This window comes from Lampetra fluviatilis, chromosome 20, assembly GCF_964198595.1.
Source record: "Lampetra fluviatilis chromosome 20, kcLamFluv1.1, whole genome shotgun sequence".
NCBI classification, from domain to species: domain Eukaryota; kingdom Metazoa; phylum Chordata; class Hyperoartia; order Petromyzontiformes; family Petromyzontidae; genus Lampetra; species Lampetra fluviatilis.
The window spans coordinates 7909086-7981174 of NC_136294.1; the positions used below are offsets into that span (position 1 = coordinate 7909086).

General features: G+C 45.9%; 2 protein-coding genes across 2 annotated transcripts; one reads left to right on the plus strand and one right to left on the minus strand.

Annotated features, from left to right (window-relative positions):
* Window positions 1–3388: 3388 nt before the first annotated feature.
* TSEN15 (tRNA splicing endonuclease subunit 15) lies at window positions 3389–8873 on the minus strand. The gene is made up of 4 exons (XM_078865197.1): window positions 8204–8873; window positions 6776–6857; window positions 4713–4848; window positions 3389–4624 (listed from the first exon to the last, which is right to left on the minus strand). Exons 1-4 carry the CDS (start codon window positions 8270–8272, stop codon window positions 4432–4434), a joined length of 480 nt encoding a protein of 159 aa, XP_078721323.1. The 5' UTR covers window positions 8273–8873; the 3' UTR covers window positions 3389–4431.
* Window positions 8874–15757: 6884 nt separating this feature from the next.
* LOC144937933 (procollagen galactosyltransferase 1-like) lies at window positions 15758–44873 on the plus strand. The gene is made up of 12 exons (XM_078865555.1): window positions 15758–16083; window positions 18407–18517; window positions 24735–24852; window positions 30187–30321; window positions 34767–34971; window positions 35988–36107; window positions 36728–36804; window positions 39304–39410; window positions 39496–39628; window positions 41074–41201; window positions 41918–42124; window positions 43133–44873. The coding sequence occupies exons 1-12, from the start codon at window positions 15860–15862 to the stop codon at window positions 43599–43601; spliced, it is 2034 nt and encodes a 677-aa protein (XP_078721681.1). The 5' UTR covers window positions 15758–15859; the 3' UTR covers window positions 43602–44873.
* Window positions 44874–72089: the final 27216 nt, after the last annotated feature.

A 72089-nucleotide genomic window follows, 5' to 3' on the forward strand; every position in this document is an offset into this window, starting at 1 on the left:
GTTGACCAGTGTGATCAACCATCAAACGAATCGGGACCGGGCATGGCCGATGCGCCCACCTGATGCCACAAATGGCGCATCAAAGATTCGGCGGCCTGCGAGTGCGTTAACTAATCCCAAACCATGGACCACATCGTAAACACTCCGCTGCTGTCTTCACGGCTTTAAAGGAGGAATGGAGGAGATCCATTCTGCTTATGAACAGACAACTGAGTGGATAACAAATTTACAATTACGTCTTTAATCTGCTGTTATTAATACATACGAAAGAAGAATGTCCTCTGCTATCTGCAGACCGAACGACAGCCTCTCTCAGGCCGGTCCAGTCCATGCCGTGTCATGTAACACGGCCGAACCACTGCGGGTTTCTTCTGTGGTTAGTCAGGGCTCACGCTCACCGATTGCCCTTGTGGTCTCTAAGCAAGGGGACCCATCGTTATGCACAAAAGTTGTAAAAAAACACTCGAATCTCAAATTCGCCAGTACCAAATGAAAAAAATTGCATTGAAAAACGTCATTTTTAAACTGTACATTGTGAAGGAGCTGCGAAACTGCCAATTGGTAAGGTCAGCAAAAGTATTGGGTGTCCATAAAGGTGCCCTCTATTATTAAACAAGAATTGACATCAGATTGATCGATACACACACACACGTTTTTTACCACTAGATGTCAGCAAACCACCAAGAGTGTCCTTATTTTACTATATAAAGCAACATTTTGCAAGCGATATTTGAAAGTCGTGTCTTCATATTCTTGGTTCTTTCGGTAAAATCACGTAGAAGGGAAATAATAAAATTAAACAAAATTCTCACGACGTTTTGATTGCAACACAAGCAATCATCATTAGGTGTGAAAACCACAGCAAGAACATTTGAAAAAAGTGGCGGTGGTTTTCACACCTGATGATGATTGCTTGTGTTGAAATCGAAACGTCGTGAGAATGTTATTGTTTTATATGTATTATTTTATTATTTCCTTTCTACGTGACTTTACCGAAAGAACCAAGAATATGAATCCCTGCAGTCACGAAAGCTTTAAATCAAAATTAAAGTCGTGTCTTCGGTAAAAATAATATTTCTAAGACTGGGGAAAAATCCTACAGTATTGCAGAGCATTTTGTGCCGGCTATCATAGATTTTAAAATGTTTGGCACGTTGATTTGGAATCATGCACGTTAGTTCGCAAGCCATCCACGTCTGGGGAAGCTGCTCAACGTGTTGGACACAGCCATAGCGCGTAGTCCACGCAAGTCGATTCAAAGATCTTAAATGGAATAGGAGGCTGCTCTCCTAGCTTACATTTACATGCTAATCCCTCACATTAACATCATGCTAATCCCTCACATTAACATAGCCACTTCTGTGTCCTCGTCGAGAAGGCCGCTCTCCGATCTTACATTAACATGCTAATTTCTAACATTAACATCACTAGCCCCGGCCACTTCTTTATGACCCTTGATGTACACCCATTTCAAACCTTTTAAAACAGTCTGTCTCAGCAGCAGGCCACGCTTTCCCACCTGATGTACGCTTGTGTTGCGCCCGAAACGTCGTGATTTATTTGATTTTATACCTACGTGACTTTACCGAAAGAACCAAAGAGTTTGGTATGGATTGCACCACAGGTCACGTACACTCGCCATGTGCAAGAGCTTTGACAAGTGGATTACAGAGGCATTCAAATCAAAATAATCACAGCTGAGATGTTGCCAAACACCCGGGGACTCCCAAATCTCGGTGTGATGCTTTGCCAATGCCGTGAAAGATTTGCGAAGGTTTAGAGCGATGAAACTTATACAATTGTCATACTAACAAGAGTCTGTATAGTTTCATCGACCGAAATTAAACTGCGAATTAACATTCTTTAATAATGGAGGATACCTTAATAGACACCCTGCATGATGCCTGTCCATCTGTTTGGTAACATGTTTTCACTACTAAACTCGCCACAGCTTACCAATAGAAAAAGCTCAGATTTACAATAGTTTTTGGACACGATTGGCAACAAGACACTTTCAAGCAAACAATTCTTAGTCTTAAAAGTAATGTTATTCTGCCCCGCAAGATAGTGAATATGCACGTGTAGGGGTATAAATGGGCTATGTGGGGCAACGGGGACTGCAGACACTTCCAGTGAGGGAAAAAGTATTTTATCCCCTGCTGATTTTGTACGTTTGCCCACTGACAAAGAAATGATCAGTCTATAATTTTAATGGTAGGTTTATTTGAACAGTGAGAGACAGAATAACAACAACAAAATCCAGAACGCATGTCAAAAATGTTATAAATTGATTTGCATTTTAATGAGGGAAAAAGTATTTGATCCCCTCTCAATCAGAAAGATTTCTGGCTCCCAGGTGTTTTTTATACAGGTAACGAGCTGAGATTAGGAGCACTCCCTTTAAGAGTGTGCTCCTAATCTCAGCTCGTTATCTGTATATAACGAGCTGAGATTAGGAGTACTCCCTCTAAGAGTGTGCTCCTAATCTCAGCTCGTTACCTGTATAAAAGACACCTGGGAGCCAGAAATCTTTCTGATTGAGAGGGGGTCAAATACACCTGCAGGGGCAATTGCAGTATCCCGAGTCCCGGAGCAGGAGGAGCTGTGGGATGTTCCAGGATCCCACACAGCCCCTCCCAACGGGTGGGAGCTGCGGGGTGGTTTTGGATCCCACACAGCCCCGCCCCTCGGTGTAAAAGCGTTGATAACGGACCTCTCGAGAGGTTCGGGAGCCAGTACGAAGACGGAGCGAAGACAGAAGACGGAGCAGCTCAGCTAGGATCCTGGAGCCCCTGACCCGACGTCCTTATCAGGGCCGGGTCTGAGCGGCCAGTGGTTGGGACCCGCACCCTGGCTAGGTCAGGTCAGATAGCCTCCCCTAGGTAATTGTTAGCTGGAGGGCTCGGGAGAGAGATAGCCTCCCCTAGGTAATGGATAGCCGGAGGGCTCGAGAGCGTGACCAGTGTTAGGGACGCAAGCCATAAGTAGTATTCCGTACGGTGTTACAATAAACAAGTGTGCCTCTAAGACAAGCCTCCGGAGTTGTAACAGTACACATGCATTAAGATCTTAATTTTAGAACTTTCGTGACTGCAGGAATTATTATTTGGTTCTTTCGGTTAAGTCACGTCTAAAGATAAAATAATAAATTAAATTAAATAATAGAATACGACGTTTCGATTGCAACACAAGCAATCATCATCAGGTATAATGAAATAGCGACATAATATCTAACCAGAAAACTATATGTCTGTCTATAGTTTTCTGGTTAGATATTATGTCGCTATTTCATTATACCTGATGATGATTGCTTGTGTTGCAATCGAAACGTCGTATTCTATTATTTAATTTAATTTATTATTTTATCTTTAGACGTGACTTAACCGAAAGAACCAAATAATAATACATGCATTAAGCTCCTTTAAATTACTATCTTCCCAGCTTGTTACTTCTATCTTCACAAATACCATCTAAAGTGTAACACCATTTAGTGTCAACAGAAGGCAATGCGATGAGTAACAGAGCTGTGAGTTTATCGTAAACATTTGTGAAGCATCTTCAGTGCTTAAACATGAAACAATTAGAAAATGAAAGTTGCATACAGTTATACAGTTGCGTAAAACAATATGTCCAACATAGCTAAACAGCGTAGCCTAATTGAAAAATTGATAATCAACAATTTCATGTTCAGTATTCTCTAGGAAGTAGTTTTTTGGGGAATAATTGATGTGGCAGTGGATTCAAACGTGACAGGATATCAGCAGAATTCAAAAGCAATAGTGGGCCGGTCAGTGCAATTTACTGGGCATCCAACGATTAACTTCCCCTCCTGGAGACTGAACCCTCAAAATGTGGGATCACGAATTGATTCCTTTATTTGACCTGTTAGTAATGTCTCATTTGCACCTTATTTCTTGCATGTTTTGCATCGTTTATGTTCCGTTTCTTCGAACCTAAAAGTACATTAGCATAATGCTTACGAATCATAGTCGATTCCTCAATGCACCATTTTGACTGCATCGCGAGCATAAGAAACTGATTTCAATCGTTGAATCGTTACGAGTCTATTATTTACCCTTGCCTCCTCAGTATCCGCGAGACCACAGTGAAACCCCCTGCCTCTGTTCTGCTATTAAAATCCAGAAGCATGGCTCATCCCTGGGTGCGGTGACACGTGGAGGTTTTACACCTCTTTAATGCAGGTCCAATTTTGCTTGCCGTCACGTACACTCTCTCCCAAAGCGCTGCGCTGAGCTTCCGTTGAGCCTCCTTGGATGCGGGTCGCTCAGATCTGGCGACCGTTCTGGCCTGCCAGCGCCGCACCCACGTCGGCGCCAAATCGGTCGCTGCGCGCGTCACATCGGGTCGTGCGGATCCGCCCCCCCCCACCGCGGTGTTGTCCGTGCGAGGGTGACGCTCTGGGCGTGTGCCTCAGCGCTGCTGGCGTCGTCGGCGCCGCCTCCACTGCTTGTTGTCCATGTCCTCGACGCAGTCGGGGGGCTCGGGCGTGACGAGGCCGTCCGTCAGCCGGTAGTAAACCACCGTGGAATCGCTCTCCGCGATGGCCAGCGTGACGCTCGCCGGCTCCGTGCCCACGCACGTGTGCTTCATGATCTCGTGAATCCTGCAATGGCAGCAGTGTCCATGAATTGGTGTCGTATGCCTCACCTCGAGCGTGGATGAATTTTGTGTGTTAGGCGTCTGTGACTTGCCGGCAGTGGCTGACGGAGGCCTGGGAGGACACGGGCAGCACCACGGTGAGCGGCTTTCCCGCCGCGGGACGGCCCGTCACGTACAGCAGGCCGAGCTCGTGCGACGCCGCCGTGTTCACCTCCGTCCAGCAGCGCACTGCAAACACGTGCCGCCCGTAGCTGTAAATCTCACCACGTATCTCATTCTGACCGCCTGTAGCTGTCAACCTCACCACGTCTCTCATCCTGACCGCCTGTAGCCGTCAACCTCACGTCTCTCATCCTGACCGCCTGTAGCTGTCAACCTCACCACGTCTCTCATCCTGGTCGCCCGTAGCTGTCAACCTCACCAAGTCTCTCATCCTGACTGCCTGTAGCCGTCAACCTCACCACGTCTCTCATCCTGGCCGCCTGTAGCTGTCAACCTCACCCCGTCTCATCCTGGCTGCCTGTAGCTGTCAACCTCACCACGTCTCTCATCCTGACTGCCTGTAGCTGTCAACCTCACGTCTCTCATCCTGGCCGCCTGTAGCCGTCAACCTCACCACGTCTCTCATCCTGGCTGCCTGTAGCTGTCAACCTCACCACGTCTCATCCTGGCTGCCTGTAGCTGTCAACCTCACCACGTCTCTCATCCTGGCTGCCTGTAGCTGTCAACCTCACCACGTCTCTCATCCTGACTGCCTGTAGCCGTCAACCTCACCACGTCTCTCATCCTGGCTGCCTGTAGCTGTCAACCTCACCACGTCTCATCCTGGCTGCCTGTAGCTGTCAACCTCACCACGTCTCATCCTGGCTGCCTGTAGCTGTTATCCTCACCACGTCTCTCACCACGCGTCTCAAGGGGTGTAAACCATCACGCAAACTCCGGTCATCATCACAGCAGCGGCTTGGGGGATCACGTGCTTTCAGATTCGCTTCTGCGGCCGTCTGGAACGGTCTTCCTTTCCGGTGTTAGGAATCCACTGGAGCTATGCACTATAAAATCATCTAGATTGCAAATGATTTCTTGAGAACTGATTTTTGCGTTTAGTTTGTTGTCCTTTCCCCGCACCTCCGATTAGCACGGTTGGCTACATACAGTGCGAAAGAAGTTCAACATGCATACACCCTGGCCTCATGAAGTAGGTGTCCTCACGTACTGAAAAGTGTGATGAATTGACTACAATAATAATAATGATGCCCTTTACTGAGGAAGTTCTCACCCAGTCTGAATACTTATTTCTAAGAAGTTCCCACATTGAGATGTTTAATAAATACCTACGATGAGTGTTTGGCACAAGGGAGGATATAGGAGTATGGGGAATCCCCCTCATATATACGAGGGGATAACAATCAAATATGTGCCCCTGGTACCACATCTGATAACCCCCAATCGTCTCCTATCCAAGTACTAACCAGCCTCGATTTTGCTTAGCTTCTGAGATCTGATGAGATAGGGCACATGCGGGGCGATTAGGTCATCAACAAGCAGTGCTCATCTTTACGAGGCAATCCCTCTGATGAACATCATTTCCAAGGCAGGGGCCAGGCTATCCATGTAAAAATCACTGCTGACTTCCTACCAAGTAATGCTCATTCGGCGGCGCTCAAATTATCAGCCAAAAGGGGGTGACGGGCTGCGTCAACCCAGATAAATATTGGAACTCAACAAGGCAATATAATTTGTCGACATGCGAACGAATCCCAAGATGATGCAAAGGGCAACAACAACTTTTGTCCCTAGAATGTTCATCAAGAAACATTCTTCAAACATTCTAGATTTGAAGCTTTCGTGACTGCAAAGATTCATATTCTTAGGTTTTTTCAGTGCCGAAAAAACCTAAGAATATTCTTCAAACATATCTAACAGGGCCACATGTTTTGTATTGTGCAGTCTCTGACGACTATTCAATCTATCTGGCCTCTCCATCTCTCCGCTATGAAGAAAGACCATTACCCAAAATGTTGCCCATTCTATAATGTTCCTGTTTCGGGCTGTGTTATTGACGAATGTGTTTTTGAGTCTTTTGTTTGTTGTGCTTTTGCACCACTGCTAATGCACTAATCACACGTATTCCGCACTATCTGGTTGCTTGAGTCACCTTCCAGTAGGTCAAGGTAAACGACAAGCGTCGTGAATGCCTCGCTCTCCTCGGCCACCTTCAAGTCCAGGAGCTCCTTGTACTGCAGACACAGAGAGGCAATGAAGTTGACATGAATGTATCACCTGCAGTGCTAGTGTGCTCAATTTATAGCTGGTTAGCTTCACAAAGTTAAAACCAACCCATACCTGTGAACCCATACGGTTTACCCGTATTCTTGTACAGGGAAATTGAGTTTTCAGGTCCATACAGCCGTTTCAATACAGGGATTTTTGTTTGGCAATGTGTTTGTGTTTCTCCCTTGTGATGGGACTTTGTAGGATGAACGTTGAGATTTATAAGGGTCTGAATTGGTCTGTTATAAGGTAGCCACTGATAAGGGGGGTGACAGGTATGCAAACCGGCTTTCCATCTATCACGGCTCATGAAAACCCATCAAAGTCCACAAATGAATGCATTCCATTAATTAATCCAAAACTTGTTCATTAATTTATAATATCTCTTTCACTACTCGTGACTCAACATTTCAATCGCTGTCAATCACTCAGGTCATTCACTTATTGTGAAACACTAGTCTGCTCACTTTGGATTAGTGAACCTATTCATCCATTCACTTATAATCAATAAGAATATTGTGAAAAAATAACCCACTCATTCTGTAAGTTCTCATCTATCAATGCAACTATTACAGTGGCATTTCAACCCATTCATTTACTTACACTCAACCCAATCACTTTTTACGACTCACATTCATCTATCATGTAATCAACCAATTTATTAAGTCAATTCCAACCACTCGCCCCATTCATTATGTCACTCAATTGTTCATGACAGCCACACCAGTCACTTCTAATCATTCAACCCATTCATTAAATTGCAATCACTCGACCCATTCATTCACTTCTAATCATTCAACTCATTCATTAAATAGCAATCACTCGATCCATTCATTCACTTCTAATCATTCAACTCATTCATTACATTGCAATCACTCGATCCATTCATTCACTTATAATCATTCAACCCATTCATTAAATTGCAATCACTCGATCCATTCATTCACTTATAATCATTCAACCATTGAGTCACTTCAGGTAATCACTCAACCCATCACAACTACAGAAATTCAGTTTAACACGCAGGCTTTCGCGACCAATATCATCCACAAAATCGTCGTACTCAGATTGTAAATGTTGTGGCTTGGCTCTCCAACACACCGGGTGTAGTGCTGTACCAGTAACGAATTGGCCACGTTCTGTTTACGTGACAAACCTTACTAATTGGCTGTGTCGGGTGGTGGCGGGTTTAACGACACATTTAGATATCTACGCGATCTGACCAACAACAACATCCCCCCGTATTACAGCAATTAACTTGGAATACACTCGGACCCCGTTCTTATCCTCGGCACAAGTGAACCGCGCGCACCTTGGGATGGTTCAGGATGTACAAAGTGCCGCCGGCAGCTGGAGCCGTCGTCGCGTTCCCCAACATCATCACGATGAGAGCAGCGGTCCTCGAGTTGTGAATGTTTAACACAACGACCGTGGGTCTCCTCCAACCTCCAACCTAGTCGGCGTGGTTGGGTGGTTGTTGTTGGTGGCTTGGTGGTTGGGTGGTTGGTGGTCTGGTGGCTTGGTGGTGGTTGTTGGTGGCTTGGTGGTGGTTGTTGGTGGCCTGGTGGTTGTTGTTGGTGGCTTGGTGGTTGTTGGTGGTTGTTGTTGGTTGTTGTTGGTGGCTTGTTGGTTGTTGTTGGTGGCTTGGTGGTTGTTGTTGGTGGCTTGGTGGTTGTTGTTGGTGGCTTGGTGGTTGTTGTTGGTTGTTGTTGGTGGCCTGGTGGTTGTTGGTGGTGGCCTGGTAGTTTGGGGGGCCCACTCGCTACCCACTCGCTCCGTCAGGCTGCAACCACGGCCCCCTGGGGGCTCCACACTCGCGCCAGTGTTACAAGTTAGGTTTCCCAAGCGCTATAACAGTACTACGAAATTCAACGTTCTATTTAAAATATATATGAAGTACGCTACGACTACTTTGCTACAATCACTATTCTGATCACCCGCAGGTTACGGAGACACGCGCATGCCTCGCGAAGGCGTGACGTCACACGCCGCGAAAGAAAAATGACGTCATCGCGCACACAACGGTGGCGCGATGACGTCACGCGCGCGGCTCTGTTACCTATGACGTCGCTGCGGAAAGAGGGGCGGCGTGACGTCATCGCTTTTCAGTTTCATTTATTCGGTAAAGCTCTGTGAGCCATGCGGCTATTGACTGGGGTGCAACCGCAACAAGCAAAAACATGAACAAATAACATCTTAAAGTGACTACGCACAACAGAAAAATCCAAGAAAAAACAGCAAAATCTTCTCTCTCCGGTCGCGTTACAAATAACATAATCGAAATAAACATGGCAATTCTAATCCTGTAATTCGAGTGCGAGGGTTTATTTTAATTTTAATGCAGCGGCATCTAGTGGCTAGAGTGGGTCACGAAAGTCCTATGACGACATCCAATACCCGCCGTGCGCCACTTAGTGGCGGTGACGTCACCACGGCGCCTGGTGCCAGGCCAGGTGCACTTAGAGGCCACGTGGAGTGTCAAAGGCTCGCTGCTGGCAGGGAGGTCTCGGGACAGACCCAGCAGGTGCCCAGGGGTTGGCTGACCGAGACGACCGGTAGATGCGCCTGCTGCACCATCGTGTGGGGCCGTCCATAAATGACGTCACGCACCTAGGGTGGGGGGGGGGTCAGACATTTGTGACGATATGTGACGAGGTGGGGGGGGGGTTGAGAAATGTGACGTCACATCAAAATGTGCAACTTTAAATGAATATAGAATTCATCTTCTTGGTTATTTCGGTAAAGTCACGTAGAAGGGAAATAATAAAATAATAAAAATAAAACATAATAAAATAAAATTCTCACGATCTTTCGGCCACAACGAGCTTTAAATCGAAAAATAATATAGAATTGTTATAACAACCCTGATTTATATAACAACACTCCTACAACATCAGAATACATCGCCACATTAAATGCGCACTACAATGACAATAGTTTAAAGCGATTTGAAGCATATTTTTTTAAAAAAAATTTGGGGGGGGGGAGGCAGAGCGTTGTGACGTCATTTTTGAGGGGGGGGGGGGTCTGACTTTTTGTGACGCCGTGTGACGAGGGGGGGGGGGTCAAAAATCGTCCAAAATCGCGTGACGTCATTTATGGACGGCCCCTGTATATCCCAGTGTGCGTGTGGGGGGCGAGTCCCGCAACCACAGCGTTCCCCGTATGGGGGATTCCACTCCACGGCAGATACAGAGAATCGGAATGTTTATACTGGAGGAGGAATCCGATGAGCTATAAAGCTCGTTTGCACAGATGACCAATAGGGGCGGGTCACCGAGTTACATAAACAATTTTAAAAAATCCGATATAACATCAAGATAGAGAAATATAAGCAAGTACCAAATAATAAATAAATGTCAGAATCAGAAAATTTATCGAGGAGGAATCTGATGACCTTTGAAGCGCTCATCGATTCTCCCCGATACATCCGTGTCGTTATCTTAAAACACAGGTGCGGAGAAAAGGCCCAGAACGTCACGCGGCCAGAAACAAACAGCACCACTAAATTTGTTATAAGAGGTGTAAACACGTTTCTTTCATTGAGATTGGGAGGAGAGAGACGGCGATGGGGAGGGAAATTCTACAGTGGAGCAGAAAGACGCGTGCTGTGAACTGGGGGCGTTTGTTCAGAGTGTGGTTGAGACGAGGGCTGAGCGATTAATCGATTTCAAATCGATATCGCAATTTGAAACAATGCGATTAGCAAATCGCAAAGGCTGCGATTTGAAAAGTCCTATTACTTTCTTATTGGAATGGTTTTATTTTGTATTATTACTTTATTTAACTTAATAATTGTTCTATGTTTGATTGTTAAATTTAAATGAAAACATTTTAATAAATGCATGTTGGAAGCAATTCATATGTTTTAAGTTTTCATCCTTAATTTAATTTGGAGCTTTCGTGACTGCAGGAATTACTCTTTTGTGCTTTCGGTAAAGTCACGTATCAAGAGAAAATAATAAATTAAATACTAGTGTAATAAAGGACTCGATCCTGGGTCTGTCTCCGTTGTCCTTTATTCGGGTTTTTACACTTTTCCCACACGGCCCTCGCTCAGAGCTCTCCCCTTGGCAGCTCCATAGCTTCTCTCGCTCCCGAGCCTCCACACCTCTGCAGCTCCGCTGCAGATCCCCTGTGCAGTCCTCCGGCTGCCCTCACTGCAGCTCCACCGCTGCCCTCACTGCAGCTCCACCGCTGCCCGTCGTTCCTCCGCGCTTGGTCACCGCTGGCCGACGGTGCCAAGTCTTACTCCCCCGTGTATGTGGCGATCTCGCCACTCCTCGACCTCCGCCCTGCGTGGCCTCACTCTAACTCTGTCTCCCACACTCCCCCGTCTCTTCCGGTGTCTCTCCCTTAAAACCTCACCCCTCTCTCACACGTGACCTAACTCCTCCCCCCCATGACGTCATATCCGCGAAGCCGTTTACGCCCGCATTACACCACCCTCCCCCGTAGAGAAAATCCAGCCGACCTCGGCTGAACAATAACGAGACAAGTAATGCGAGCGAACACAACCATCACACATTCAAGGACAACGAAGCATACAATAAATATAACAACAACAACAAAACACAACAGTAAAATTTAACGAAATGTAAGGGACTTTGAGCGCGTTCGGGTCGCCGGTCCGTCCCGGACGGGCGGCGGCCCTCCTGCAGACCGGGTACGTGACGGGGTTTTAGGAGCGACAGGATGAAGTCCTCCTGTCGCTATTGGAGGCCCGTCAACGTCCCGGTCTCGTGTCCCTGAAGGCCCAGCGTCGGAGGTGCGTCGCGATCGTGTCTGCGACGGGGTCGGAAGGGCGGCGGGGCTCGGAGTCCCCGCAGCCGTGGTAGGCACACCCCGAGCAGAGTCTCCTGTCTCCAGCAATGTCACGGCCGGCTTGTCTGTCCTGGAGGATCCTTCCGTGGCACGTCCGCTGACGAGGCCTCCTGCTGGGGCGGACCCGGGACGCAGGCCCAGCAGTCCCTGGCGTAATGGCCTTTACGGCCGCAGCGGAAGCAGTCGATGTTGTTGCGCCGCGCCGCAGGCACCCCGTCCCGACGCTCCCGTGGCGGTGGCGCAGATCCCGGCCCCGGCGTACTGCTGGCCAACCACTGAGCAGAGGCGGCTGTCAGCTCCTGCGGGCCCCCCCCGTCAGGAACGTACACCGCCTTCTTGGGATCCCAACCCGCGGCACCTCCCTCGACGATGGGCCCCCCCGTCCACGCCGTGACTTGCTTCCAACGGCGCAGGTTGAACTGGGCATCAAGACATTTAGCGGCCGCCCGGGACGTAAGCTTTTCGTGGCCACACACCGGCATAGGAATCCCCAAATCCCGGGACAGCTCGAGCATCTTACCCAAGATGAGAGGTTCGAGCAGGTCAGGCTCCGTCTCCGGGTATGCAGCCATGGCCAACTCCAATACCGCACCCCTGTATGCCACCGGCGACTCCTCGGGTGCTCGCTGACGTTGAACAAACCGGCGATGAGCATCATCCGGTGGCTCATATGCATCTGCCATCTCGTCGAAAACTCCTCTCAATGTTTTCTTCTTCTCTGCCTTTATGGAGCGGAAGAATCTCACCGACTCGTCATCGAGAAGAGTCGGTAAAACCTCCAATGCCTCAGCGTCCGTCCACCTTGCTGAGCGTACCGCCGCCAGAAATCTGCAGGCGAAAGCACTCCAATCGCCCCCGATGGAGAATTCTTTGACGGTCGTGAGATGACGACTGCGACTCCTTGTTGCACCGTCCTCAGCCGATGACTCACCAGGCGGCATATTCAAAATGGCGTCGCATCGCAACGTGTTCAAGATGGCGGCCTCTCGACGCGGAGAGCGCAAGATGGCGGCTTCCCGCCGTTCTTCTCCTGCCACGCCCAAGATGGCGTCTTCTTGCCGCGTGGCCAATGGCGCCGACAGCAGAGGCAAGGCAGCGACCTGCGGACCTCCATCGGCTCTCTCCAACGCAGTCCTCGGCGTGACGAGCTGGCACAATTGCGCGAGCACGATTTTCAGCGTCTCCAGCTGCGCCGCCATCTGCCTCCATCGCCAATCCGCGTCCTCTGGTGCAGACGGGTCCACCGACGCGGCGACATCTTGGACTCCCGGACCCGCACTTGTTCCCGCACGGATCTCCTCCTCCATCGCAGGCAGGTCGACCGCCCGAGGAAGGTCGTCGTCGTCGGATGATGTAGCAGATGATGGCGCACGAATATTCTTTCTTCTGAGCTGTTTTGACATGCCGTTTCACTTCTGACACCAGTGTAATAAAGGACTCGATCCTGGGTCTGTCTCCGTTGTCCTTTATTCGGGTTCTTACACCTTTCCCACACGGCCCTCGCTCAGAGCTCTCCCCTTGGCAGCTCCATAGCTGCTCTCGCTCCCGAGCCTCCACACCTCTGCAGATCCCCTGTGCAGTCCTCCGGCTGCCCTCACTGCAGCTCCACCGCTGCCCTCACTGCAGCTCCACCGCTGCCCGTCGTTCCTCCGCGCTTGGTCACCGCTGGCCGACGGTGCCAAGTCTTACTCCCCCGTGTGTGTGGCGATCTCGCCACTCCTCGACCTCCGCCCTGCGTGGCCTCACTCTAACTCTGTCTCCCACACTCCCCCGTCTCTTCCGGTATCTCTCCCTTAAAACCTCACCCCTCTCTCACACGTGACCTAACTCCTCCCCCCCATGACGTCATATCCGCGAAGCCGTTTACGCCCGCATTACACTAGCATACGACGTTTCGATTGCAACACAAGCAATCATCATCAGGTATAAATGAAATAGAAACACAAATCTAATATACTTAGAAATGTAATGTAATACAACAGAGAGTCGGATAACATAACAGTCAACACCCTAGAATGCTAGCGTTCTCAGGAAGAACGTAATCAACCAAGTAGGGTGTTGACTGTTATGTTATCCGACTCTCTGTAGTATTACATTACATTTCTAAGTATACTAGATTTGTGTTTCTATTTCATTTATACCTGATGATGATTGCTTGTGTTGCAATCGAACCGTCGTATGCTAGTATTGAATTTATTATTTTCTCTTGATACGTGACTTTACCGAAAGAACCAAAGAGTAAGTCTGGTCGACCCATCTCTTAGACCTCAACATGGGCGGAGGAATCAATGAGTCAATGAGTGAAGTTCACGGGAGCACTCAGGGAGTGACATTCGTGCTGGTTCATCAATTAACTCGACTGCTTGACATTATATTTCCTTTGGGGGCCGTCCATAAATGACGTCACGCGATTTTAGACGATTTTTGCCCCCCCCCCTTTGTCACACGGCGTCACAAAAAGTCAGACCCCCCCTCAAATATGACGTCACAAAGCTCTGCCCCCCCCCAAACCATATTTCCATTTTGAAAATAAAACATGCTTCAAATCGCTTTAAACTATTGTCATTGTAGTGCGTATTTAATGTGCCGCTGTACTCTGATGCTGTTGGAGAAAACATTTATTAAAAAGTATATTTAATTAAGTAGAACGTGTTGTCTATTTATTTAAAGTTGCGCATTTTTACGTGACGTAACATTTCTCACCCCCCCCCCTCCTCGTCACACATCGTCACAAATGTCTGACCCCCCCCTCCCCTAGGTGCGTGACGTCATTTATGGACGGCCCCTTAATGAGTTTACCATTATCTTTATCCATGGTCTATGCGCCGCGAGATGAAGGCCTGCACACTCGCCCGTCGCCTTTAAAAGTCACCCAGCATATGATTCAAGAAAGCCTGGCTTTAATTCTAGATTTGAGGCTATTACAGTTATTTGGCTGTGCCTTTTTTACACCTGATGAAGGAAGCTTGTGTTGCCTCCGAAACGTCGTGATTTATTATTTAATTTCTATTATTTCTATTTTTTTTACCTACGTGACTTTACCGAAAAAAAACCTAAGAGTATAAAGTCTGGCTTGCTGATGAGACGCTGAAAGTCGAAACCGGCCTTATGGTTTGCTGCGTTGATCCCAGGGACTGCTGAAATGATGCACTCCCGTGTGGCTGATGGGATGCTTTGTCTGTGGCTGGACATCGATGGGAAAGGAGGGAGGTTATCGTCTGATAATGATCTATTGCAAAGTTTAAATGCAAAGCAACCCGTGTGGATTAGACATCGTAAGCAAGTTGGAGACATGAACTGGCAGCATTAGAGGCAGTATTTATTACCTGGTTTCGAGAAAAGCTGTGTCATACAGACGCAACACATCCGTCAATAACATTGCCTTAAAAGGAATATAATCGTGTCTCACTGGGCAATAGCCGAACCCGGTCTTGGTTTGTAAAACAGTTTGTAACGTGTAAAGACAAATAAATATGTGGAAGGACGCGTTGTTTACTTTAGGTAATTGTGTGTTTTATATATATAAAGGGCATTTAGCCGTTTTTGGTTGCTTAACTAAACTATTGTTTTTTTCTATTTCAAATTGAAACCATATTAGGTTTAGGCTTTACTGAATAAAAAAAGTTACACCGTTAACTCTAACATTAAAAAAACACTTGGGTCAGAATGGATTAATTAAAATTGACGACAAACTCTAAAAAAACGCTGTCTGATAATACATCAATAAATGTTTGGTGGCCTAAACACCAGACCGAGTGTTGGTGCATTTTATCAACGGAAAGCCAGAAAGAGAGAGGCGAGTCAATTTGTATTGACACTCAATTGAGACTCCATCCAATACACGCAAAGCGCACGCAATCGAAACATCCTCCACCGGAATCGATTCCTCCTAAACCGAAAACAACCATTGTCGCCGGAATCGATTCAGCGTCTAACCCTCCCATCGCATTCAACAGCACACGGGAGGGGGGGGGGCTTGTTTGGAATCGCGCGCGACGATTTACGCGCAGCCTCGATTCGATTCCTCAGTGGCATTCGTGGCACCCGCGTCGGCTGGGGAGTCCTTGCGCTCCCGTGAGCTCTTCACGTTGCTGCTGCTGTTGCTGCTGCCGCTGTTGCTGCTGCTGCTGTTTATCATCACAACATGCTGTGTCGCTGCTTGCTCCCCCTGCTGCTGCTGCTGCTGCTTGTGCTGCTGCGTGGCCGTGCGGGCGCCTACTTCTCTGAGGAGAGGAGCGTGTCGGAGTCGGGCCCCCGTGCGCCCACCGTGCTCGTGGCGCTGCTCGCCAGGAACGCCGCGCGGAGCCTCCCCTACGCCCTGGGCTGCCTGGAGAGGCTCGACTACCCCAAGGACCGCATGGCGCTCTGGTGAGAGAACGCGCGGACACCGCGTGTACCGTGTTGTAGACATACACAATGTATACATACACACACCATGGACACATACACACACCATGACACATATACACCATGAACACACACATACACTCCATACATACACACACCATGGACACATACACATCATGACACACACACCGTGTACACATATACACCATGGACACATACACACACACACCATGTATACATACACACACACCATGAACACACACACACCATGAACACACACACACCATGGACACATACACACCATGACACACACACCGTGTACACATATACACCATGGACACATACACACACACCATGTATACATACACACACACTATGTACACACACACACCATGCATACACACACACCATGGACACATACACACACCATGTATACATACACACACACCATGTACACACACACACACCATGCATACACACACCATGGACACACACACACACACCATGTATATACACACACACTATGGACACACACACACACACACCATGTATACCATATTTTCACACACACACCATAAACACACACACCATGAACACACACACCATGAACACACACACCATGAACACACACACACCATGTATATACACACACACACACACCATGTATACACACACCACGAACACACACACACAACGCATACCATACACACACACACGCCATGCATCCTATATGTACACGGCAGAGGGTACCCCAAGGACCGCATGGCGTTCTGGAGTGAGCCGATCACACAACACTGTATACACACACACACGCGCACTATCCATGCATACCGTCTATCAATGCTCTTCGATAATTTTCAGAGGGGGGTCCACTTTCACCGATAAGACATCATCGGTGTGAGGGCCTCCACACGTTTTAAATCATTGGGGTTTGACAGCAGCACGCTGATGATGATGGGGGTGGGGGGGGGGACGTGTCGTGTGTTGTGGGATGCGGCACGTCAGGGGCCACAGTCAATGAAGAACACTGCCATATACACACCACACATCCCATATATACACACCACACATCCCATATATACACACCACACATCCCATATATACACACCACGCATCCCATATATACACCACACATCCCATATATACACCACGCATCTCCATATACACACCACACATGCCATATACACACACCACATCCCATATATACACACCACGCATCCCATATATACACACCACACATCCCATATACACACCACACATCCCATATACACACACCACGCATCCCATATACACACCACACATCCCATATACACACACCACGCATCCCATATACACACACCACATCCCATATACACACCACGCATCCCATATATACACCACACATCCCATATATACACCACGCATCTCCATATACACACCACGCATGCCATATACACACACCACATCCCATATACACACACCACGCATCCCATATATACACACCACGCATCCCATATATACACACCACGCATCCCATATATACACACCACGCATCCCATATACACACACCACACATCCCATATACACACACCACACATCCCATATACACACACCACGCATCCCATATATACACCATCCATCCCATATACACACCACGCATCCCATATACACCCCACACATCCCATATACACACACCACGCATCCCATATACACACCCCACGCATCCCATATACACACCACACATTCCATATACACACACCACATATCCCATATACACACACCACGCATCCCATATACACACACCACGCATCCCATATACACACACCACGCATCCCATATACACACACCACGCATCCCATATATACACACCACGCATCCCATATACACACCACATCCCATATATACACAGGGTAGACTTCCCCAAGGACCGCATGGTGCTCTGGTGAGAGAGCATATCCAAATTGCACATCACGCAATATTGAACACCCAAATCATATATACACACACACCCCATACCTCCCATATAAAGGCCATGCATACCATATGTGCACCATTCACACCACATCTATTCACGTACACATAGCATATACACACACACACGTACCATGCACACAACATAGACACCCCATACACCATGGCCTCTGTGGTCAGAGCAAGCGAGATGGATTATACGTCTGTGTCACTTTTCTTATTACATACTTATGACTCTCACATGTCCCCTGGTCTCTGTGTTCATATTTTGTGGTTTCCTTTCTCCAAGCGTCAGATGGAGAGGCCCTCTGCTTTTTGTCACTTGTCACTGTCTCTTCCGGTCTCCCTAAATGTCCTCCACGTGAAAATCCTAAACCTTGTTTGTGTCCCCAAGGGTGGCTACGGACCACAACATCGACAACACGACTGCGGTGCTCATGGAGTGGCTGATGGGCGTGCAGAAGATGTACCACTACGTGGAGTGGAGGCCCTTGGCAGAGCCCCTGTGAGTGCTTATGTGTGTCCGAGTACTGCTTGGCATGTGCACCTCATGCACTCTCAATTCACCAAACTGCACCATCAATTCCAAGCACACCACATCCCCACCCACACCACAAACGACCTGCACACGTCTCATTTGTATCGCCCCGTCTGTACAACTGCACCCCCACGACTAAGTGTATACACTTTTGTTTTACCAGGTAAGGCCCACTGAGCTATGTAGCTCTTTTTCAGAAGTGAGCTGGCCACAAATGAAAGCTCAACGAAGTGGCTTATCACGTGGAAATTTATAGGAGCCAAATACTCTTAAACCCATGTTTATAAATGTAGAGGGAGAAACCGGAGGACCCGGAGAAAAATCCACGTGACCATGGGGTGAAAATCCAAACTCCAAATATACAGGCATCAGGGTCGGGATCGAACCGAACCCACGACCTCCATACCAGGCGAGGTAGTTTACATCTCGCCACCGTGGAACGATAACTATTTGTATTCACAGAGCGTCTTCATGCAATCGCATCTCAAGATGCCGCACATAAGAGTGGTGCCTGGGCATGCTTGGGAAAGGAAGCGTGCGATTACAGTATTACTGTCACAGAACAAGAAGTTGGGGCAGCGGAAGTGTAAAAGGTCAGATGAGACCATGTCAAATCAGGGTATCAGAGTGGACAGTGAGGTTGGGTTCATTTTATATATTTTTTATGCATAGAAGTGGTGCTCAGCGTAAATATTAGCGATGATTTTGCCCAAGAGGGAGAAGATGCCTTGAGAAAAGCAGGAGGGCAAGGATGAAGCCTCTAGAGACACCAAAGAACAGGGGTTTTTGAGAGGAAGGCAGTCCAAGTATGGAAACAGAAGGTGCCGTGTGAGAGGTAAGAGTGGAACCAGGAGAGAAAGTGTGTGCTAGAGATGCCTACATGGTGATGGATGGATTGATTCAAGGAAGGTAGAGTCATCTTTTGTGTTTTTAAAGCAGCAGAAAGGTCCCGGAAAACTACGGGTGAGAGGGGTCTACGGCCAGAGGAGAGAGGGAGGTCATCACACCTAGGAGGGTAATTGAGCAGCTTCACCGTTTCATCTGTAACACGCACACCACACCATACTTACCACTCCATTTTGACCATTACACCCTTACCACTTCCTAACGCCACCTATACCATTCGTAATACTTAAGCCATACGCATATCTTTGCCCGTGCACGGATGGGGTGTCGGTCGGCTATATTTTAGAACAAGATTCTAAAAGATACCCCCATCACACTAACCTTGAAGCCCAGTTTTTTTTACATCAATCATTCGATTGGACTTGTGTCCACGTGTAGGTTGTTGAAAATAATTAAATAAAGTCGTTTTAATGCGCTTTGGAAGAAGGCCTCGCCATTCCTTGCAGTGGTGGGTGTTGTTTGACCATACATCACCACAATGGCCAGTGTGGGACCATACATCACCACACAGGTCAGCGGGGGTTTGTGCAGGAGGTTGCCTCAGAAGGACTCTTTCAGATATTGCCAATGATTTTAGTTTAGTTTAGATGAAACAAATTATCCGCAGTGAGGGTCGCACTTTTGTCGTCAGGTTCATAGTCCAGCGTGCTTATCACTGCCCTATTGCTGCGCCAGTGGCATTTAAAAATAAAACATCGCACTTTAATTGTGTGCTTTTTAATGTTTGTTTTTATTACATTCTTGGACCTTTAAGTGTTATTTTTTGAGCAATTGCGAGAAAGAAAGTGCCCATTGATCTTTGCTTTTATTACTCGGAAAATGCACACATTTTCATGATTTAAATCGCTTACCTAGGTTTTATGGGATTTTTTTTTACAGATTGCAGCAACACCTGTTGTGTGTTACAGCTATTTTTTAAATAGTTTTTGCCTCAACATTTTAGTAGTCTTGGAAGAAGTGTGTGTACACATATGCTTATTCTGTACAACATATTAAATGCTTTACGTGCATATAGCAGATTGCAATGAGAAATATTTTAAAGCAGAAAAAAGATGCAGGTTACTTTGTAGAGGACATGCAGGAATCTACTTATACGAAGATTTACAAATGCATAATGGCGTAAAGTCCTGAATTAAGCCTGTCCAGTTGCTAAAACTAACTAAACTCTTTTTTATTTTATCAAGTAAGGCCCACTGAGCTATATAATTCTTATTCAGAAGTGACCTGGCCACAAATGATAGCTCAACGAAGTGGCTTATCGCATGGAAATTTATAGCAGCCAAATACTCTACACCACGCATGCTTCAAAATGTGGAGGGAAAAACCGGAGGACACGGAGAAAAATCCACGCGACCATGGGGAGAACATGCAAACTCCAAATATACAGGTGTCAGGGATGGGATTGAACCTATGACCTCCTGTATACCAGGCGAGATAGTTAACATCTCACACCACAGCTTTAACCAACCACTGGGACCCTACTTTATACAGTGTATAGTTTCCTTGCAGCCACCGCATTGAGAACGCAAAATAAGTGACAACAAATACCAGAAGTGACATTCCTCACTACTCTGACAGCCTGCAGGCAGGTGTGTGGCTGAGTTTATAGCTCTTGCCAAACAAACACGACTTGCAAGCGTCACTTGTGCACTCTATGAAATGTAACGGGCACTCGTTGCATTTCATAACGCCCATCGATCGCTCGGCCAGTGTGGATTCATAATAGAGGTTTTTTTTTTAGGTTATATCGTGTAAATTTAAATGTGCCGTTAAATCCACCGCCACCACCCGACACAGCTAATTAGTGAGGTTTGTCACGCAAACAGAAAGTGCCAATTCGTTACTCGTACAGCACACCGGTGTGTTGGAGAGTAAACCCACAACATTTACAATTCGAGTAAGACGTTTCGTTAGTAATTACAACCAGCCTCATCAGGCCACAGCCTCAACAGTAACTAATTGTCATGTTTTGATTACGTGACAAACTTTACTAAATGCCTTTGTCGGTTGGTGGCGGGTTGAACGACACATTTATATTTACGCAATCTAACCCAAAAACCTCTCTTATGGAGAATATTGTTCGCGAAAGCCTAAGTGTGGATTGAAAATATCCATTTCGCATTTTCCAAAGTATTCAATTTATGCTTGTACTTTCCACGATGAGATCACGGCACTTGAAGCTGTGTGTCGTCATCCGGGCAACTTAGCCTCTATCGTTTTAGAAAGCCCTGTAATACATCTTACAATCTGCAAAGTATTAGGTATTGTATAACTTGGTTACTATTCCTGCAGATTTTGTATTGGTTGTTTTTTGTTGTTGTTGTTACCATAGGTATGTATTACCGTAAGGCAAATGTATGCCTTTTCCCACGTTGCACTCGCTGCCTTATGCACAGCTGCAAACCTCGCGTACATTTTCCCAAAAGGACAATTGGTCATGCGTAAAAAATGACGGTGCCTGTGGTTGTGTTTGCGAAAAGCAGTAGACAGAAAATGTGGTGGGGATTAACATGTGGCTGGAGTGGAGCCACTTCGCCAGGTATGCGCACTGTCACCAGTAATCCAAAACAGTGGAAGGAGTTGACTTAACATGGCTCTGATGCTACTCAACATAATGTTTTAATTTTGACAATAACTTTGTGGTGATGTAACTCACAATCAATGATAAGCTTTGTCACGTCATTAAAACAAACCCGTAACAATTGATAACAAGCTTGCATATTTTTCTAACTCATTGTCTATTTATTCTCATTATCCCCATATTATTTTAAGTGCACATTATTAGTCAAAATAAACTAACTTCATACTCTCCACCAGTTTGTTAGTAGCTCGACTTCTTAACCTCTCCGCTTAACATGCAGGCAAGTTTACAAACGTTACAGCATTTAATTTTCAAAGTTTCGATTTAAGATGTGTGCAGTGTCATGAGATGCAGTTGCATTTAGACACTATACACCATACAGATAATTTGTTGTCCTTCTCCGCTCCCCTGATTAGCGCGGTTGGCTACGTACGGTGTGAAAGAAGTGCATACATTTATGCACATTCAATTTTATTTATATGTATTATCGTACAAGATACGGCAAATACCTTTGATGCTTCAATGCGTGGACGAAATCAATGCAATGCTGGCATTTCATTGCATAAGCTACACCCAATGTGCACAAGCTGGTAAACACATTCATGCACCACGACATTCTTCTGTCCTGGCTGGAACCCCCGAATTCATACCTGCTCTGCCAAATAACAGACTGCTCCATTCAATTGGATGAGCTGCGTGCAAGTTGCAACCGTGCCTCCGCATAGCTGATGTGTCACGACACCGCCGTTATTATTAAAACGTCTCCAGGACCTGCTGCGCCCACCACGGCTCCCGGGAAAGCGGGCATGCTGGCGCGTCAAGTTGTTTGACGGGTGGTTTGCTTGGCCCTGGGCCTGCGACTGGCTCTGCCGCCACGGTGGTATTTTTCCAGACGTTACCGCTAAAAATGCGGCAAGACAGGCTCCGTTCCACTGAGTCTTTGCGATTTCAGGAGGGCGCAGTAGTAGGGATCGGTTAAGTCTGTTTACATTTTCGCTTGGTGAATGCACGCAATGCCCCGTAGCATGTTACATGTAGCGTTCCGTATGGTGGTACCTTTTTTTTTTTAAACTCGTATTACGTTTCTGCATTTAAAATTCTTGCCTAAAATAATGGGAACACTACACCCAAACTTGCCAAGTCCAAACTCGCCTTGGAATGAGATATACAGTATCTGCTCCAATCAAAGCAAGCGGTTGCACCTTGTATACAAGTCTACCTTAAAATAAAGCCTTATCCGTGAAACAAAACAATTCCTTCCAAGTGCTTAATGCATCGCAGTGTATTGATGACTGCGGTTGTGGTGCATGCACCAACACAAACAGCCAAATTTGAATGTGGAAACCCATTCATGCTGAGCTCAAGATGTCGTTTGCCTTGGTGGGAGAGTCTACCCCGAAGTTCTTGGCTCAGGCTTAACGTTATCTGTTTGTTTTGAACTCTATATACCCGCTGGCTGATAGCGCTGGCTGATAAGTCAGCAGAGTAGGTGATATAGGACCTAAGTTAGTGTGCTTCTGATTTACAGAATTTTACATGTAGAGTATGTATTACTCAAGAAATTACTTTTACACGTACATCTCAGAGTGATTTTAATGTTAGTAGATTGAACAGTGTAGATTATAGCGATAGATAAACCATGACGTAGGAGCCCAAAAGATTTCCACTAAATCCACATTTACAAAGTGTTTTCCTGCTTATATAAGCATGGGACAATTTTCATATCCTGCTTGCAGCTGTGAGGCAGAGGTGTCAATTTCACATTCCCATGGCGTGGGCCAATCAATAAAGAGGACAAACTTTGTCGACTTTGTAGTGATTGTCATGGCCCTGGAGTGATCAGTAGCTGAGCTTATCACGGAACGGGATTTGAAGACAGTCTTCTGCTTTGCAAGCCACCACAACCTAACATCTGCACCATCTGTTGCATCATAGTGCGGTCGACTAATACAGCAAGTTATGCAAGTTCCATTACATACATGTACAGCCCTATTGCTAATCTACTGCTGGAAAAGGGCATCCCCATGAAGTGCAGGCTTTGGACGTTATTTCACCATACTCTACCACACAGGTAAGTGCAGATTGGTAAAGGCAGGGAGCATAGATGTACAGTACAACAATAGAATCTGCTGCCCACAACGTAGCACCGCAGCAGCCTATGACAGGCTTGTTTTACGCATAGTGGTTGCCCATCGAAGAACTATCCAGGCTCACTCTGCTTATCCTCTGAGATCTGACCGTGTCAGGTGCATATTCCAGGTGATTTGCTCATAGACATGAACTTACCAAATTAGGAATGTATATTACTAAAAGTCTGTGTTTTAAACACCCCCCACCACCACTAATAATTTTACTTTCATTTTTATTCAGCCACTACCAAACAAATTAAAACCCTATATCAAGCAAAGTCTAAAATGAATAAACAAATTAAGAAATGGCACTAAAACAAAAATCACAAACAAGTTAAATTTCGATGTAAAGCTTTCGTGACTGCAGGGATTCATCTTCTTGGTTCTTTCGGTAAAGTCACGTAGAAGGGAATTTTATTATTTCCCGTCTACGTGACTTTACTGAAAGAACCAAGAAGAACAAACAAGTTTTCACAACAAAGAAATGAGTCCATTAATTGTAGCATTGGCTTTGTGTGTGAGTCTTGGGGGGCTGCCGCTGCTGCGTGTGTGTTCTCTCTCCTGGCAGGTCGTACCTCGACGAGGTGGGCCCCAAGCACTGGTCGGCGTCGCGCTACGAGTACGTCATGAAGCTCAGGCAGGGCGCCCTCAACACGGCACGCGAGAGATGGGCCGACTACATCTTCGTACGTTACCGGCACCACCGCCGCATTCGTCGGAATCATCGTCGTCATCATTATGATCATCGTAACAAACCACCGCCGCCTTCATCGTCATCACTCTCATGACATAATCACAATTCATTATGGTCACTCCAACCAATCGCCTTCATGTCCGTAACTATAATCATCATTGTAGTTATCTCAACCCATCAAATTCTGATGCACATGATCATTGGTATCCCACCATCTTCGTCATGATCATCAATATGCCAACCGTTAGTCATCCTCACTCATCAGCATTGTCATCAAGGCCTCATATGCCATTGCTTTTGCTGTTGCTGTCCAACAACTCACAAATATTTTAAATGCAGTATTAATATCTTCTGTTTTCAATCAGTTATTATAGAATATCTTTTTCGGAATATTTATTTTCTCGTTTTCACGCTCGTTTTCACAGATGTCCAGTAGGGGCCAGTCATACGATCCATCTCTTGTTCCAAGTGTTTCTATGTGTTTTGTTTTATTTTGTTATTATCATCAACTGGCTGATGCGTATTAACTTAGCATATTCTAGAATGATTTAAATAATGGACCTTCACTAAGGTTAAATAATTACCCATAATTATCCATCTGTTTGAGATAGTTACATACAAGCATTCACACACTTGGTAGTATGAAGATTTCATCGCATGAGTTTCATTCCTCTAAACCTCCATATGTCTACCGGCCATGCATCAGCAATCCATCTCGTGTTGAGATTCGCCAACATGTCGGGTGTGATTATATTTGTCGTGAATTTTGTGGCATACATTTTATTGTTTTACACACAGACAGCCCCACACAAAGTACTGCATCAGCAACAGGTCCGGTTTAAATTTCGATTTAAAGCTTTCGTGACTGCAAGGATTCATCTTCTTGGTTCTTTCGGTAAAGTCACCTAGAAGGGAAATAATAAAATAATTAAAATAAAACATAATGAAATACAATTCTCACGACATAGTAATAGGTTTTTACCCTTTCAACTGGTACAAAAAACTGACACCTTATAAAGGTGACACCTTATAAAGGTGACACCTTATAAAGGTATCAGTTTTTTGTACCAGTTGAAAAATAGTAAAACCTATTACTCTATTTTGCCACTGGTAAAGGAGGTCTCATAGTGTAAATTCTCACAACGTTTCGGCCACAACGCAAGCAGCCGTCCTCAGGTGAAGACCAGGTCTGTCGGGAAGACAGTTTCAGACGCTGTCTCCCCGACAGACCTGGTCTTCACCTGAGGACGGCTGCTTGCGTTGTGGCCGAAACGTCGTGAGAATTATTTAATAATGTTTTATTTTTATTATTTTATTATTTCCCTTCTACGTGACTTTACCGAAAGAACCAAGAAGAAGGTCTGGTTTAGTTTGGTAGGTCATGATATCGTGCTGTCTCATCCACACCAGTTGTTGCGTAAAGTCTTTGGGTGCTCCTTCAAGTCCCATATGAGCACTGTGGAAGGGGCTTGTCTTGTCAGTAGATAGGACAGTAGAGTAGTCCATCCTGTGTAAGTTGTGGTAATAAAAGGGCCATTGTATACTTGTCTGCATTACACATGCCCACGCATTTACTTTTGGACTGGCGCTGTTATGGGAATTTTCAGTTCCCTCACAATGTAGCAGTGAGTGTTGAACTCACCCACTGACATGAAAGTTTGTTTCATCTTCCCAGGATCAAAAGGCTTCAGATAAACATCGTGTTTCCTCTTTGAGTTGTAGCGTATAACAATACAGATTTCCCGGTGCAAAAAGTAATCACGTCTCTAAATGCCCGTACTCTTCGCGTGTGTTAAGTCTACACATTTTGAGATGATTGTGCGCGATTTTGTAAACTGTGCCAGTTTCGGTGAAGCTCTTTGAATCGACTTTTGTGGACCGGGTGTTACTGGCTGGTTTGACAAATTCAGCAGTTTCTTCTCTATCCTCGGGGCCTGCCAATACGTTACTCCACATCAATATGCCCCGTGTTACCAAAATACGTGCCGTCATCGCCTTCTCTGGCGTGATTGCTTTGTATAGTTTTGTCAATTTTCGTTTTCGTGTGTCCTGTACCACGTGTATTGTTTGCACTGTGTGCCTTGTTGTGTCTAGTTTCATTCTGACATTCAACCTGAAGGAAAACGTGAATCGTAAAATTTGTCTGTATTGATGGCCATTGTCGCATAGACAATTTGATGCTTGTGTTTTTAACGCAATCAATTTTAATTAATTAATTAATTGACAGCCATACTAATGTTTAATAATTGTTTGAGTACTGAACTGTTTTCCTACCGATCAGTGAAATGTTGAGTTGATTGTATATGTGGTTGTGTGCAAACGTTGATCATATTTTTTATGCGAGCTTTAGATTGCCTATTCAGCTGTTTCCCTTTCGGAAGCAGTTGCTGAATGATGATCCTTTTTACAGCACAACTCTTTTACGAAACAACTTTGTGGTGTTAATTTGTAAATGATTGTTTTTGTGTGTCAAATGTCAGGTTGTGTAACTGAGGAATTTCCAAGTGCTTTTATCGATATTCTGACATCGTTCAACGTTTCATTTTGACAGTGTCTATTTAACCAAGCCTTGGCTCCTGGTGTAGATTAGACAAACCCTTTATGAGCTTGCAATCCTTTGAGATGAAGCACTATCATAGGAACACATATTTGTGAATCGGCTTGGCCAACTACACGGCAAGACCCATTCATAACATAAAGTTACTGCTTTCATGAACTTATTACAGATGAATTAAAATAACATTATTTTGCCATCATCAACAGAAAAAGAAGATTTTGACGTTTTCCCCAACTTGCCCTTCCTAGGAAATGTCTTAAGTTTCCAGTGAAAGAGTAGTCAAGATACCGTTAAAGATAATCGGGGTTGGTGCGATGTTGATATGGCACCAATCGTGATGCGCATTTGGTTAGCCTGGTGGTTAACATTCTCCCCTGCTAGGCCAGTTTTCACCAAGATGATGGATCTATTCCCATAGCTGCCTGGCAAATTCTGCAGGTACTTGCCAAAGCACACCCGTGTAGTGAGCATGCATTCAAATAGGGGGTAGTCTCTTCAATGCTTGTCTTGTCCAAGTCTGAAACCGAAACTAGGGGCAAAGTGACCATTTGGATAAACTCCCAACAATGGACTCCAGAACCCTATTTGGAAAAAGTTCGGGAAGAGCCCTGCAATATCGAAGACTGCTGCCACTGATGTTTCTATAATAGACAAAGAAAACCAAACACTATCGTCAAAAAACACGGTGCTATGAAGAGGTGCCATTGCCCGAAAAGTCGGCAATTATATATTTATTTGTTTTCTCTTAGGGCAGTGTTATTGACGAATGAGTTGGGTTTTTTTGCTGTTTGCGCTTGTTTGCCACTGCCAACGCAGTATCGCCAAATATTTAGTTTAATTACCTACAAAAGGGCTTTCTATGAAGCAAAGGGGCATAACTGCTTCACTCGACAAAGAGACGAGTTTTCCGTGTGCCTGTCATCTGATCGGCGAGCATGTGGCAACGTTAGCCCCTACAGCTGGCCTTTACCAAATTGTGTTCACAGCCCCGGTCAGTGGTGCCCAACATTTTTGCACCCCGTGGACCACACAGCCGACCCACCAGCATATTTCGCAGACTGCCATGCCACCAGTGACACATTCAAACCCCAAAAAATCGCTCTACCCTAAAAGTGTTACAAGCGATGTGAGCAATTAACTTGCTTTTAATTGACTCCTCTAAATATTTGTGCGACGGGCAGTGGAAAGAATTTTGCTATTTTATTTTTTTACGTGCAGCATTCCTAGGATTAGTTCCCACGGCCCCTGTGACACAACGAGTGATCAGAATCAGAATCGTTATTTAGACTGACGGAATCCGATGAGCCATGGAGCTCTATTTCACAGATGTCCAGTAAGGGCCGGGTCATAAAATTACAACAACAATACAAGAACCGATAGGAGTGCAAGGTATGGAAAGGTAAGCAGGTCAATAAATAAATATAATATAGGTACAACTTGAAAAGTACAGTATATACATTCCTGCCGAATTTCAACAATAAATGCAAGCTGGGGAAAGGCAGCAAAACAACAACAACAAAAGTCCCATACCACAGCAAGACAACACACAGTCTCTCAATAAAATTGCACATTAAGATTGCACATTAAAATTGAACTATCGATGCAAACCACATTTTCAAACGTGGTTGTATCGAGAACTAATCTTGGAGCCACTGGCCTAGATTATTTAATCACTGTTTTTGCACAGCGGTCAGAAATTAGGCTTAAGAGAACCTCACTAAGAATGAAAACTCTGGAATGTTTAGTCATAAGTGGAAGCCCATAATCCAACATTGTGACACGACCATCTAACAGTCATCATTAGATTTCCGCCCTGCACTAAAATATTTGTGTTGGGTCATCCAGCCATCTTACATATGTGCAGATAAACGCAGACATTACTAACAATAAAAACTTTTTTTTAATTTTACCAGGTAAGGCCCACTGAGCTGTATAGAGGCCATCCATAAACGACGTCACGCGATTTTGGACGATTTTTGACCCCCCCCCCTCTTCGTCACACGGCGTCACAAAAAGTCAGACCCCCCCCCTCAAATATGACGTCACAAAGCTCTGCCCCCCCCCCCCCCCCCAAAAAAAATAAAACATGCTTCAAATCGCTTTAAACTATTGTCATTGTAGTGCGTATTTAATGTGGTGCTGCACTCCGATGTTGTACGAGAAAACATTTATCAAAAAGTTTATTTAATTAAGTAGAACGTGTTGTCTATATTTATTTAAAGTTTGCGCATTTTGATGTGACGTCACATTTCTCAAACCCCGCCCCCCTTGTCACACATCGTCACAAATGTCTGACCCCTCCCCAGGTGCATGACGTCTTTTTCAGAAGCTACCTCGCCACATATGATAGCTCATCACGTTGATATGTATAGCAGCCAAATACTCGAATACAATACTTGAGAAGGTAGCAGTGCATTGCAGTGGTCATGAGCCTAGTGACCTGAGGTTGAGTTCTGGTCACGGCTAATATCAGCGGTGGGTGATATCTGAACCAGTCTTGCTTTCCCCTCTTTTACCGAACTGCATAATGTCCCCGCGTGGTAAAGTACGGTCATACAGCCCCCGATCACGAGCATGGTATGAGAAGGCAATGAATATTCCTTGTACAAAAATATTTAAAATTACTGTTCATCGGTTTCTGCAGGTCTCCATTGCAACCGACACAACCTGTGTGAGCCATCACATGGTTACATGAAGGAGGGCTGAATGAATCGTTGTTCGGGCAATGTTCCCCGATTTACAGGAGGCCATGGGTGTTCTTTTTCACAGTTCGTGGACGTTGACAATTTCCTGCTGAACGAGAAGACGCTGTCATTCCTCGTGGCTCAGAACCGCACCATCGTGGCGCCCATGCTGGACTCGCGCACTGCCTACTCCAACTACTGGAGCGCCATGACCGAGCAGGTGCCGCAGCGCTCTTGGCACACGGCCCTCGGGCGCCCCACACGCACCCCGCACACGCGCCCTGCACCTCCGATGAGCACGCTTGGCTACGTGCGGTGCGAACGGAAGTTCTACGTACATACAGCGCGCCTATCACGTGCACCGCAGACACACGGGGAGCACACCAAGACACACGCCGCCTATTATTGCACGTGTGCACCTGGCACACCTCACGCGCACACCTCGCCTCTCGCACAAATGCACACCACATATGCAACTTTTATATCGCGCACACCACACGCACACAGCGATTGGACCCCACACACACACAAAACAAAGACAAAGATCCCCCGTATAGCCTTAACAGACTGTAGGGGCAAGTGCTGTTAGCGACCACCTATGAAGGCCGGAACGGTACACGACGGGGTGGGTGGCCAGCACCACGCCCGACTGCCTTTGTCTCCCCAGTTGCGATGTTTACACACCGCACCAGGTACTCATTTGAGGCTGAGTCGACCTACGGGAGGCCCAGGACCGGTTCAGATAATCGTCACTGGTGTTGGCCGTGAGTGGGAATTGAACCCGGGTCGCCAGTTTCATAGCGCAGCGCGCTAACCGCTGCACTACCACTCCCCACACACACACACAGCGATTGGACCCCACACACACACACCGCCTATCACGCGTGTGCACCAAACACACCGCAGGCCGCACGCCACCCCACCCCACGTGCATGGCGCCTATCGCGCGGGCGCACCTCATACCCGCCACACTCACACCACAGACACTGTCGCACGCATTGCATGCGCGCATCCCACCCCGCACATGTGCCACGTGCACACCACACCCACACAGACACACTGCGCCTACCGTACGTGCTCATCACGCATGCACACACTCACACACGAATCCCGCATGTACACCAAGTGCACACCACGCACAACGCATTCAGCATTGCGTGTGTATACCACACCCCCTCATTGCACACTCTGGGCACACCGCACACACCGTACGTAGCGTACATGACCCCCTTGCAGCGATACCTGCATTTCCTCAAATCAAAGTCTGGTCAACACAATTACCAGCTCAACGAGCATGGGGTGGCACCCATTTCCTGTTTACAGTCTTGATCCTGTGGCGAGGGTGAGCTTATGTATATAGACAATCACTATTTCCTCTAGTACTGTAGTGTTGAAGTCTTGCATGCATATACATTAATGCCTGACGGAAAAAAGTGCTATGTCCCTATGCTTGCGAAACATTTTGACATGCACGGGGCTCCAAAAAGTGTCTCGTGTCTCTGTGTCCGTCCCTCTCCATGTCTCTCTTTTGCTTTGTGTTACTCTGCATGTCATCTTTGGCTGTCCCCAGGGCCCCAGTTCTTCCCTTCTGCACAGGGCCCCCACTTAGTGTTCAGCTGCCCCTGGCTGTGTACATGCTATGTAATAGCCAGCACGTGTAGCATTTGGCTGGATAGGCAAAGGGATATATCAGCAGACAGCCGAGATGTTTAAATCCTTGGCTCTCAGGTTTTGAGCTCAAGCTCCCACCTGGGACCATGTAACACATTGCTGCACAGAAACACCCGTTGCATAAGTTGAGTTGCGCGCTTTGTTGGGTATATATCGCGGCGGTTTGCATACGCTCGGGAAGTAGGTACTAAGACATGCAGTCAACTCGTCCTTGAAAAGCGTACTGCAGCGTTGTCCCATTTACTTCACGGAAAGGCCTTGGGTGGAAACACCGAAAGGAATTTTCTCGGCGTGCATCTCGGGCTTCATTCCTTGACTTGACAACATTCGATTCCCCAGTCTGTCAGCTGTTTATCCAGATGGGCGCGCTTTGACCCGTTTTAAGTATTGAAAACAGCAGTGAAATGATCCGCTTCTGTGGTCGTCTGGAACGCTCTTCCTTTCTGATATTATGAAGCCACTGGAGCTGTGCACTTTTAATTCTAAGTTGAAAGCTCATTTCTTGAGAACTGCTTTTTTGTGTTTCGTTTGTAGTCCTTGCCCCGCACCTCCGATTAGCGTGGTTGGCTACGTACGGTGCAAAAGAAGTTCAACATACATACACGCATAGTACGCGTGTGTAGCATGATATAGAAAGGAGTGGATGATCTTGTTGGAACTGTGTTATTTTTCTGTAAGGTCGCCTTGAAGGGCAAAGCCTGAGGCTTCTAATCCTCGCCTGCAAGAGCTCTCTGCCTCGCTCTACACGGCCCGTGTCAGTTGATCGTCACGAGAAAATTGCATTCCCTGCAAGCTGTTCTTTAACTGTGAACACATGTGGAAGTGATTGAAGCCAGATCTGGTGAGGATAGGTTTTCCGGATTTTTTTTATTCTATTTTTCTCCAGTCTTTGGCTTTGACCACACAAACAACGCGATTTCATCGCCCTGTGAAACATGACAGTTCATAATGTTATTCTGAAACCTGCTAATCCTTCTTGAAAGTAATATCTTTTCGTGGAAAACACAACTACAAAAATGAAAACCTCTTATGTAGTAGATGCAAACTTGAGCTATGTCTGTCCTAGAATTTCCAGGATGATTTTAAGGCTCTATTAATAAAAAAAAAGCTTTAAGTTACAGTCAGGCATCAAATCATGGTGATCCAGTAACGTCACGCAATACAGAGTATGGGATTTACTTCACTAGAGGGCCGTAAAGGCACGCCCGATCCCGGTTTCACAGTCATGTTTCTCATTAACGGACTTCAAAGTCTTGCTGACAGCCCAAGACATACTCTTTGGTTCTTTCGTTAAAGTCACGTAGGTATATGTGTTGCGCCCGAAACGTCGTGATTTAATTTATTTTATATTGTATACCTTACTTGACTTTACCGAAAGAACCGAAAGAACCAAAGATCCCTGCAGTCACGAAAACTTCAAATCTAGAATGAGCCCAAGACATACAGCCTAGATATGTGGCGGACGAGACAACGACGTTTGTGTCTTTGCATTGTGCCTGGAATGCGCCCCACCTCATTAGATCTCGGAAGCTAAGCCAGGATTTGAGCCTGGGTGGTGGTTGGATGGGTGACCAATGTGCGTGAAACAGGACGTTGTAGGCTGGGGCGGGTTATGTTCATGCAGTAGAGGGCAATGCAGTAAGATCCATCCCACCACGTGTTTGCTGCCCAACTTCACCAAACTCCATTGATCAGCGTGGTGAGGTGTGGTCAAATAACCTCCGTCAACCTGCACGGTGAAGGGAGGCAAAAATCAGCAGTGGATTGATATGTGTATATTCTTTGAACGGAGCTTTGGTCATCTCACAATTTACCTCCCTAGCTATTTGATTAATTGTCACAATTCAGGGTGTTGATTTTATTTAATGTTAATCACTTTTATGTCTTGTTTGTCAAATTTTGGTTGTACTGTTAACCCAAACTAAAAATGCATACATTGTAAATGAGAAATAATAGATTTTCTCACACACACAATTGAATGCCCTTGTCTTGAGAATCGATTTTAAAAGAGGAAATTATACGTTCATAAATGCCCACTTAACATCCATCCTCTGTGGTATGGCCATGCCTCCTGTGTTAAGTCACAGAATTTACTTCCACCCCTCGTATACCGAAGCTAAGCGTCAGCTTTGTTCGTTCTCAGAGGGGGGGATGGGCATCAATTTAGGTCAGTAGTTTAAAGTATTCAGGTGGAATATTAATTGAGGAAGGAGGGTGGGGCAACAGTGGTGGGAAGGAAATGGGTCAACACAGCATGATGTCACACATGGGCCAAGGTCTCACGAGTGTTACGTTGATTGTAAAGCATACACGAGTACAACGGAACGGTAACGCGTAGAGCACGGTCCTTTTATATCGTGCAGAGACGTGGGCACCAAGGAAGGAATAGGAACGAGTGCTAGAAAAGGACGGGGATACGAACGCCGAAGTGGATGTTGGAGGTATTTTGTAGAGGAAAGAAGGCTGAGCGAAGAGGTTAAGAGCCTTCTCAGGGGTTAGCAATAGCATCGAGAAGGTTAGAGAGATGGTTTGGGCACGTGTTGAGAAGAAACAAAGAATATGCAACTGGAAGGGCTTTTGAGATTAGAGGCCCGCAGACTCGCATAGAGACCCGTCGTCTAGAAGCGCTGTGGAGATACCACCGGTGCACGGCAGAAGGTGTAGATGGAAGCCAAGGGTGAGATGGGAGCATGCGGTGGAGTGAGATATGAGGACAGTGGCTGGGACTGGACATCAGGAACAGAATGGAAGCCACACAGAGAAGGAAATTCCAAGCAGCTGACCGCATACAATAATTTGACTTTTGGCTTATAAGAAGAAGATATGAAACTGTTTTGAATGTTTCTTGAAGGAAACGGATAATATGCAAATGATCACACAAATAACCATGCGTGACTGCTGCCACGTGCAGGACTTTTCGCAATAATGTGACTTTTGGACGAGGGGGAGATGTCGTTGTGCCTGTTTTGTTCACACCGGGGCCTCCCTGTGCAGGGCTACTACAAGAGGGCGCCCGAGTACCTGCCTGTGCGGGAGCGGGAGCGTCTCGGCTGCTTCCGCGTGCCCATGGTGCACTCGACGTTCCTGATCGACTTGCGCCGCGAGGCGTCGCGCCTCATCAGCTTCTATCCCCCGCCACCCAACTACGCCTGGCCCTTCGACGACATCATCGTCTTCGCCGCCTCCTGCAAACACTTCGGTGCCGCAATGCCCTCCTCTGTCACGGATGAATGTTGCTTAATTTGTTGTTGTTGTTGTTTAAGTTTTCACATTTTTGTTTCGTTTGTAATCCTGACGCTACCGCGTTTGTAACGGTGGTCACACTGGACTTGTAAGCTAGAGGGTGGCCGGTGTATTTTCCTGGCGCGACGGTTGAAACAATGTTGCAAGTTTATTAAATCTTCCCCACTGCACTATATCCAACGAGCAGTATAAATAGGTACCGTCACGAGTCGATTGACAGCTTGCGCGTGGTGGGGTAAAGTGTGGGTGTCACCCACCTCTTCCAAGGTGTCTGACCAGCGCTGGAAGAGGAGGAAAAATAGCCTCTATGGCAGCCTCTCCTAAAATAATTCACTCTCCTCGCCATGCAGTGACGACTTGTCACGCGGTTTGATACGAGAATCTATTTTATTTTGCATTGCGGTGAATGTAGCACCTCTGGTGGCCGATTCAGGAGTCGCATGAACTAATTTTTTACATCGAAAATAATATTTTCAACACACGATTGGATGCATGTGTTGTGAGTGTTAGTCAATGTAATATTACACTCTGAATGATTCCCATCGTTATGTTCACGATGTTGCTACTGTAATGCCACCATGTTAAAAAATAACATGGTGGTTTATTTTATTTCATCAAGTTGATTGATGGCAGATTATTTACATATCACTTTTGTTCGAGAAAACTGGTCATAGTGTATGCATGTGTGACACCATCCTAGAAGGATCGAATAAATGGCACATAGTATCAACATTTGTCCTGGGCCTCCCTTAGGTCAGCACAGCTCAAAAGAAGTACTTTGTGTGGTATGTAAACTATCAGTTCTGGGGAGACGAAGGTGGTCAAGCCTGGTGCTGACAACATTGTCCTCTTGTTTGCCGTGTTGTTCTACGTAAGTGTCCTTTCTGTAACAGCACTGGTTTGTCCAGTTGGCAAGGCCTCACTGGGGGATTTTCGTGCAATCGCTCCATGTGTTTTGCTCACTCCCTGCAGGTGTGCCCATGTACATCTGTAACCAGCATCGCTTCGGACACCTGGTGGTGCCAGGGAAGGCAGAGATCACGCTGCAGGACGATGTGGACATGTTCATTCACACCCATCTGGAGATCATGGGTGCGTGCAAGCTGTACACCGCGCTGGAACACTACACAAGGCGGCAGCGTTCAGTACCAGCCCCAAAAAAAGAGCTTTGATAATTTAACAAGAATTAGGTCAATTCAAGATTGAATTCACATTTATTTAACCAGGTGAGCACATGTTGACAGTCGTCTTGTTTTTTTGGCAGGGAAGTCTTGTGAAAAGTGAATGATACAATTTTTTTGTTTTATAATTTCTATTTATTTATTTGGGATGTGGGCCATGACACAGGCACTCAGTGGGCCTCTGATTGAAAATTACACAACAGCATCTTTAACATCCACTCGCGCAATAGACACTGCTTACTAATTCCCTGTAGATATTATTGAGTGGTTGTGGAAATAAGACCCATCAATTAAAATGACTGGCTCATTCATTATATAACGACATTTTTGATAGCGCCGTAACATGGAGAGCCATTACAAGAGAGCTATTGGCGTGCCGTGTGGACCAAAGGTCTTTTGTTTTTTTTCTATCTGCCTTTAAATGCACGAATCATTAAAATACCATTTATTAATCACGCATGACTCTGGGGGCTCTGCGGTTAGGCTGTTTCAGTAATTGGACCTTTAGCTAATGCCGTTGTGCCCTTGCAGTGGAAGAGCCTCCGATGAAGCCATCCCAGTACATCCACATGCCGGAGAGGGAGCTCGACAAGATGGGCTTTGACGAGGTAATGACGGGCACTGGGCGTCATGAATTGTCGTCTCACTGGCCCGACCACATCGGCTGGAAAGCTGTGAATGGGCGGTGAAGCCAGGATAGTTTTCTTCCGTGAGTGACATATCAATTTCCTGTGTCTGTTTAGTTCTGCTTTGGGTTGCTTTTAAGGCCACCACAGATAGTTAACACGATTGTTAATGTCAATTAAGAAGATTCTTAATGGAATGGCACCAGTACACCTGTTAGAATGAGATGTCTCATCGAACAGGGGTTTTCATGTTGGAATATTTTACATTTATTTTAAAAAAATCACTGGATCCCGTTACAGGAGGTGGAATAACATGGTTTCTTCATGTCCTGGGTCAGGTTGCCCTGTTCTGTGTAAGGCAACCAACCATTAACATATGGCCTTACTGTACCCATTGGCTCCCATGATTGTCAGTAATCGCCTGGCTAGATGATTTGTTGGGTACAGGCGAATGTTTTATCTATAAATAGAGGCTGAAGGTTTCGTCAGGGTTAATCCGAGTCAACGTGTGCATTTGTTTTTTTGCCTTCCCAACTGTTCCATATCTGTTTTACAAGTGTTGTATCGTTATATTATGTTTGACCACATTTCAAGACTAAATAATAACAAATAATTTTTAAAACCGAAAACGTCTCCAGCTGTGAGCCTCCGAAGGAAGTGATTTATGCAAAAGTGCGTAACTTTCATTTGTTACTTAATTGTTTGGTTCACGTTGAGCTTCGTTTAATTTTCAACACGTTTTATATTACTAGGCTCTATAAATAGAGAATAGTTTTTCATCGTGTAAGCTCTAGTCAAATAATATAAAAAAAATACTTTTTAAAAAACACGCTTTAATGAAATGTACCGTACGAGTAATGGCAGAACTCCACGACTCCAGGAAGTGGCCCGAGGCTTGCCATAACGTAAGGGGCCGTGGTGATTTACAGCCAACGTTAGTTGAGCGTGGACAATTAGACCAAAGCTGAAACATAACATGTAAAAAAGATGGTTTATAAATATTTATTTTATTTTTAATGATAGAATATAGTATTGTCATCAGTAAGACATAAGCATACGAAGTTTACAAGTCGATACCACATTGGGAAGTCGGTTACAATTGAGTTACAAGATTTGAGGATACGACAACAACAGACAGAGTGAGTTAAATAAAAGCGTGTAATAATCAAAACTATTGGAATGATCGCTGCTGTGAAAGAGTTGCATCGATGTTTTTCTTTAATCGTCTTCATCTGCTTTCCCCAATATTGTCTCCACCCAACCTAGCGGCCCCATCGCCTTCTGGGAGTGCGTAATTTCATCAACATTGATTCAATACAGTAAAACCTTGGATTGCGAGCATAATTCGTTCCGGAAACGTGTTTGTAATCCAAAGCACTCGTATATCAAAGCACTCGTCGTACATCAGTTGTGATCACGTGACACTCGGCAGACAAAGCATATACACGTACTACTCGTATTGCAAGACCTCGCTCGTTTATCAAATTAATATTTATTTAAAAAAATGCTCGTATTGCAAAACACTCGCAGACCAAGTTACTCGCAATCCAAGGTTTTACTGTGCAAGCAAATTGTGGACCGTCTTTCAACATACAGTGTCTCAGCGGCAAGGTCAGGGTTGCTTGAATCGAAGCCGGTGAACTGTCAGATGCTGGTGAGCCATAGCATACATCCAAGAAGCCATGCTGCCGATACCATCTGGCAGCTCACCAGCACTGATTAAAGCAAGCCTGGCTCTGCTTACGAGACTCTTGCATGTCAAAACCGGTCCAGAGTTTGCATGCATCTATGTATGTTGAACTTCTTCTTGGTTCTTTCGGTAAAGTCACGTAGAAGGGAAGTAATAAAATAATAAAAACAAAACATAATAAAATAATTCTCACGACGTTTCGGCCACAACGCAAGCAGCCGTCCAGAGGACCTGAGGACGGCTGCTTGCGTTGTGGCCGAAACGTGAGAATTATTTTATTATGTTTTGTTTTTATTATTTTATTACTTCCCTTCTACGTGACTTTACCGAAAGAACCAAGAAGATGAATCCCTGCAGTCACGAAAGCTTTAAATCGAAATTTATGTTGAACTTCTTTCGCACCTTACATAGCCAACCATTTTAATCGGAGATGCAGGCAAAGGACAACTTAACACAAAATAATTGCATTGAATCACTGCTGGTAAAATTACGTACTTCCAGAATGATGGGAGACATATGAAGGAGATTAATTGTCTGCTTATTTAAATTGATTGAACAACTATTGAACGCGAAATGGTTAAATGTGAAGCTGTGGCATATGAATCTCCTGAATATAAGACTATTCAATATAAAACTGGAATATAATTATTTTCATGATGACGTTATTTAATATGAAACTCTAAAACGTGAAGCTGTTTACATGCAATGTTGCCTCATATCGAGCCCTCTGAATAAAAGCTGTTCCTAATTTCTATACAACAACAACAACTGTTCCCTGCTTGGCGCTCCAGGTGTACATGATCAACCTGAAACGTCGTCCCGAGCGGCGGCTCCGCATGCTGCGATCGCTCGAAGAGCAGCAAATCCAGTGCAAGGTCGTGGACGCGGTCGACGGGAAGTACGCAGGCCGCAACAACCACCACCACACTGAGTTGTTGTTGCGTCTGCGATCTTGCTCAAGCGAGTGCCGTGTGCTCCCCTAGGGCACTCAACAAGAGTCAGATCCGGGCACTGGGAGTGGACATGCTGCCCGGCTACCACGACCCCTACTCTGGCCGCGTTCTCACCAAGGGAGAGATCGGCTGCTTCTTGAGCCACTACGGCATCTGGCAAGAGGTGTTCCCCTTTCCATGGCCTGGCCAGAGCTAGTTAGGTTCCTTGTTGTGATCTCAGGGCCACTTGTGAATGTAGGTGCTGTCCACAGAACCATTGCCCCGTGGGTGCAGATGTATCTTCTGCACCGCTCCAAAGATTCGAATTGTTTTGTGTATTTTGTTTTGGCAATTGAATATCGGTTGTGTCTACGCGACTGTTTCACCATCTGGCGCATTACGTAATTGGCACCACGACTACTTCCACTCTTATATATGTGACCAGATTGTTTAGTAACTTTATTGGCGTTGTGTACAGGAAGCAATTGTATTGCAGTAACACAGCCACTTTCATTATTACCATATTATTTTCCAAGCATCCTGTGTATATATTTAACAACTTTGTATTTTTCATCCTTTGTTTACTGATTTCCAAGGATCCCATATTTTCCCCACAAATATTAGTTTTTTTTTCAAAATGACCCCACATTTTGGGGACACTTTAATGGTATTCACATCATAGCAGTCACACATGAATGCTACAACACTAAAATATAACTCCATTCCATGACCGTAAAGAGTGAACCTCTAAAGCTGAATTCGCAATGTGGCTTTGACGCTTGAGTTGACAATTGCATCGTTTTTATTTTATATTATTATATTATTTTATTATGTTTTATTTTTATTATTCTATTACTTCCCTTCTACGTGACTTTACCGAAAGAACCAAGCAGATGAATCCCTGCAGTCACGAAAGCTTTAAATCGAAATTGCATCGTTGACGCAAACGTGTTGGTGGAGCAATGATTTGCAGCCCCTGGCACCAGAACCACTGACATATACTCGGCATATCCTCTTCCTCGGAAACTGTTCTGTCTGCCACGTCGCCCACGCTTGTCTCTCTCTCCTTTACTGTGCACACTCGCACTGCCAATGACCTGGAAGTAACGAGCATTTTAGGGTGGGTGAGCATTGCTTTTGTTAACGTGCACATTCCTGCACTCCTGTCAACTTGGCTAAAATCAGCACCTACACATGCTGATGAAATTGAGCTATAATGTTGTTCTTCTGCACCAAGGTGCATGCAAGCAAATTACCACAAATGCGCCCGAACTTGAATGTCTCCAGGGCTAAACAGGTTCGAGGCTGGATGGTATTTGGTTTCGGGACCATCAAGGCTTGCCAAGTGTTGGAGGCATAGGGGTGCAGGGGGGGCGTCAGTGCTGAGCATAACACCCTTTTGCGCGTGGGTTGTCTCCGGGTACTCTGGTTTCCTCTCACATGCCATGCACTCCTGCATAGAATTGACCAAACATCCCCAACTAAATAAGGCTTTCCTGGGTGAATCATGTACATTACTGTTATTAGAAACGGAGTATTAACTCGGTCGATGCGCACCAGCCAATAGCTGGGTCTGGAGTCGCCCATAGCACCTCGCCCGCCCTGGCTAACTCGCCGCTGTCCCGCCAGGTGGTGGATCGCGGCCTCCCCAGTTCGCTGGTGCTGGAAGACGACGTCCGCTTCGAGCCGTTCTTCCGCCACCGCCTGGAGAGGCTCATTGCAGACGTTAAGAGCTTAAACTTCAACTGGGACCTGATGTGAGCGTGCATGCGTGCGTGCGTGTGTGGAGCCAGCTGGTATTGTTGCTTTCTCACTCAAGGTGTTTAAGCCAACTGGCCAGACAGACCAAGCTTCAGTAGCGGAGGATACTTAACCGGCCACACAGGCCAAGCTGTACAGTGGCCAATACATTTCGATGTTTTTGGAGACATTTACGTATGCTGCGTTTAACACGTGGGGGCTGATTATGCTGCGCAGCGGGTAGAGAACGTGATTCGCACTCTGAAGTCTAATCGGCAGGGGGTCTACTCGATCGTTGATTTCTTGGGAGTGGATTAAACCGGCAGAGGTTGTTGTTGTCTGAATAGCCTACCCTCTGTAACAGAAATGGATATTCTCAAAGCTCTGGGCTGTAAGCAAGAGACTTGGACAAATAAACCACTTTTAATTTGTATTTATTCAGCCCAAGGTAAAGCTCAAGTTAACGCTCACCCTAATCAGTTGCATTCAATTTAAATTTTGGACCAAAAATGAGAACTCATTGCGAAATCAAATGTTCCACTTCCATGGATAACGGATGTACTGTTTTAATCACTCACAAAGTTGTTCAGTGGAAGTGCGTGCTTCTCTGCTATTTGCACTGGGTCCCTCAGTACGTGCACCTTAGTGGGCAAAATAAATCACAGACGTCTCAATTTAAAAATAAAACAACAGACGGACTAACAACAGGTGAACGCACTAATCTCACCCGCAGATACATCGGCCGCAAGAAGATGCAGATCGACACCCCGGAGCGGTCCGTGAAGGGCATACGGAACCTGGTGTGGGCCGACTACTCGTACTGGACCCTGGCGTATGCAGTGTCACTGCAGGGCGCGCGGAAGCTGCTGGCTGGGGAGCCGCTGGGCCGCATGCTTCCCGTGGACGAGTACCTGCCCGTCATGTTCAACAAGCATCCCATGTGAGAGCCTCCTTGCGATCCCTCACGCCGCCAGTTCTCCGCCTCCAACTCCGCCCTCCCACCTTCCGGCCTCCCTTTCATCGTCTTTTTAAATCCTTTATATTAAGTTCGCTTGCTTGCTTAGGACCGTGCAAATCTTTCGGTCGTTTTTTAACCCACTTCCCGTGATCCAATGGAGCTGACATTTTCCACACAGACTCGTTGTGCGTGACAATTAATGTTCGTGAACATTTTTTCAAAAATGTTACACTTTTTAGGACGAAAATATTATATTTAATTACCAATTGCTTAATGGTGCAATGCAATCATCTGACCCATAGGTGGCAGCCATCTCCAGCCAGAGGACGAGAGGACTCTAGCCGCCACGCATATAAAGGATTTATAGTGAAAAACTTTGTTTTTACTGGTTATACTTTTTAGCCCCAAACGAGGGTTGCGTTGCAATGGTGGGCCACGAATAAAACTAGGGCGTGGTGACGGGCCACGCAGGCACTACGACGTCACGCGCGGCAGACGTTATGGCGCCGCCTTGGCGTCGTGACGTCATAACGTGACCTCTAACCTCTTGTCTCCAGGTCTCTCATCTGTCTCCTTCTCTCTCTTGTTTATCCTGCCTGCATCTCATTAATATTATTCTCTTCTCTGTAGCTCTACCATGCCTAGACCTTGTTTATCTCTCGCTTTCGTCTCGCCAACTTGCATCTCGAATTTTATATGGCTCGGCAGGCCCGGTCCGTGATCTTGTGCGCTTAATATCTGGCTCACGGGTTGCAACAATTGAAGAACTCTCGCCTAAACCACTCATTCTCTACCGCGTCAATCCAGCACACGTTTCTTTTCGTATATTTCTTGTTCCCTGCACTTTGCGTGTGTCACCCCGTGTTTGGTCTTCTTTCCGGATCCATTGTAGACTCGTGTCCAGACCACCAGTCTTTTTTCTTATCGGTGCCATCTCTCGCCCCAATTGTTCTCGCCCTGTATTTCAACTTGTCCCCTCCCGCCACGCAGTGAGCAGTACCTCGAGTACTTTGAGCCGCGGGACCTGCGCGCGTTCTCGGCCGAGCCGCTGCTGGTCTACCCGACGCAGTACACGGGCGAGGCCAACTACGTGAGCGACACGGAGACCTCCACCATCTGGGACGATCGGGACGGCACCGCGGCCCCCGACACCAACTGGGGACCCTCGCCAAAGATGGAGGGGCCCGGGGCCAGCGGCGGCGCCGAACATTCGTCCGACGGCGGAGGCGGCAACGGTGGCAACAAAGGGGAGGCCGACGAAGCCGGCGGCACCAAGGGTTGGGAGGCCAGCGTGGCCGCTGGAGTGGGGGCCGTGGGCGGCGGCTGGCCCGAGAGGGGGGCCGGCGTCGTGAAAGGTGGCGGCGCCTTCGCCAAGGAGCTCGTAGACACACAGGCCGCTAGGAAATCGCTAGGTGGCGCCACGGACATAGCCGACGCCACCGCCAGAGATGAGCTGTAGCGGCAGCAGCGGCGTGTACAGACATCGTCGGCACGCGCACACACACACACACCTACACCTTTGCCGGATCGCATGGCAACAGGTGATTGCGCACAAGCGGCTTTGATATATTTTTTTAAACCTGTTGCTGCGATGCATTTGTTGTTCGCGTTTGTATTGGTCTGGTGTGGAAGGAACCACTTGGGATTTAAAGAAAGTACCTGGACAGTTTTGATAAAACTGGACTCAAGTCAGGGCTATGATGTCGACAGGGTTTCAGTTGCAGGTCCGTTCTACTTTGCGGCTTTAAGAAAATGTATAATTCTGAACTGACAATTTCCCCGGCTTGTGAAAAGGATTTGATCAGGAGGGTCGTAAGAACACCTCGTGTTGTGCATTCAGGCCTGTCTGCTTCAAATCTGTTGGAGGTGCTGTCACAGTATTGTTCACTGTACAGCAGTTATCTTGCCAGTCTGGTTGTGATGTTGTAGTTTTGGTTGCGTGCGTAGCATTTGCTGAATCCAAGTATTCTAAGAAATGTAATCCCTGTTCTTGCCTTTAATGCTGAAGCCTCTAATGGTTGGCTGTTTCATTATTGCTTTTGGCAACGTTTATAGTGTCCTTTTCTTTTCACCTAGTTTTAGGATGTCCGCTGTATTATTTGTATAAACTGAAAACCAAAATGCCTTATTGTAATAATTTCCACCTTGTAACATACATTAGCAACTCTATTAGCTTTATAACATGATTTTGTACAGATTGCATCTTCATTAATACAAATTAACTGACTCTTGATGTTTTACGCTAATACTATTAAACGCATCTCATTATCTCTGTACTGCCAAGGGGCATCTAATTTTTAAAGGATATGGAATAAACTAAAGCATGCGAGTACATTTTCTATACCCCAGTCGAAAGCTCAATTCTCTCTCTGTATAAACTGCCCTTCGATTACATCTGTGACCCCATCAACATCTCTAGGCATAAGCTTTCAACACTTTCTCGGCTAACTAAGTGCCATATCTCCTGATTCACACTAACTTAATAATGACTGATGCCATTGAAGAAACAACACTACTCATTTGTTAAACTTTGCACATTTCGACACAAAAACCCGGCATGTGTTGCATGTTTTTTTTGTTGTCAAAACGTTCGGTTGTCGTTTCTCTCCGATTATTTTGGCTGGAGTTTCAGCAGTGATTGCAAAATGCGCAGGCTATACTACATGACGAGACTATGCTGTGCATATTACGTCAGTGGAGATTTATAAAATAATAAATCGTGCCCGTTGCAGCTTGGTTCAAGCGTTGGGCCTGCATCGGAGTTTTGTTTTCCGGTGCCGATCGTCCGTGGTTGGGTTCTGCAGCTCGTATTCGGTCGATTCCCCGCTTGCCGATTGAAACGATGGATGTTCATTTTTCAAATGACCAACGAGAACAAGCCTTGCATCACCGCAGCCCAGGTGAGCTGTACATACATTAGTCAAGTTTCTCACCCCCCCCGCTCCCCTCTGTATTATCTTATTGTAAGGAGTGGAGGGCAGGTCTTGGCGGGTGTTCTCGTTACTTGAATAAAATTGATCAAGAGAAATAAACTTGGACAAATATTTAAACTGATTTGCTACAGGGGGTTCACAAACTTACCAGCACTACCCTATGATATCAATTGTTGATGAATATTGATAATTTACCGAAACAATACGTGCATTGAATCGCGTATATATATAAGATTCGGTGGATTTTTTTGGTTCGTATACTTTGTATGTATCGGGTTCATTTAAGACCACTCCAACCACTTGAGACTGACCACAACAATGATGAAACAAGATTGGTCCTTCAATTGAATCACAACCTGGGAACGCGACAATTCATCGAAACAGAAGGCAGGGAGAATCATTATTCCACTCCTGTGCTCAATGCCTTATCTACAATAACATTGTCAGTGGGAATGCGAAGAGGCTTATGTAAAATACTGTAATATAATCACTACGAATCTGATTTACTAGCTCTCCAAATTGTGATCACAAGGCTTCCGTGAATATCAAATGCCGCTTATGGATAAATCTAAGCAGATCCTCAGTCTAGATGTTAACAATAGCTCGTTATAATAGCTCTTTATAAGGCCATGTGATTGCTGCATAAAGCTGTCTCTAGGGTTCACAATACTTTACTCAAGTATAATTTTGCTAAAGAGTAGTTTTAACTTTCAGTAGAAGCTGGATTTAAATGCGTTTATTTCAGCACAGTTTTGATATAAGCAACGCAAGCTTATATTTTTGGTTAATGTAAGCTTGGTGGGGCGGAGGCAAGCACATGTCAGATATAAGCACGGCTGGACTTGCGTCCTAGATGATAGGCAAAAGCGCAGCCCTGCAGTTGCCTTCTCACACCACTGCTGCGGAAGGGCCTCCACTAGAGGGAGCTCTAGAGAGCCCACACACTCAGTATTTGACCTTCTCTCCCACGCCGGCAAGAAGTTTTGGAAGAAGTGTGGAGTACCCACAGTTTACCCCCGCGAAATGCAACTCGCCAATCGAAGGAACTCCCAATGGGTGTGCTTTTTTTAAAATCCAGATTCTGTTTTGACAACAACTCGGTTCGTACGTGGCATTTGCGGTGTGTATTTTACGTTCCAGGAACTCATTTAGTCTTTACATAAGGCGAGCGAATGCGCACACAGGTGCGTCTTGGTTAAGCTATGTACAAAGTAACTTGTTTTATTTTGATACAATTGTTGGATTTAAATATTGGACATCTAACTATCAAACTTGAGAAGCTAACACATGTACAAAAATTATACCTCTGAAAGAGAAGAAGAATATCCTAGAGGACACAAAAGCAATATGAAACAATATTTTATTTTTTATTTTACTTTTATTAATTTTAATTTTTTACCTACGTGACTTTACCGAAAAGAAACCTAAGAACATAACAATGAGTCATCCATCGAGGTGTCTACGATTTTGTTTTCTCTTATGGCTGTTTAAGCTTTTTTTGTAACAAAAACATAAAGTTAATTGTTTTCGGTATGTCCATATGAGCATTAAAACATGTTTTGTTCTTCCAGTATTTTGTGTAAACATTGAATGAAATATGACTGTACATTATTGTATTTCCAAAGCGCTGGCTTTCATAACCTACAGCTTTATCTCGAAAGTTTTAGTCAGTCCGGCTTTGGAATGTATGTTAAATAGCATATTCAAATTTCTACGCACTAATCTTGTATAACATGCATAACTTATTTTATATTAATGCAGTGTACGCGTGTTTATAACGCATTTCTATGCATTAATTGGGAATTAATGTATGTTGAATTTCTTTCACACCGTACGTAGCCAACCAGGCTAATCGGAGGTGCGGGGGAAGGATAATAGACTAAACACAAAAATTTGTTCTAAAGAAATTATTTCTCAATCGAGGTTTAAAAGTGCATAGCTCCAGTGGCTTCCTAACAGAACATTGGCGAATTCCAGCCAGTGAACGTTTCTATAATCACCAACCCATGTTAAGTGGTCAATGCCTCTCGCCCCAATTTACTTGTGAATGCCTAGTTAGCCTGTGTAGACATCTAAAACCCTGCATGTGTCCCAATCACTTTTTAAGTGTAATTATTTTACAGAAATGTACAGCATGCGTTATTTCAATGAGATAAAAATTCTCCCTCGGTCACATTAAAAGTATTTCTTTTGTTCACCATTGAATTCCTACAACTTATATAATTCCTACAACTTATTTTATTTGTACAAAAGGATGTTGAATTATAGAATGTGTAATACAATGCTCGACCATTTAGTTTTTCACACGACAAGCATACGTTTATGTTCAAAATTTGGTAGGTCCATGCAGATTCTTGGTTCTTTCGGTAAAGTCACGTAGATAGAAAATAAGAATTGAAAATGTATATACGAAAGAACCAAGAATATGAATTCCTGCAGTCATGAAAGTTTTAAGTCAAAATTTAGGTCCATGCAGCTTGGAGATAAAAACTAATTTTGAAATTCTCAGTTGGGTGTTGCTCCCGAATATCTAATTGACGGATGGTTGGACTTTGGGTGCCTGAGTAAATCAGCGTACATTCTTTAGTTACAAAGATGTAGATCGGTGAACACGTTTTAAGATTTAAGACTGCTTCTAGGTTACCAAATTGATGCATTTTTTCGTTCATACTCCGCGTGTGCTTTGTATTTTAGGCTTGGTCTATGATAAGACCTCGGTTTTTTTTTAGAATGCACGCCCTTTTGAAGTCATTTTGCGGCTTGTGATATGGAAATGAGATTACGGTTCATTCCACAGGGCTGGCCAGAGCAGACGGGCATGAAAACACATCATAGTCAGCTGGAAAGATGTGCGTTCAGAAGTCTCCGTCATGAAAGTCAATAGAGTTTCGTTGTCAGGACTGGCAGAATGTGGTGCACGGTGCTTGGTTCAGAACAGAGTTTATACATTATACATGTGTTCTTCCATCGAGTGAGCGACATGCTTGCCTGAGGCTGAGGTCGGCTAAAAAAAAAACCGGCCGTGAACACTTTACCATTTCAAGTTTAATTTTTTTTTTATTTCTCCACATGTTGAATGTTGCTTGCATGTTAATTTCGCCGATTGGTGATTACGGCCATGACATCTCCGGAATGCACCCCCCTTCATCTTTTCGCACATGTACCGTCTGATGAAGTTACAAATGGAACCGTCAGCGTTGGCATGTCCGCTTCTTTGTGTTGCAGAGCAGCTGGCTGCAGCGTGCTCATGCAAATCGGTTTCTTGGCAGCGGAGAGCAATAGCGTCATGCATTTTTAAAAGTAATTATTGTAATGCAATTACGTTTCTTTTACATGTGCATGCATTTTTATTTGTTGCTGTGACAATGGCCAAATGATGTTAAATTGAGAAGGGGAAATAAGGGAAAGCATTTTCAGCAATTTTTTGCTGCGTCTGTGCAGTCACGCGATCAGTGATTTGCAGCAGTCGGCCATCCGATGCTTTCATTATGACCTTAACGGTGCTGTAGATATGACCTTTTTATGAATAAATCTTGTTTAAAACCCGAGGATCACGTGGAATTGAGCCCGTGTAACCCGTGCAGGGGTTGCGCTGTAGAAACAGAGATCAAGTCCACTTACACCCACACACATTGGTCCATTGGAAGGTTTTTAAATGTTAATCGTGTGCCACGTTAAACGAACGCGCCTATTGCTGCTGACGTGCCTTGAACACTATAGCGCTGCCCAATGCATGTGCACTCACGAGAAATGATTTCGGGTATTGTCAAATTGAAACAGCAAAGCTAAAACTGGGATACTGCTACGAGAAGGTCGTGGTTTCGAACCTGACCCTGACGTCTGGATATTTGGAGTTTGCATGTTCTCTCCGTGGTCGCGTGGATTCTTCTCGAGGTATTTGGCTGCTATAAATGTCCACGTGATAAGCCACTTTGTTTGAGCTGTCATGTGTGGCCAGGCCGCTTCTGAAAATGAGCTCTAGATATCTCAGTAGGCCCTCCCTGGTAAAGTAAAAAAAATAGTTTCAGAGCCCAAACCCAAGCGAGTAGTGGTTTGTAGATCGAGTGGGCAGGGAGACACTTGACCCAGGTTACCGCTATCCGTCAATCGCTCGTGATTGGGGTTGCTGCGACCCAGTAAACACGGAACGTTGGTTCAAAGCTTCAATCCACAAGCCAACGTTGACGCAACCTTGCACGCTTGCTGGGGATGTGGCGATACTGCTACGACGCAATCGTCCACATTGCAGAAATATTTCTCTATCATGACTGCTGTGGCTTCTAAACACAATATATTCCGATTTTATTTCCCGACTAAAGATTTACGAAATAACGAGAACGCATTCACATCCTCAGTAAATAGCTGTTACCGATTAGTGGTTTGTAATGTGTTTTCCAGAGTAATTGATGTTCTGGTGGCTATATGACCACATTCATGGAGCTCGTTTAATGATTTCACAATGCCTCGAATTACTGACAACATGTGCATTATCAGCATTATAGGTTGTAAAGTTGCAATCATTAAAATATTCATGGTGGCTTCTGTTGAGTGCACTGCATTTGAAGAACTTAGCCGTTATTTGTACTGGAGGTAAAACTGTAAAATACAATTACACAGTTATGAGAAACCGATATTGCAATAATCATATTGTGAAAATTTAAATATAATTGTATTGTAAAAAATGCTATGCTGATAACGCTACCTTTAACACAGGGCTATGGGAACTACCTTTCCACCGTACCCACAAACCAGTGCCTAGTCTGGGTAGGTGCTATTTATATATATATGCTGAACTTCTTTCGCACCATACATAGCCAACCGTACTAATCCGAGGTGCGGGGCTAGTGCTGGACTATGGCAGCGATGACACAGCAACGTCCCAGTAAACATGGACCATTGGGCCAACGTTGGCCCAACAGCTCTAACAACATACTCTTCGGTTCTTTCGGTAAAGTCACCTAAATCAGCAGCTGTCCTGCTGTATCGGTTCCACCTGATGACGGTCACTTGTGTTGCGATCGAAACGTCGTGATTAAATTTTTATTTTATTTTTTATACCCACGTGACTTTACCGAAAGAACCAAAGAGTATGGTTCCCTGCAGTCACGAAAACTTAAAATCTAGTTCTAACAACACGTGAACGTCATGTTTACCGGGACACTTGAGCACACGCATTGTGCCTGGCGCTCATGCCTAAAGTACGCAGCGTGATTTGTGTGTGACTGTGGGTAATCCAGGGTAGAGCCTTCGGCATTGGCCATAGACGGCGTGAAGTCCATACGTGCCCTATCCACCACACATTTGTGGCTCGGTTGCCATGTTTCACTGCGAATTCCACGGGCGACTTAGGCTGATGTTAAATGTGCAACTTTTGTGCAATGACGTTCACGCATAGTCGGGTTTTTAAATCCTTTATATTAAGTTCACTTGTTTGCTTGCTTGCGCGCTTACGACCGTGCAAATCTTTAGGTCGTTTTTTTAACCCACTTCCCGTGATCCAATCGAGCTGACATTTTGCACACAGACTCGTTGTGCGTGACAATTTATTTTCGTGAAAATTTTTTTCCAAAATTTTACACTTTTTAGGAAAAAATAAATTATATTTAATTAACAATTGCTTAATGGTGGCAGGCGATCATCTGACCCATAGGTGGCAGCCATCTCAAGCCAGAGGACGAGAGGACTCTAGCCGCCACGCATATAAAGGATTTATAGTGAAAAACTTAGTTTTTACGGGTTAATTTTTTTAACCTTTTTCTGTCCGTGTTGCTCCATTTAGCAGCAGTTGTGCAGCACCGAGGAAATAAGAGTTACGTGTCGGTCTGCAAGTCATAAATCTGTTCAGTATCACTTGAGAGTTTTCTGACCTCGTCGCTCACCTGCATGGGAACGCGAAGGCAATGATCACACCTGGGCTGGGCGTTCAGACAAGGAGAGGATAGGTGGGGTGGGGGGGGGTCAGGCCGTGGGAAAAATTGTACTTAATATAAATTAATCGTCAACGAAATTGGTTCATGATTGATTTTAATCACTTAGTAATGTGCAACTGTGCTGAATGAAAAACCCGTTGAAGTGACGGGATCTGACATGGGGCGTTGCGCGTTCGTTTAAAGGGCGCAAACACATGGACGTGCAGGAGAGTTGCACCGTGTAGCAGCTTCACGCATCCGTGTGATTTATAGGGCTGCATGCCAGTCTTTGTGGCTCGGAGAGCCAGACTAATGCACCTGTATAGTCCATGGAATTTTGTATTAATGCTTGAGGTTCAGAACCACGTATGTGGTTCATACGGTGGGTGCGGTGTTACCGCTCAAAATGCCAAAAGCCAAAGGCACCCCTCTGAGCCCTTAGGGTTCCATAAATCCAACGGGCTTGAAAAGACGAATGCACCTGCATGGTTTTAGGGTTTATGTATTTTTTCTAAATGATATTAGGACCTAAGTGCATGTGTGATAGTTTTGTTATTCAACAAAGTCCAGGTCTCAATACTTTCTTTTCACGAGGATCCTGCAGTGGGTGTTGGATAATTTCCCATTTAAGCAATTGATTGCATGTAAGAGGAAATCAGAGTACTTGGAGAAAACCCACTGATTAAAGATGATAACAAAGACAAAGATCCCCGCATAGCCTTAACCGACTGTTGGGGCAAGTGCTGTTGGCGAGCACCAATGAAGGCCGGCACGGCACACGAGGGGATGGGTAGTCAGCACCACCCTTGCCCGCCTTTGTCTCCCCAGTGGCGATTTTACGCACCACACCAGGTATTAATTTGAGGCTGAGTCGATCTAGGGGAGGCCCAGGACCAGTCAGATAATCGTCACTGGTGTTTGTCGTGAGCGGGAATCGAGTATAACGCTCTGGTCATCACAGATGGGTTCATGGGCCAACTTTCTTTGCTGCCATTTGCCAGTTACATAGCAGCAGAGTGGGTTTGGAGGGTTTCATAAATCTGAATAATTAATACACTCTTCTTGGTTCTTTGGGTAAAGTCACGTAGAAGGGAAGTAATAAAATAATAAAAAGAAAACATAATAAAATATTATATTATTTTATGTTTTATTTACCGAAAGAACCAAGAAGATGAATCCCTGCAGTCACGAAAGCTTTAAATCGAAAATTAATACACTCTTGCCTCCAAAGCACTGGACAACACGCATTCAATGTATATGCCCTGAATCGACAGACCTTCGATAATCCACGCTGAGCAGCATGATGAAGCATCGTCAAATAACCCCCACAATCCGCACAGCGCTCATCCAGCCTTGGCTTCACACAGAGCTGCGTCTGTGCACGTGCATTCACAAGCTGTGTGTGACCACACCTCAATGTCCGCTAAGCAAGAGTTTCACTACCCGAGCTCCAAAGTGAACTCCGGGCATGATGAATGCCTCCGGCCCCCATCTCTAACGCAGATCCCAGCCACGTGTGGACCAGGCGTGTGATGGAGGGGCTGGGCCAGCAAGTCGAGTAGATAATAGATAACACATGAGGTGCGCCGCTATGTTTCCCAACGTAGGACTCCTGGGAGGAATGCAGACCTCTGGAGCGTCATGCATTGGACATAAGATTCATATTCTGGGTCGATCCCGCACACTGATGCTGGTGGTAAATCTCATGCATTTGGAAGTGTGTAAATGCAGTAATTTCAGTCTTCCTGGGTATGGCAACTCCCCTGGCATGCCTCACTGGCTACTGAAAAAATAGGTGCGTGGCACTTTAACGCATAGATCACCCAATCATATGCTCCCTCATTCGCCCGTCTCGCGTATTAGCCATCCTCAACATTAATAGAAGCAGAGGTCACGACCCTAGCAGATCAGTGGGAAGGTTGGGGGGGAGGAGGCTGCAGCCTGCAGAGGCTGCTGGGCGAGAGTGACGATGTACACGATGATGATAATGATTGTGGGGACGGGGGTTGGGAGGCCTAAGGGAAATGAAGTGTGGCTCGTTTGGGATGGAGATTCGTTGTTAGATCTGGGGGTTTGGTAGAGGTCACAACCGGGTACCCGATACCCGTACCCTACCCGATACCCGGCTACCCGTACCTGGCCGGGTACGGGTAGCCGTTTGCGACCCTGGTGCGGCCGGGTACGGGTACGGGTAGGCCGTGAGTCACTGGTGAGTAACTGTTTGTCACTCATTTCGGGTAGGGTACGGGTAGGGAACGGGTACCCGTACACGGCCGGGTACGGGTACGGGTACCCATTTGCGACCCTGGTGCGGCCGGGTACGGGTACGGGTAAGGAATCAAAACCCATTTGCGACCTCTGGGGTTTGGTGAATTTGGAGGAGAGGTCTTGAGTCTGGAAATGTTAAAGTGCATATTGTCATCCTGGAGATGGTTGCGTGAAAAACTTGACATGGTAATGTATCTTGTCACTTATTCACCCATGAAATGTTGCGCTGAGTCTCAATACCCTTTTTTCAGGGGGCCCAGCATCGGGATGTTTGGTCAAGTATATGAATTAGTTAGCATGTGTGAGGAACCCAGAATACCTGAAGAAAATCTACGCAAATTGGGTAACACGTATCATCTGCAAAGATAGATTCCATCCTTGCTATACTGTATTGCAACCTCCTGGTCACCTGCAGCCAAACTTGTACTGCGTTTACAAATGAAGAGAAAACGCTAGACATGTTTAATGCTTTTGAACGATGATTGGGTTCTTATGAATTATGCTCCAACTTTGGTATGATCAACGTTCGCGAACACATTGTGTCCGTGACACACTTTGAGTCTCAATATCTCCTTCGGTGATAACTTCATCGTAAAACCGTTCGTCATTTTCAATGGATAACCCCCCCCCCCTCGTCTTCGTCAAAAATAAGACGACAGTCCTTCAACTCGGATCCTATTTTGCACAAATCAACCTCCTGTGGCGTAAACGCTGCCCTCAATCTCACGCAATCATCCACTCTTTCAGCAACCAGCTGTCATCATCATCATCGGGCTCAGCATAAGCTTGTCACTCAATCCTCTGGAGCTCTCGAGCAAAAGGGCATCTCGCGTGAGTTCGTGGTTGTGCTGCAGAGCTGCACAGAGGCGACTCTAGCCAGAAGAGGGCAGTAAAACATCAACCAGTCAAATGCGAGGCAGTTCTTCCATCAGGCGCGATAACACGATGTCACACGGGAATAGGTTTTCCCCTTTTTTATGGCAACAAAACAGGTGTGTTAAGATGTTAAAACACCAAACTAAAACCTTTTACAAGGAATCGTGTCTGCATTAACCGCAATACTTTGTTTTTTTTTTCAGAATGCAAACAAAAAACGTACTCTGATAGTATTTGCATTGTCTTTGAAACGGATTGGTCCACACCAGAGACGGCTTTCTTTTGAGCCTCGTCTCAAACGGTGTTCGACCAGAGGTCGCCAAAAGGCGTACAGCCCAAAGACAAAGCCACTATGAGAGTAATGAGAGCTCGGGGTGAGCAGCTACATCATGCGACCTCCTTTGCCAGTACCAAAATATGAGAAGAGGTGTTCCCATTTTTTTCTGGCAACAAAACAGCTGTGTTAAGATGTTAAAACACCAAACTGAAATTTTGTTACAAGGAATGATGTCTGCATTAACCATAATACATTAACCACAATACAGACACGATTCCTTGTAAAAGGTTTCAGTTTGGTGTTTTAACATTTTAACACCTATAGTAATAGGGTTTTACCCTTTCAACTGGTACAAAAACTGACACCCTTATATAAGGCATCATGTTTGCAATAACCACAACACAAGCAGTCAAAATGCAAACAAAAAGAAACAACTCTGATAATGATAATGATATGCACTGTCCTTGTAGTTTATTGATGCCTTGTATAAAGGTGTCAGTTTTTGTACCAGTTGAAAGGGTAAAAACCTATTACTATATTTTTTTTGCCACTGGTAAAGGAGGTCTCATAGTTTAAATTTTATCATCTGTTTTGTTGCCAGAAAAAAGGGTAAAACCTCTTCTCATAATTTGGTACTGGCAAAGGAGGTCCCACGATTTAACGCGATTTTTGTTCCTGGATAGTAAGTGTCATTTTCTAATTGTTTATGCCTCAAAAGTATAGAAAATGTCTCACCCAAAAAAAAGACAAAGGAACAAAAGAAATTAAAAGCAAGCGCAGCAGAGAAGCAACCACCCTCCCCAACAACTACGTCACGTGAGAATTATAAAATATTGCACAAACACGAATCAGTGTTAAATAAATTCCTTATAGCGTAAGTCGGCTCGGGAAAGATACTTTTTAGACTGATCATAGTGCAGTTAAGTTAACAAAAGCACGAGACAGATCTTGGGTAAGTATTGTGCACAATATGTAAACAGACGCACATTTTCGTGAAGTGCATTTGCATGTAGGCACGGCTTGATTCTGGAAGAACTGAACATAACATTTTAAATAACCAGCTACGTGCCGATTAAGAACAAGGTATTATTTTTCCTTCCAAGAGACACTTGGGATGAAAGTAAATGCGGGAAAAATGGAAACTCTCGCAGTGTAAACATTTAGGGGCCGTCCATAAATGACGTCACGCGATTTTGGATGCTTTTTTTTCGTCACACGACGTCACAAAAAGTCAGACCCCCCTCAAATATGACGTCACAAAGCTCTGCCCCCCCCCCCAAAAAAAAAACATGCTTCTAATCGCTTTAAACTATTGTCATTGTGTATTTAATGTGGCGCTGCACTCTGATGTTGTAGGAGAAAACATTTATTAAAAGTCTATTTAATTAAGTAGAACGTGTTGTCTAGATTTAAAGTTGCGCATTTTGATGTGACGTCACATTTATCAACCCCCCCCTCGTCACACATCGTCACAAATGTCTGACCCCCCCCCCCCCCCCTTTAGGTGCGTGTCGTCATTTATGGACGGCCCCTTACTGCACTGCTGTGCTTGGTTGTGGTGCTCTTAAAATGTTAGACTATATCCTGGTCCCTCGAATCTGCTTATGCAAAATAAACTTGAATGATTAAAAGTGTGTTTTCAATGCTTGGCAAAAACGAAACTCGCCTCTGTTATGAGTTGGCTTAGCCCGCCCATGAGGGGGCTTAAGCCCCTTACACTTCATAGAATGAAATGTGAATGAAACTGAATGAAGTGTTATATCAGCCCCCCAGCCCATAGGGGGCCCCCGCGCACTTCTAAAAATTAAGAATGAAATGTGAATGAAACATGAATGAAGTGTGATATCAGCCCCCAGCCAATAGGGGGCTCCCTCACACTTTATAGAATGCACTTCGCGTACGGAATTGTTATGCGTTAAAAATGCACTCAAACGTATGTGTCTATATGTATAGTGCATTGTCTTTGTACCGTCCGCCTTTTGGCGTTATCTGGTCTGACACTGGTGAGACTAGGCCCTAAAGAAGGCTGTCTCTGGTGTAGACCAATCAGTTTCAAAGACAGTGTTATATATTATCAGAGCGTGTTTGTATGTATGTTCAGCACAAGTATTGTTTGCGGTGAATGCAGACTTGATTCCTTGCAAAAGGTTTCTATTTGGTGTTTGAACATCTTAACACCTGTTTTATTGCCAGAAAGGGTAAAGCCTATACTTATATTTTTTCATACTTTAATACTGGCGAAAAAAGGTCCCATTTTTTGCGTTGAACTTCTTTCGTACCGTAGGTAGCCAACGGTGCTAATCAGAGGTGCCGGGGAAAGACAACAAACTTAACACAACATTTTTGAATTCATGTAAATTCAAGAATCGGTAATTAATAATGGAGATAATTCATATACAACTGTCAGCAACTCATGTATTGATCTTAATTTTTGGAGCTTTCGTGACTGCAAGAATTATTCTTTGGTTCTTTCGGTTAAGTCACGTCTAAAGATAAAATAATGAATTAAAATAATAGCGACGTTTCGATTGCAACACAAGCAATCATCATCAGGCATAAGAGAAATAGCAACAAAAATCTAACTAGAAAACTATAGACAGACATACAAGCAGACAGACATCACAAGGACACAGAGAGAGGACACATATCGGCACAGAGAGAGGGGTCGTTTCTGTGACGGTCCCTTAAATATAGGGAGGGGGGCGGGGACGGAGAGAGGGAGGGGGCAGAGAAAATTAGCATATCAATGAGTGGACGGCAACGTGTTGCTGCTGCGCAAGTAAGATGACGACGTGGCACGGCACGCAAGCTTGAAAAGTAGGAGAAAGACACACTAAAATTAAATAACCTCGCAAAATATCGAAATGTGATGTAATGCAACACAGAGAGTCGGTCAACACACAATTAACGCAAAGCCTGGTTGATTACGTATTTCAAAGATTGCTAAGTTAGAATTTAAGTGTGAAAATTCCAAAGAGAGGACACAGGCAGAGAGAACAAATAGCCAGAGAGAAAAAAAAAGATAAGCTTAAAACTTCCCCGTAGAAGTGGTTCAATCTTAATTTTTGGAGCTTTCGTGACTGCAATAATTATTCTTTGGTTCTTTCGGTTAAGTCACGTCTAAAGATAAAATAATGAATTAAAATAATAGCGACGTTGTGTCCTCTCTCTGTGTGTCCTTGTGATGTCTGTCTGCTTGTATGTCTGTCTATAGTTTTCTAGTTAGATTTTTGTTGCTATTTCTCTTATGCCTGATGATGATTGCTTATGTTGCAATCGAAACGTCGCTATTATTTTAATTCAATATTTTATCTTTAGACGTGACTTAACCGAAAGAACCAAAGAATAATTCTTGCAGTCACGAAAGCTCCAAAAATTAAGATTGAACCACTTCTACGGGGAAGTTTTAAGCTTATCTTTTTTCTCTCTCTGGCTATTTGTTCTCTCTGCCTGTGTCCTCTCTTTGGAATTTTCACACTTAAATTCTAACTTAGCAATCTTTGAAATACGTAATCAACCAGGCTATGCGTTAATTGTGTGTTGACCGACTCTCTGTGTTGCATTACATCACATTTCGATATTTTGCGAGGTTATTTAATTTTAGTGTGTCTTTCTCCTAATTTTCAAGCTTGCGTGCCGTGCCACGTCGTCATCTTACTTGCGCAGCAGCAACACGTTGCCGTCCACTCATTGATATGCTAATTTTCTCTGCCCCCTCCCTCTCTCCGTCCCCGCACCCCCTACCTATATTTAAGGGACCGTCACAGAAACGACCCCTCTCTCTGTGCCGATATGTGTCCTCTCTCTGTGTGTCCTTGTGATGTCTGTCTGCTTGTATGTCTGTCTATAGTTTTCTAGTTAGATTTTTGTTGCTATTTCTCTTATGCCTGATGATGATTGCTTGTGTTGCAATCGAAACGTCGCTATTATTTTTAATCATTATTTTATCTTTAGACGTGACTTAACCGAAAGAACCAAAGAATGAATCATGTATTGATGATATAGGTTTCCCAGCCGAGTGCGTTTCACTTTTCACAGGTGCAGAAGGTAAAAACCACAATATTTTTTTTAATTTTACCAGGTAAGGCCCACTGAGCTATACCTCTTTTTTCCACATAATAAGCGAAGTGGCTTATTATGTGGACATTTATAGCAGCCAAATACTCTAAACGCATATTTCTAAATGGGGAGGGAAAAACCAGAGGACCCAGGGGAAAAATCCACGCGACCACAGGGAGAGATACATGCAGACTCCAAATATATCGGCGAAGGAAATAACATCGCGCCACCGTGGCGACGTGATTGTGCCATCAGCATCTGTGCCACACATTAAACATCGCAAACCACCATGGCTCTGAGCTTGACGTAACTTGCTTCAAAGTTCCTGCAACTCTGCTCCAACCCTTCCCACGGATACACGTGGCCCTGTGTCGATTGTCTTTAATAGCACTCAGATATTTTATTCCGAGTTCCAATTTTTTTTTTCTCTCACTTAGCATCTCCTTAAAAATACCAAATTTCGTGCAGGCTCAACCGTGACACATTGTCAGCTGGGCCGCCCACTTTTTCAAAGAACGAGGTCATTCAATGCGCAGTCATTGAATGACCTCGCTCTTTCTCACGCTGGTCATGCGAACTCCTCTGCCAAACCCCGGGCAATACTCAGCCCCCACCCCTTGGCAGCACCGTACTATGACCTGTCTCGGCCAGAGCAGAACGTTTGGTAACTTGAGCATATTCCAAATACGGAGTTTGACTTCTATATTGAGGGGGGGGAGGTGGGCAGCGGTTTGCTTCATCACTCACATTATGAATATAAATAATGTATGTTTAGTCTTAATTGCAAACTACTGAAAATGAATGAATAAAGGTGTCCAGTTTGGGCGGGGCGTTACCCTCCCCCCCCCACAAAAACCCCGCTCATGGCACGAGATTCCCTGCGGGACTTTGTGGCATTCACATCGAACCCCCTGCACACCCTCCCGCACTCTGCCATTCTTTATGCGTCCGCGACCGCCGCCACTGCCGCCCGCTGCTCGGCAGATTCATCCCATATTCTCTCTATAACGCCGTCTTCCCATCTCGACAACGGCCTTCCCGCACGCCCTCTCTCCATCACAATTTCCCTTTGCGTGATTGCCTTTTCTAGGCCACTTGCCAAGCTTCCTCTTCTCATAATTTGCCCAAAGCACCTGCGCTCTTTCTCTGTGGTGTACTTGCTTCAACGGGCTTCTCTCTCTATTTTTTTTTATATTTCAGCCGGTTTGGTGACACATTTGTCTTTTCTTGCCATCCAAGAGAGGTCACGCACTACGCGGCTACATGGCATCGCAACTCAACATAGACTTTTCTTGCCTCACCTTCCCATCGTTATTGCTCGTTAAGTCATACCCAACACGGCGCACTCGGCAATACCGTCTCACTACCAAGTCCCGGTGTGAATTCGCGTGTTGAAGTTACTCCTCGCTATAGCTGGTGTCTCCTTCTCCCCTCTGTGCAGCTGATTCTGGTGTTAGTGTCGGACCTGAAGTAGTCGAGCCTGTTCCCTCCATGCTTTGATTTGCTAAGCGCGTTAGATCTGTCCCACTCGCTCGCTGCCAAACACCAGAAGCTTCGTCTGCTCGCACTGAGGAGCAGTCGGTCCGCGTTTCACGATTTCATCTTTGACCTTCAACAATATTCGTTTGAGTTCTGCAGTACTCTCAGCTAGTAAATGTGTACAACTGCGGACATGATGTTATTATACTAGTAGGAACCTCCTGGTTACACCAGCCCACAGGGGATTATTGTGTCCGTCGTGCAGGGAGGGGCTGGGTGGGGAGGGAGGGGAGGGGCTGGGTGGGGAGGGTGGGGAGGGGCTGGGTGGGGAGGGGCTGGGTGGGGAGGGGCTGGTCACCCCGTGGTGCCCTTATACAACTCAACGTTTAACCTACTCACGCCGGCTTGTACCCGCCCTCACAGTCGGGAATATTTGCGGAATACACCACGCCGCCGTTGACCTTGGCCATTGACCGAGCAACCCAACGTTCCTACCAGCTCCCTCCGCAGGAATGTGTTTTAGCATTTGAGCATTTCACCTCCTCTTCCGCTGCGCGCGATTTTGTATCGCACCGTTGTTATTGGCTTCCTTCTATGGCCCAGATCTCCCATAGCCAAGAGACTCTCAGGCCCCATCGCCTCTCGACCCGGTGATAATTAAGCAGAGATCTTGCGTGCTCGCTCGCAGCTCAAGCACGCGTCTCACGGCCAGCCCTCCCACATTAATCCGGTAGCCCCCTCGTTAACCCGCGTGTTCATCACGCCGCCTCCCGTTCGAAAGCGCTCCGGGGCTCTGGATGAAAAAGCTCTCAGATATCGCGTGTTCAGTGCGAGCCAGCCTCGTGGTTTCTCGCGGTCGGGCGTCAACGGAGTAGCAACGTCACGTGTTGCCTTGTGGAGATATTTGCTCCCACCATAGGAACGTAGAATTTGTTCATTTATATGTATTGTGCTTCAGCCGCACCGAACCTCACAATATTAATCTCCAGGTGCCTGCCTTGGCTCCTCCAACCCTCAACCAGTATATATACAACGACTGTTTTCTTGGAATTTCTCTTACTTGAAACAGCAATCGTGCTGTGACGGTTCCACCTGAAGACGGAAGCTTGTGTTGCCTCCGAAACGTCGTGATTTTTATTTTATTTTACTTTTATTAATTTAAATTTTTTACCTACGTGACTTTACCGAAAAAACCTAAGAATATAAATCCTTGTAGTCACGAAAGCTTCTAATCTAGAATGTATTGTTTTACTTTGTTGTTGTTGTTGTTTTAAGCCAGGTAAGCCCCCCTGAGCTATAGAGTTCTTTTTTAGAATCGACCCGCCCCAAATGATAGCTGAACGAAGTGGCTTATCACGTGGACATTTATAGCAGCCAGATGCTCTAAACGCGCGATGTTGATTCTAAACGTGGAGGGGAAAAAAACGGAGGACCCCCGGGGAAAATTCCACGCGACCACAGGGAGAGAGACACGCAAACTCAAATAATACAGTCGTCAGGGTCGGGATCGAATCCACGACGTCCTGCATATCAGGAGAGGGAGTTAACATTAAATAGATAATTGTTTATCCCTGGCTCAGGGCTGTAACGAGGAGACGAGTTTCAAGCAGATTTTGTCAAAACCAGTTGAAAACTCAAGAGGCAAGGGGAGTGTCCCCTTGCTCGTTTGAACGGGAATCTACTTAATAACAAACACGAACGCTACACAGAAGGAGTAATGATACGATCTGCTCATGTCTGTGGTGCATTGTGCTCAGGCGTCGACTCGCCCACGGGGGCTGATTGTACTGTACACATTTTTATATTTGTTTTCTCTCCAGACTCTCCCCGTTGAATGCAGACAGTAAACGTATCGTCAATTGATTATGGGTGTGCACCAAATTGGCCAACTCCGAATAGAAAAAACAACAACAACCTGCCACTGGTGGTTAAATATTGCGGCAACATTTGTTTACTTGACTCTAAGAATCTATAATGAAGGTGGATGAGCCTTCAGCTGCGGGGGTAGAGGGTGGTTGGTTGGGCCCCCCGCCCCGCCCCCCACAAACAGGGCCCCCAGAGGCAATGGTGCTGCAGGAGGCATGGACAGACAGGTGAGGGATTAGTGATGCCTGGCTGTTCCTGGAGGCCCCCTCCAATATTGAGGTCCCCTTTGGTCACAGATTACACTGCCGCCGCCGCCGCCAGCAAGCGGCAAAATGTCCCCAATGCGGCAACAGCTCTGCCCTGCACAGCGTCGAAACACAGAGCGGATCGTCTGCTAATCGGCTGGCTCGCCAGGGATGTGTTTTTTTTATTCAAGGGATAATGACTATGAGACGGTTTACATGTGTATGGCTGTAGCATGTTCGCGAACGAGCCGTGTTAATTTTCTTGGTTCTTTCGGTAAAGTCACGTAGAAGGGAAATAAAATAATAAAAATAAAACATAATAAAATAATTCTCACGACGTTTCGGCCACAACGCAAGCAGCCGTCCTCAGGTGAAGAACAGGTCTGTCGTAAAGACAGCGTTTGAATGACGCTGTCTTTACGACAGACCTGTTCTTTCAGCGTCTGAATGACGCTGTCTTTCCGACAGACCTGTTCTTCACCTGAGGACGGCTGCTTGCGTTGTGGCTGAAACGTCGTGAGAATTATTTTATTATTTTATTATTATTATTATTTTATTATTTCCCTTCTACGTGACTTTACTGAAAGAACCAAGAAGATGAATCCCTGCAGTCACGAAAGCCTTAAATCGAAATAGAGCCATGTTAAGTCATACGACGGGTTCATCTGCATCTGTGTGCCCACAGTTTACCCCGTTGCAGCTTGGGGCAGTCCGAGATTTGTCCATGACAATTTATTCTTCGTATTTTTATTCTTCTCTTGCTAATCTTCGGCTTACGCTGGGAATTCTCCCTGTCCGGAGCTGGGGAATGACTCCGTCGTGGCGCGCGTGGTCGCTCCGTTGGCTGGAGGGTACAAAGGGTCACACAGTCCTGCGCTGTAGCCACCGTCAATACTTGGCGACCCCCCCACCTCACCACCGCTTGCTCGACGCTTTCATCGCAGGCGAGCTGTCAGGAAGGAGTTGAATAAGAACTTGCCCAAGCCACAGGATGGTGGTGGCACGATGTTAACTACCTCGCCTGGTTACAGGGCGTCGTGGGTTCGATCCCGACCCTGACACCCTGTTGTACATGTGGAGTTTTCATGTCTCGCTCTCTCTCTCTCTCCCCCAGTGGTCGCGTGGATTTTTTTTATCCGGGTCCTCCGGTTTTTCCCATCCACATTTAGAAACGGCTACAATAAACATCCACGTGAGAAGCTGCCACTTCGTTGAGCGATCATTTGTGACCAGGCCTTACCTGGTAAACTAAAAAGTGTAGTTTTATTTGAGTAAGTTTTGTAAATTTAATTCCATTGGTTGTGATATCGCTCAGGTTATTAGCTGAACTCCGATGGCTCGACTCCAAGAGATGCAAAGGTCTGGAATGCTGCCTCAAAAAAGAACCTTCGTGCTTTTTTCACGATTTGATTTATGTCTCCTGGAAAATCAATAGAAAAATCATAAAACATTTAATTCTCGCATCATGGCAGTATCAAAAGCCAGGCACTCCATAAATCAGACGCCCAAACAACACCGCCGGGATTGAAATGTGACGTGACCTATACGATTATTGGTATTTTTTGCTACCCGCCGGCATCTGATGTCCTCTCGGGCTGGCAATTTGTTTTTGTAAAAAAATGTTTTGATCTTAATGCAAACCGCAATATTTTAAATGATAAATAAAAAATAAAAATCCGTTTGAACAAATTGTAAAAGACAAGAGTTTGGATTTTTGTTTGGTATCCCCCCCCCACCCATCTCCCCCCAATATTTAGAAAGTCTGAACATTTGTTATTTATACACATGTTGCTAAATCTACGACAAAACCGCAAAGCTGCCTGTTAAATCCCTACTGCAGTTCGCAAGGCGCTCGTTTTGCGAGTGCAGCAAAACCGGGATTAGCCACGCCAGATATGATTGCAGAAATGTGCACACGAATGTTTGCGGCATTTTATACACAAGTCACCTCTGCACGGCAGGGTTCCTCCCTCCCTCGCTCACCCACTTTCTCTCTCTCTTCGCCTCCCCTCTCTCTCCACAAAAGCTGCAGCACAACAGCAGAGACACTGCAACGGCTACGTGCCCACGTTGCCGTGTCGTGTCTCCCTTGCAACAGCACAAGCACTGGATGCCCGCGTTGGCAACAACAACAGCAAGAAAATAGAAAAAAGGGCCTTTTAGTGAATGCGCGGGGACAAGAGACAGAATGTCACACGTCCGTCACTCGATGCGCTGTGTGTGTGTGCGTGCGATGCGTCAGTGTTTGCGAATGGACAGTGTGCAGTCAAGAAACCCTACTTCCCATAATTAGCATGTTAATTACAGAGCCGGTTAATGCAAATCGCTTCCGCTTGATTGAAATGTTCTTTACGAGTAAGGGATGGTAAGAAAAAATAATCACTGATAGATGTGGAGTCTTTTCTTTTAATGCGAAGGCCCAATTGTAATACGATCGTGAGGCGACTGCCTTATTTTTTTTTAAACAAGGCATGGAACGTTGGTCAAAAGTGGGAAAAATTCGAATCCAAAATAAATTAAAAACCAGCTAGAAATAAAAAAAAAACCTGTCTGCAAGAGTCCCGATCTTGAATGGAATAATTCGCTACTCAATTAATTTTAAGCATCGGTCACATTTAAATTAGCTGTCGATGTGTGGAGATTATAAACTCTTAGTTAAGTGTCATCATCAATGTCACCGTTACATTTTCAATTACCGTCTTCATCAATCATTATTTTATTGCTGTCAGCAAAAAAAAAACGTATTTAATGCATTAATTCCTTAACTCGCTATAATCATTAATTATCACCATGCATCATTATTAATCTATCCGTGATGCCTGCAGCACGACTCATTCGTGAACTCATTCACTCGGCTCTGCGTGTTTATTCCTTTGCTTGTCAGCTTCGCGCACCGTGAAACCGGCAGGAAGATAAACACGGCCACAGGTGATCCAGTGTCATTACTTTGTTTTTTACATGCATATTAATTTCCTTGTTTCAAATTAACTAATGAGTTTGTGCTCATACTCCTCACGGCTACACGTATTCCTTTTCAAAGAAGACCAAAAAGGAAAAATGTGTAGCAACTGTCATGGGGCCATAATGGGCATCGTGGGATATAGTGGCCGCGCACATTTAAGAATTTTGACGCTCAATTAGCCACAAACAGGTGGCAAGTCAACGACGCAGTCACGGGCGTGGAATGAGGGGAGGCATCCATCCCCTAAGGCGCTCTCAAGATGGCCAAGTAGAACGGAACATTGCTTTGTCCTGGGTCTTACCACCACATCCCGCACCTCCAATTTGCCCCGCGCCTCCGATAAGTGCGGTTGGCTACGTACGGTGCGAACGAAGTTCATAGACAAAGATTCCCCCGTTTAGCCCATAGCAGACTGCAGGGGCAAGTGCTGTTAGCGAGCACCTATGAAGGCCGCACGGCACACGAGGGGGTGGGTGGCCAGCACCACGCCCGGCCGCCTTTGTCTCCCTAGTGGCGATGTTTACTACACACCGCACCAGGTACTCATTTGAGGCTGAGTCGACCTAGGGAAGGCCCAAGACCCGTTCAGATAATCATCACCGGTGTTGGCCGTGAGCGGAATCGAACTCGGATCGCCGGGTTCATAGCGCAGCGCGCTAACCGCAACACCACCGCTCCCCACACATAAAATACATACGTGCGCACATACATGTTTCCGCACGCACTCACCATGCCCAACGATTGAGCCATCCCTCGGGCTCATTCGCCGTCCCAGGATCCATACGTCTTAGAAGCCCTGAACGGGCTCCTCGGCGTGATTGTTCTCGAACGGTCGAGGTGAGGGGGCTGGAGCCGAGCGAAAATGGTTTCGGCTTACGGGGGTCACGGGGTCAAAAGCCCCGTGAGTGCTCTTTTAAAAAAATTCATACAAACAACCCCTGGGGTCTTGTTTTTTCCCTCCGATACGTCAGCTTCGAGTTGTCTCGCAGATTCCACAGCACCATTGTCCGACGTTTCGTGCCACGTGTAAGGAACTGAAATCATTTTTAAATCCTTTATATTAAGTTCGCGTGCTTGCTTGCTTGCTTGCGTGCTTGCTTGCTTGCTTAGGACCGTGCACATCTTTCGGTCGTTTTTTAACCCACTTCCCGTGATCCAATCGAGCTGACATTTTCCACACAGACTCGTTGTGCCAGACAATTATTGTTCGTGAAAAAAAATTCCCAAAATTTTACACTTTTTAGGCAAAAAATTTGTATTTTACATATATTCAAATAGAACGCATTCATGGCTTTGGCTGAACGTCAGAGTGTAAGAGCCCAGAGCGTAACCCCTCCACAGGCCGTGGCGGAGTAGCGCAGTTGGTAGCGCCCTCGCTTCCCATGCCAAAGGTCGCGGGATCGATCCCCGCGTCCTCCACAGGCGAATATATTTTTAAATCCTTTATATTAAGTTCGTTGCCACGCATATAAAGGATTTATAGTGAAAAACTTTGTTTTTACGGGTTATACTTATTTCTGAATATGGTTACTTGAGGAAGCCCACACAGCACATTCGACATTGCTGCATTGTAACATCACATCACATTTTGCTCAAAGGGAAGGAACTTCAGGAAATTGATTACATTCCTGAAGTAGCTCCCAGTAGCTGAAAATAGAAACATTGCATATAATACAACCCAGAACCATATGAAAACACCCCTCAATCAATCAATCAATCGATGTTTACTTGTTACACAGAAAATCCCGTGTATGTATGCATGTAGAACTTCTTTCGCATCGTATGTGGCCAACCGTTATAATCGGAGGTACGGGGGAACTACGGTAACTGTCGCCAAGCGACCCATCTATGCAAGAGCGATCCGTGTTGTATCGGCACAGGGCAATGACAACAACATCAGAGTTGTTAAGTACGAGAGGAACAGGCAACATCAGAATCGAACGCATCTGAGCTCTACAACACAACCGCGAAAAGTCGATACACAAGCGTGCTCCGATTAGCACGGTTTGCTATGTACGGTGCGAAAGAAGTTCAACATACAGTACGTAGTGGCCGTATCCTTGTGTAATGTGAGGATATATCCGGGTTGCTGATGGATCACACCTCGTTATGATGATTGGCTCTACCGGTCCTGGCCCATAGCCAATGGGGGGAAGTCTAGGGGCGTGGCCCTGACGTAATGGGAAGGTGACATCTGCAAGTAGATGATTGGTTCTGCTGGCTTTAGCCACAGCCAATGGGGGGACGAGTCAGGGGCACGGTCCTGGGAACGTACGATGGAGTCTAGAAGATTCCATAGAGGTTAACCAGGATTGGTGGAAAGGTACCACGTGACCCAGGTATTAAAAGGGGTGGAGACGGACAACACGTGGTCAGATCTGGAACGAACGGAGGGTGAGGCCACGCGGGAGCGGGGTCCAGGCTGCCACGTGGCCGCGCGTGTCTCTCTCTCTCTCCCTCTCACGCTGTCTGTCAGCAGCGTGAAGGAGTAAGATGGGAGTGTTGTGAACGAAAGACAAATAAAGACCGGATTCCAGAAGTGGCTTCCACGACCTTTATTATTACACTTGCATTGTCGTCAGCACCAACCAGGGAGCAAGCGGGCAGGTGACGGGCGTGCAATCGGGATGGGCCCAACCTTGCTTCCTTCCTGAACGTCGTAAATCTTCCATCAAAAAAGTAGCCGAAAGATTTATTCTGGATAACAGTCACATCGGCACATGTGATTTGTACCTTTGATCATTACCTGTGCAGTATCGATAGTTCAATGTCAATGTGCCACTTTATTTGTGGGAATAATGGTGCGTGGCGTTATCTTGGTGTGGTCTGAGACCGTTTTATTCTTGTTTTTCCTGCCTCGCCCAATCTTGATAAATCAGTCTTATATATTAAATGTATTTATTTATCGCTTATTTATATTTAGTGGCTTTCCATTTTCTTTATTTCGCACTCCTATAATTTTGATTGCATCATTGCTGTTGTAACTTGCTGACCTGCCCCGACTGGACACCTGTGAAAAAGAGCTTCACAGATCATCGGATTCATCCTCCAGTCTAAACAAAGATTCTAATTCTGAGTATATTGCATGCACTGATATATATTAGCATTAAGGACGACGTAACGCAAATGGGCTGAGAAATTAGAAATGAGTGCCATGGCAACGACTTATCACGTTAATTCACAATCGAAAATTATATTATGCATGCAGGGGATAAATTGGCACAAATATATATACACGTGGCTTCTAAATTGCAGCTCCTATTGATGATGATGATAATATCTCATGGGCAAAATAATATTTTCCAAACAAAAAAACCCCGCATAGAATTAAAGGGGCCATGCCTCAATCAAATTCAAGCCTCCAGTCATGCTATAAGAACGCTGTTATTGCATGCCAAGGCATCTCATGATAGCTGGGTGTTGCAAAACGCACAAGGATCGCCTTTTGCTACTGGCAAGGTTGTATCTCTCTAAATAAAGGTAAAGGTACAGCCCTGAGATGTGTTTGCACGCCTCGAGAGCAGCAGGGGGGGGGGGGGTCACTTTCACCGCCAATAGGACATCATCGGTGTGAGGGCCACCACACATTTGAAACCATTGGGGTTAGGGGCCGTCCATAAATGACGTCACGCACCTAGGGGGGGGGCGGTCAGACATTTGTGACGATGTGTGACGAGGGGGGGGGGGTTGAGAAATGTGACGTCACATCAAAATGCGCAACTTTAATTAAATATACATAACACGTTCTATTTAATTAAATATACTTTTTAATCAATGTTTTCTCCTACGACATCAGAGTGCAGCGCCACATTAAATACGCACTACAATGACAATAGTTTAAAGCGATTTGAAGCATGTTTTATTTTTTTTGGGGGGGGGGGGGGCAGAGCTTTGTGACGTCATATTTTGATGGGGGGTCTGACTTTTTGTAACGCCGTGTGACGAGGGGGGGGGGTCAAAAATCGTCCAAAATCGCGTGACGTCATTTATGGACGGCCCCTTAGACAGCAGCACGAGATGATGGGAGGTGCTTTCACATCTGTGAATTGTCCGAGGGTCACGCGTCAGGGGCCGCCAGTAGCTCGCGGACCTTGCAAAGAAGAACATTGCTCTCGAGGGCATTGGCCTACTTTTCCTGCGCTGTCCACACGCCTTGGAAGAGGTGGGGAACACCGCACACGATTGACCCCCACGACGCGCGATCTGCCGACCGACTGTGGTCGTATCCCCGTGGGTGGACAGGCGGTGGAGAGGAAAGACTCCATCAACTCGCACCGTTGTTTCAACCTTTTAACTGCAGAACCGGGAGCACGAACCGCGACCTCTGGGATTGAAACGTCCAGAGCAGATCGCCGTTACACCACTGCAGCGTCCCGGGGCCTCCGACTAGCACGGTTGGCTACGTCACGTGCGACTCGAGTTTTAACATACATGACAGGGCGCCACGGTGGCGAGATGTTAACTACCTCGCCTGGTATACAGGAGGTCGTGGGTTCGATTCTGATCCTGACGCCTGTTGCATATTTGGAGTTTGCGTGTTTTTCCCGTGGTCCCGTGGATTTTACTCCGGATCCTCCAGTTTTTCCCTCCACGTTAAGAAGCATGCTTTTATGGTATGTGGCTGCTGTACATCTCCACATGATAAGCCACTTTCTTGAGCGATCATTTGTGGCCTGGTCGCTTCTGAAAAGGAGATATGTAGCTCAGCGAGCCTTACCTGGCAAAATAAAAAAAATAGTTCATAGCTTAGTTTAAACACTTGATTTGAAGCTTTCGTGACTGCAGGAATTACTCTTTGGTTCTTCCGGTAAAGTCACGTAGAAATGAAATAAATTAAATCATAGAATACGACGTTTCGATTGTAACACAAGCAATCGTCATCAGGTAGAACTAAATTTGAGAGGCAAAACACAGACACGGAGACACACAGAGAGAGACACACAACACATAGACACACAGACAGACACACAAGCAGAGAGAGACACACAGAGACACACAGAGAGAGACACACAACACAGAGACACACAGACAGACACACAAGCAGAGAGAGACAACACAGATACACACAGAGAGAGAGACACACAGAGAGAGACACACAGAACATAGACACACAGCTTAGCTTAGGGGCCGTCCATAAATGACGTCACGCGATTTTGGACGATTTTTGACTGCCCCCCCCCTCGTCACACGGCGTCACAAAAAGTCAGACCCCCCTAAAATATGACGTCACAAAGCTCTGCCCCCCCCCCCCCAAATATAAAACATGCTTCAAATCGCTTTAAACTATTGTCATTGTAGTGCGTATTTAATGTGGTGCTGCACTCTGATGTTGCAGGAGAAAACATTTATTAAAAAGTCTATTTAATTAAGTAGAACGTGTTGTCTATATTTATTTAAAGTTGCGCATTTTGATGTGACGTCACATTTCTCAAACCCCCCTCCCTCGTCACACATGGTCACAAATGTCTGACTCCCCCCCCCCTAGGTGCGTGACGTCATTTATGGACGGCCTCTTAGTCACTGGGGTCAATATCAGTGTCACTGGCTGCTGCTGGTGACGCAAATGTGAGACGCGTTATGAAGTGCATGGAGATCATCGTACCTGATGGAGTATCGTGTCTCTTCTGCATACGATGTCGGCGTTCATGATGGAATGAGGCTTGTTCAAGCTTCAACTTATACTGGTAGGAACCTCCTGGTTACACCAGCCCACAGGGGATTATTGTGTCCGTCCGTCGTGCAGGGAGGGGCTGGGTGGGGAGGGTGGGGGGGGGGCTGGGTGGGGGGTGGGAGGGGAGGGGCTGGGTGGAGAGGGGAGGGTGGGGAGGGGCTGGGTGGGGAGGGTGGGGAGGGGCTGGGTGGGGTGGGAGGGGTGGGGCTGGGTGGGGAGGGGCTGGTCACCCCGTGGTGCCCTTATAAAACTCAACGTTGAACCTACTCACGCCGGCTTGTGCCCGCCCTCACAGTCGGCCATATTTGCGGAATACACCACGCCGCCGTTGACCCTGCCCATTGACCGAGCAACCCAACGTTTCTACCAGCTCCCTCCGCAGGAATGTGTTTATTTAACTCCCCTCTCTCTCGAAGGCAGAGAGTGAGAGAGAGGGAACTTGACCGCCCTCTTTAAACCATATTGCACGAACAATGGCAACGATCTAACAACAATAACAACAACAACAGCAGCAGCAGCCATTCGTCGTGAAGTGGCGGTGACGTCACCACGGCGCCTGTGCCAGGCTAGGTGCGCTTTGACGGCCGCTGGCAAGAGGTCGCGGGAAAGACCCAGCAGGTGCCACGTGGGTTGACTGACTTGAGATGGCCGGTCGATGCACCACCTGTGCCCCCTGCTGTGTCAACTTGCTGCAAATAATCCAACACCAACTTCACCAGCCGCCCTCCCCACATCCCACGGGCAATATGAGGTGCGTGGGGGGAAGGGGAATGCGTAAGGTGGGTGGGGGGGTTTTCTGCCGAGTGGTGGTGGTGGGGGGGCATTTAGCGGGATCCTCCTGCCAGCGAGTCAACGTGGTGCCTTCCTTTCATCTCCACGACTCAATCTTTGCGAGCAACCGGCCGCCCTAATTGGAAGCAGCAACTTCGGGGGGTGGGGGAGCCTCGATTCTCGGTTCGCAATTACGCGATGGGCTCTTCTCCCCCGTGGCTGCTCCCCCACCAGCTACCCACTCCCCCCCCCCTCGTCTTTCACCCTCCCTGTAATTGGGAAAGTGTTCTGGGAGCGAGGAGAACGAGTGACGACTCAAGGCCATGTCTGACGCGCACGTGCGCAAAACACGCATGGCTCACAAAGACAAAGATACCCCCCCCCCGTATAGCCTCAATAGCCCTTTTGGGGCAAGTGCTTGTTAGCGAGTAGTGCCTATGAAGGTCGTCATGGCACACGAGGGGGTGTGTGGCCAGCATCCCATGCCCGGCTCCCTTTGTCTTCACCACTGCCGATGTTTTCACACCGCACCAGGGTTCTCATTTGACCGGCGTCAGATAATAATCACTTTGTGTTGGCCGTGAGCGGGACTCGGGGTTCGTAGCGCAGCGCGCTCAGCGGCCACACCGCT

Coding starts and splice junctions, on each gene's coding strand:
- LOC144937933 (XM_078865555.1), top strand. CDS start 15,860: ATGCTGTGTCGCTGCTTGCTCCCCCTGCTGCTGCTGCTGCTGCTTGTG. Junction 24,853..30,186: donor GATGGGCCGACTACATCTTC/GTACGTTACCGG, acceptor TCTTTTTCACAG/TTCGTGGACGTTGACAATTT. Junction 41,202..41,917: donor AACTTCAACTGGGACCTGAT/GTGAGCGTGCAT, acceptor TCTCACCCGCAG/ATACATCGGCCGCAAGAAGA.
- TSEN15 (XM_078865197.1), bottom strand. CDS start 8,272: ATGATGTTGGGGAACGCGACGACGGCTCCAGCTGCCGGCGGCACTTTG. Junction 4,849..6,775: donor TTACCTTGACCTACTGGAAG/GTGACTCAAGCA, acceptor ACGTGTTTGCAG/TGCGCTGCTGGACGGAGGTG. Junction 4,625..4,712: donor GCCTCCGTCAGCCACTGCCG/GCAAGTCACAGA, acceptor CTGCCATTGCAG/GATTCACGAGATCATGAAGC.